The sequence below is a fragment of the Stegodyphus dumicola genome, chromosome 2 (genome assembly GCF_044657685.1).
Source record: "Stegodyphus dumicola isolate Sdum_Otavi_A_Nest chromosome 2, ASM4465768v1".
In the NCBI taxonomy this organism is placed as follows: domain Eukaryota; kingdom Metazoa; phylum Arthropoda; class Arachnida; order Araneae; family Eresidae; genus Stegodyphus; species Stegodyphus dumicola.
In genome coordinates this window covers 252,575,048-252,647,136 of record NC_140769.1, presented here as the reverse complement: position 1 = coordinate 252,647,136, position 72,089 = coordinate 252,575,048, and the positions used below count along the sequence as shown (strand labels likewise).

The 72,089-nt window shown below is 33.8% G+C and overlaps 1 protein-coding gene across 1 annotated transcript; it reads right to left on the bottom strand.

Moving 5' to 3' along the window:
* Positions 1–20,241: 20,241 nt before the first annotated feature.
* Positions 20,242–62,508, bottom strand: LOC146998939 (uncharacterized). Its single transcript, XM_085812032.1, has 2 exons — positions 62,370–62,508; positions 20,242–24,659 (listed from the first exon to the last, which is right to left on the bottom strand). Exon 2 carries the CDS (start codon positions 24,362–24,364, stop codon positions 20,414–20,416), a length of 3,951 nt encoding a protein of 1,316 aa, XP_085668158.1. The 5' UTR covers positions 24,365–24,659; positions 62,370–62,508; the 3' UTR covers positions 20,242–20,413.
* Positions 62,509–72,089: the final 9,581 nt, after the last annotated feature.

Here is a 72,089-nt window from a genome sequence, read left to right as displayed (position 1 = left end):
CACCAAATCCAGAATTACTCAATTTTACATTACTGAAAAAATGCAAATTTTGCAACCAAAACAATGTACAGAATTTTTTTCCCTCAGAATCTAGCAACCAATCCCTTTTAATGTTTTCGTTGTTTGGCTAGATTTGACAAAAAGTATCTACTTCAGAAATTGTAGATTTCACTATTATTTCGACTGGCTACATTGAAGTTAAAGGTAATTCTTGGATGAAACCAATTTCTAACTCTTTCTGATTATTAGAGGTTTTTTTAATTTTGTTTTATTTATTTTGGTATTTTCAATGGTAGCTGAGATGTTGATGGACAACTAGTGTTGGTCAGCTTGGGTATTCTCTGGGTTTTGGAAAAACACAAGTAAATTTAAAGTTCTGGTTTACTAAGTCTTCCTCTTGTTTTCTTTTCTTCAGTAAATTCTGATACCCAGATAGTTTTTTCTGTTTTTCTTCTGATATCTGGGATAAAAGGAAAACAGAAAAAGTGGAAGTAAAAATAAAAGTAAAAAATAACTATTATAAGAGCCACTGCTAGAAACACTTCTTGTTAAAAAGACTCGGAAAGTCACTGTTTGAAACAGTTTACGATCCTTCTGAAAAACCGAGTATATCTTAAAACATTGCTGAGAAAAAATATTAACTATTAGATGAATACCAAATAATTCACGGAGGTAGTGGTACTCTTTTGTTTATTAAAATTAATGAATCAAATCACAAATAGGTATATTATAAATTCAGTGTTATTTCCATAATATGTCAATCTTTTTCCTTGAAATATAATAGTTTTTAATTCAATAAACAAATGGCTCATGTGAAACATTTTTCAAGTAATTCTGCTCAAATCGTCGTTCTTCTGAATTAAAAACTAACCTAAGTTTAACATACAGTACTTTAGTACAGTAACATACAGTAAGTCTTTAATCCAGACTCATCGGGACTTTGGCAATTCCGGATTATAGATCATCAATTTAAATCTGGTAAGATGGCATGCAGAAATTATAAAATTAAAAACATGAAACCATAATTTATGAAATGAAGAGCAATTATGATCTAAAGGCTATCAAAATTTACAAAAAAAAAAAAGCTTAATATTTATTTCTTTACTTTATTAAACATTCCTTTCAATGCACGCACGCGTAAAGCATACATTATGCATAGTCGAAATTAGAAAATTGCAACCAGAAAACTATTTGATGTGTATTTGTGATATTTATAATGACGAGGAATTTGATTTAAATCATATCAAAGACGGAGTACATCGAGATGAAATAATACATTTAGTAAGAAATTATAAGCCGAATAAAATAAAAACATCTGCCCTGAAGATGAGGATAGTGCTAACAGATAAACTTCCAGTTCATTGCGCGCTGCGACATTTCCATCAATGAAGGATTTCCAGGGACAGGATTTCCCTTGTTTCTGTCATGCACTCTGAAAAGGTGAGATGAGAATGAAGGATTTTAGCCTCCATAGCGAGCTCCTTGAGTTTTTCCGTAGGTTTCTGTTGAAAGGATTTTAATTTAATGATGAGCAGCTTCAACATGACGGCTGGACCTTTAAAGTCTAGCCTCTGGTTTTTGGGAAAGTCTGAAGGACATCCACTACATCTGCTCTGAGAGAAGAGACAAGATGACAGGCCTTAGCTTAGGAATCCCACCCCTTTGCATCTGCCTCTATGGAAAACTGTGTGTTATACACTTGCCAGGAGATCTAACCATCATACAAGAATAGCTTCAGAGAGGGACAAGAAGGCATGGGTAAAAATTTAAAACCAACAAAATTGCTTCCTGCTGTCGCTATGCATTTCTTTAAGGTGGCAACTTCTTTGACGACTGCAGAAACCGTGTCATCAATTTGTTATTTGATGGAAGATACTTTCTTCGATTTGTTGTTTCACAGTACAAACTTTCTCTTCGTTCTTTGGCAGAGGAAACGCTTTCTTCAGTTTCTCCGACTTTATATTCCCGACTTCTTCTTTAGAGGATTCTTAGTTAGCTTTCATGTCTGCTTTAATGGATTCTTGGCCCACTTACATTCCTTCTTTAAATGCAGCAAGGGCTGCCACCAGCTGTCTTAACTGCTCCTCCATCGCACTTGTTACTGGTATTCAACACCACAGCTTACACCAAAATTGTTGCGTGCGTATGGGTTCATAATATATTGAATTCACACAGGTCCGATGATAGGTTAATAAAATTTATTTTATCAAAAGAAACACTTCAAAATTCCAGAATTTTCCATGGAATTTACACATGTCCAATGACCGTTTAATTAATTTTTTTATCAATAGAAACACTTCAAAATTCTCAGTTTCCACAGAAATACTCGTACAGGTGTCCACAGTATCACAGAGTACAATCAGTAGTTAAACTTCAAACTACTAAAAACGGTAAGCACAACACAATGCAAAGCGCATCTAAAGAGAAACCTAACCCGGAAATATCTTCGATCTCACATTGAACTAACACACTACAGCAACAATAACTAAACAACTGCAAGCAGAAACTCTTTTTGGCCTTATATAGTTTTCAACCAGCTGCCGAGATATATTTTTAGTACTTTCTGCTTCTGAAAATTACTGGAAAATAATACGACGGTCAGATTATAGTTGCAGCTAATATAGAAATAAATTACATTTATTCCATTACAATACCTATTACAGTAATACAGGGACCGGACCAAATTGCCACCAAATTTGGCAACTTTTGACTATTTCTCGTTAAATTTGGCAACAAAATCAGTCACCCAAACTGTTTCAGCTTGTCGACATCTTGTCAAATTATCGAGATACCCATTTACTCAGTGTTAAACGGACCTGCTCTTGCATTCTTACTTTCTTGGCACAGATTCTCTCTTTAGATTTTTTGCGTTAAATTGCACAGAAAATATACAATTTCACAAACAGTTGCACTAAAATCATCTATCTAAGCGCAAAATTCGTAACAATGTGCAATACACAATAGACATAAAATGCCAAAAATTGTTAAACTGTTCACAGAAACGACACAACTGGAAAGAAAGGTCTTACTATAACCTTAAAAGAAGTTGCCAAATTTTCAGAATGTGTCAAATTCTGGCAACCATACACACAACCATTTTTCAAGTAACCATGCTAATAACAATCCCTTAGTGAAGACACGTTGCCATTTTCTTATGCATTCCTTTCACTATATTCCAAGTTAATGGTTTTTATTAAAAAAATTGAGGTATTTTTTCGTTTATTTTAAAACATGAGCTTGAGGAATTTGTAAAACAGAAGAAAATAACTGCAGTAAAATTTCAGCAGGAATGTAGAATTTTGCTGCAAAATAACTAAAGTGAACACCAAGGAGATACGTTTGGTACATAGCCATTACTGCCAAGGTTTGAGCGAGCTAAGCAGAGTCTCTGTAATTCTCAGATTTTTTTTTCTTAAGTGAAAACAGATGGCTGTATATTGGGTAGAAGAACAGTAGAAAAAAATTACAGAAAGATTTAGAGATGAATGTGTTTAATTTTTTAAATTTATCACTTAACTCTTATATAATAATTAAAATATGCATTTTAATTTGCTAAGATATATCTTTCTTTCAAATATTGGTAATGTTTGCCAACTTACAATAAGTATTAATTTTTTTAGTCTCCGAAACAACCGATTTGCACCCAATAAATAGCACGCTTTTTCATCTGTAAAAATCTGTCAAACAGCGGCAAAATGGTTGCAATAATACATAAGTACTAAAAGATATATATACTTAAGTTAGAAATAGATTATAATTTAATTATAGAGCAAAATGAGTAAAACCAGTTAATTTTAACTAAAAATGAACAACAGGGAGAAATTTTAATAAAAAATACTTCTTACGTAATACAAAACAGAAAATGAAATACTAAAACAGTAAAACTGCCCAAGTAACTTAAGATTAAGTCAGTTGTAAAAACCAAAGTTGCCAAAGCCTTACAAACCTAGAAATTGGAAAATTTTGTTGAAAATCCAAGAAAATAATAATAATAATAAAATAATTGAGTATCTAGACAGCTTGAAATTATGAATGCCATTAAATGAAAACAAACATACATTTCGCTTTGCTAATGAAATTTTTGAAAATATGCATGAATTGTATGTGTGTGTCAATTAATAATTTGAAATCATATTGGATTTTTATACCATAGTAATTTTGAATATTTTTGAAATGAGCTTACAATCATCCCTGACCACTGTATCTTCAATTCTTGAACTTGGCCCCTATTTTTTTTTTAAACTAAATGACTGCAATTGAGTGTGACTGCAATGCTGCTTCAGCCGAAAAAATAGAACTACACTGAATTTTTTTTAAACAGATTAATTAAATATGGCAGATTAAACAGTAAATTTAATTTAAATACAAATTTAGTTAAATAATTTAGTTTTTTATATGTTTGCACATTTTTTTTTAAATTATTTTTTTATTCTTTATTTTGGCTTTAAATTTGCTTTTTTACGTGTTTGTTAAAATTTAAATTTGTTTATATATATATATATATATATATATATATATATATAATGCATACATGAACATGTGTATCCATACATACATGCATAGATACATATATTTCTGAATCTGGTTATGCTAAGAGAACAGAACCATAAATTACTTCTTTTGTAATTATAAATACATAAAATATACCACGATTTGATATTAAAACATTTTAATGGAAATATTTTTTTAAAAGTTCACAAAATACTACAGAAAAAGCTTCATATAAATTTGTGCTTGTTTTCCAAAATTACATGATTAAAAAAATAAAACATGGCAATAAGGTTTAAAATTTCATCATGAATTGAAATTCTAAATTCATTACAGTCATTCATATTTAGGTAGGAAACAGGCTTTGATAGGGTCACTTGCTACAATATTGTGTTCTTTGGAAAGATGACCAATAACAAGATCTGGTTTTACAGTTGCGTAACAAATGGCACAACATGTATATGTGGGAAACATACGGCTGTCATCTGCCCACAAATAAGTATGAATAGCTTCCAGTCGTTGCTCATCTTCAAAATGGATATCACCGGTAATTGTTTGTATAGTACTATGATTACGACAAACTGAAGACAGCGGTGATAATTTGACACCTTTGGCCTTAACTGGAAAGCGTAGAGACTTTTTTAAATCCTCTTTTTCTACAAGTGTGGAAGTAACTTCTGGCAATGTCATATCATTTTTGGCAGCAACAGGTAAATTGGTTACCTGCAGTTTAGTGTTATCATCAGATGTTGCTGCAGAAGTAGTTTCTGCATTTTCTGTACTAGAAATATGGGTTGTTTCTAACAGAACGTTTCCCCGATTTAGATCAAATGAATATGGCACAATATCTGTCTCACTTTTTTCTGAAATTAAACATGAAGTTGTTGGAACTGTTTCCTTTACACTGCAATATTCTTCATTAATATCAGCTACATTTATAATATCAAATGTGATATCTTTGACATTATTAATAATTTCAGTTGTACTTTTTGAAGGAAGAAATATGTGCGAGTTTTGTTCTGAACGTAATACATTATTATTATCAGAATTACTAGATGATGCTTTTGTTGTGTGTTCAGAATTTGATTTACATTCATACAATGAAAAAACATCAATTTGTTTGGGATTAAAAGATGAAATTGATAGAATTTCTTCTTTTCTGCTACTATGTTCGTTTATCACAATATCACTTTTACTGTAAATCTGTGCTTTCTTACTTACACTATCGGCAGAATTGGGGCCTTCTGTTTCAATATCTACTCTCTTATGTTCTGAAATAGATATGGAACTATGTTCATTATCAGTTTCAAGCAGTATTTCAGGGCTATATATTTTATCTTCCACATTACATTTTGTGTCAATCTGCCACTGTTTGTTTGCACTATTTGTAGGACTGCAGTCAATTATTTCAGTATTAATTTCTTCGTGTTGTGAAACCGATAATTTATTGCAATCATCAGTATCCCGTAACATTTGATTATCTGTTGTGACTTCTACTTCTTGTTTAGCTTCAGTTTGTGATGAAGATGTCTCTGAAGATGGTTTTTGTGAAGCAGATTCTTTTAATTTTTTATCTGTTGTGACTTCTACTTCTTGTTTAGCTTCAGTTTGTGATGAAGATGTCTCTGAAGATGGTTTTTGTGAAGCAGATTCTTTTAATTTTTTATCTGTTGTGACTTGTACTTCTTGTTTAGCTTCAGTTTGTGATGAAGATGTCTCTGAAGACGGTTTTTGTGAAGCAGGTTCTTTTAATTTTTCTTCTAATGCATACACATAAAAATCTTGGATAATGTTTGGATGTGAAAATCTCTTATTAAAAATAAAATTTTCATCAAATTTAAATTTGAAATCCTTCTCAAAATAAAAGCAATTTTTAGGCAAAACGGGTTTCAATAGTTTCTGAAGATTACAGAAAGCACTCAGATATTTTCTAAGTATGTTACAAAATAAAAGGCTTGATGATTTAATTAAGCTAGTCGATAATGGCTTGTCAGTATCTATGCTAGATTGAGATGCTAAAGAGACTACTGAATTTATTTGAGGATTCCCTGCAGGAAATGCTAATGAGACTACTGACTCTATTAGAGGTTTCAGTACAGTTGAATCAGAACAATGTATTTCATCAGACTCTTGATTAAAATGACAATATAAATGTGAGGCAAAGCCACAATATGTACAAGATAATGTTTTAACACAAACACTGCATTTGAAAGAAATAATATCTTCATTACTTACACCAAGCATTTCCTCAGCTTCCTTAGGAGTTGACACATCATTACTACAGCCTACAAAATTATTCCATGTTGCAAGTTCTAACATATTATCCTTAGATTCCAATGAGGTTTCAAGACTACAAACTGAACTTTCAATAATAGAATTTTCCACACATTTTAAAGATGGATTCTTCACACAATCCAACATCTGAGAATCTGAAAGTTTGTTCAAAACAGCATCACTACAGCTCACTTCACTTGGCTCCCTCTTAACTTGTTTTGAAAGTGTCTGCTGTTTTGCTTTTATGTTTAATTGTTCAGTCATATTTCTTTTAGCACAATTTTCCTCACATTCATCTTCAACAGAATCCCATTTCCTCTTTTTAGTAACACTGGCATACTGATTAATAAAAGCCTTGGAACTATCATCAACTTCTGAAGAAACATCAGGAATCAATTTATTAGCCCTCTTCCTCAAGTGTTTCTTTGTAACTTTGTTTTTTCCTTTTAGAATATTTTTGGTGATATCCCTAACTTTTGAAGGACACTTAGCAATTTGAATGCTAGCTTTTTTTCTACTCTTTTTGATAACATGAACTTCAGAACACTTCTCAGTAATTCGAGGGCTACCTTTAGTTCCACCCTTCTTTTTAGCTTGATGTGCAACTTTATGTTTTTTGGCAACTTCAATCTTAGAAGGACATTTCTTAACATCTCGCTTGGTAATTTTGCTACTCTTTATTTTAAGGTTTACTTTCACAGTTTTTTTCTTGATGTTATTACTATCAATCTTGAAGCAGTCACTTTTACTACTGGCATTTGAATCAATTTCAAAGGCATGTTGTTTATCGACAACTTTTGTTTTTGAAGGAATTTTGTCACATTTCTTTTTCTTCACAATCTGAACACCAACACTCTCATACATAGGAAGATAACTGCTTCCTTGCATATTCAATTTTTTCCTAAATTTTGGTAAAGAAACTGATTTTAGTTTTTTGCAAATTTTAACAGAATTATTTTTTAATTTATTGTCATTCTTAAGAACACTGCATTTACTGAGTGATGAGATTTTGCTCTTACACTTTGATGCATGCCTTGCTTTCTTCAGTAACTGCTTTGATTGGAGATCTGTACATTTTTTCAAAGAACTATTACATTTCACACAATTCAAATGTTGATTTTTCATATTTTTAGGAAAATTACAAACTTGGCATCTAATGTTTTGTCTAATCTTTTGTTTTTTATCATCATATTTTGTTATGAATGAAGCTTTATTCCTTTTGACACTGACAGATAGAAGACTTTTCAAATCACCATCTTGATTCAATTTTTTCTTTCTGGTAGTAACATTCTTAGAGGTTATGCATTTAGTAGTAGTACTCTTTAAGATGTTTTTACGTTTAACAGGAGTTTCCAAGTAAGGAATCTTCTTAACATTCCTTTCGGCACTAACAGAGCAATTTATGCTCACATCAGGACTCTTAACACAAGTGGGCACTACAGTTATTTTTTTGCATCTCCGTGTATGAGTCTCCAAGATGATTTGCCTTCTACTAGATTTTATTTTCTTGTCACTGGTCATCTGCATTTTCTTGTCACTGGAATCTTGCATTTTTTCCGCTTCTTTATGAGAAATGTCTGCAGCAAATACAGGTATTTTACTGTGATCAGTCTCGCAAGTTGGATTAATCAACTCTACTGATGAAAGTACATCACAAGCATGTGAAACCCCAGTTTGGTTCCTTAAACTTTCACTGATATTATGGCTTCTGGTAGAAATTTTTTTCTTTAAAGTTAAATGGGATGATATGGGTTTTACTAATGTACTGGGATTATACTCGTTAACTTTATCTGCTGGAGAAAGATATAAAACTGTAGGTTTAATCATATATTTATCTTTGCATACCTCATTTACATGCTCAACATTTGGTAGCTTTTTAAAACCAGCTAAAGGTTTTGTCAAATTAGTTCTCGTGGCATTGGGAGTTCCCTTCAAAATATTTATTTTGTCAATGGAAGATTTTGCTTGCCTTTTGCTAGAAATACATTTTCTTTTTGGTAAACTAGGTGCCATAGCATCCTATTAGATCGGGAATTTGATTTAATATGTAAATTACAATTTAAATTTTAAAGTTCAGAATAAAAAATTTGATTTCAAATAAAACTTTAGTTTTCACTATAAAAACCTGCTGAAGCTAACATTAGATTCTTCTTCTGTTGCTTAATTCAGTTTTACTTTGATTAAGACCATATGTTACCATTTTTTCTGCATTGCAGAAAAATATATTTAATTCCTTCTTGTCTTTGAAATACTAATTTGGCAAATAATGTTCTTTGATTTCAAAATCCCCATACTTCAAAAAATTCACCTGAAAATAAAATAACATTAATAAAAGAATAAAACCATATGTTTGGAAATCTAACTACATACAAGAAGTACAGAGAAATCAATCAATTTTGCACATGGAAATTAAGTACTTTTAAAAATCATTGATGAAAAACATTAAGAACCTCTGTCAGCAAAAGGAACTGAATAAATTAGAGCAATTATCTGTATCTGAACTTCACTTCTGTAGTACTATTATAAGAATAAAACAAATCTGTGAATAGGATACATTATTATTGTTAAACATACTAAGGAAAGGCAATAACTCCATCTTAGCACGGAGAGGTAATTTCTAAGGATGAGCAATTAGTTACGAACACTTATAATACTGAGTTAAGATACCCTGAATCATCAATAAATTTACATGGTCACTACTAAATGCTACCAAATGTTAATTAATTAATTAGTTTGTTTCTAAAAAATAGTTGGTAAAACAGCACAATTCAAATCATAATCTTAAACATTTCACAGTTTAAAATAACAGATAATTATAAATGTAATTTATGATATTGATTCTAAAACGATCTTAAGACAATTATACATAAAAAGCTACAACATATGTATGTTTTGTAAGAATAATACACAATAAAACATTTATGCGACTTTTTAATTTTGCTCCCACTAGTCTCTGCTTCATCTCTTAATTAGTTAATTTTTTAGCAATATATCTAGAAGAATAATTTTCTTTCTTTATAAAATCAATTTCTTTTTCAATAGCTTTCTTTTCCATTTCAGAATTTCAGATTTAGTTGGAAATTTTCATAATTCTAAGAAACTGCATGTATTTAGAATGTGTAGGACAAACTGTTATATTTTATTTCATTAATAATATGGGTATTGAGAATAAATATGAAATGATAATAAGGTCATCACTGCACCAGAGCAAGTGTGGCAGAATATTTAGAAATGTGTGATGCAATATGCAACAAAATTCAGGAATGGTGAAATTTTTAGTATTAAGGATCCACAGAGATTACACCAGATGGCAAAATGCTTTGTGCTAGTGTTGTGTATGGTGCAGTGAGACACATAAGATGAATTTTTCAAACTGTCACTTGTCAATTTTTTATTATTGAAAAAATTCTTTCAATAGATGCCAGTTCATTCGACATGATTAGAACAATTTATGCAATTTTTCATGCTTGTGTCTAATGAAAAGATGAGAAAACAAAGGGAAGATAAACATGCTAAGAAAATGACTTCTAGGATCAGAAGTTAGAAAACTTCTAGAATCAAAAGGAAACTAAATTCAAATAATTTTGCTTTCATTGTTTTTCCAAAAATTCTCCAAAAAATAAAAAATTCATCACTAATTTCCTACAAAATACATTAATTACGTATTAATACCAGGAAGACAGTTTATAATTTGTCGCATTTTTCTGGAATCATAAGTCTATAAATCTTGCTTTCAAATCGTTCTAAACCTTCCAAGGTGCAAGGTCTAGAAACTATCCCTACCAATTCTCTAAGAGCTAAAAGCCAGAAGATTTTTAAATAAAAAATTGCAAAAGAAAACAGTAAAGTGAAATTTGAGAGAAAACTGACACCCATTTGAATATTCTAAAACAACTACATGGAGGAAAAACTTACAAAATATATACAAAAAGGGAAAAAGCCACACTTACAACTAAGGCAAATCAATGTGATACTTAATAATTTCAGTAATTAATATAACATACAATAAATCAAATACTAAATTAATAAATGAGTGCACAAACTTTCAAATTTAGAAACAAATAGGACCATGGTCTTGCACTAATTACATTACATACACTATAAAGACTACGTACTAAAGCCATAGTAAGGAGCTAGCCTGTCATAATGAACGACTTTAGGCTTTGAATTTGATGATTTATGGATCTGAACAATGACATTGTTCAGCCTGTTTAGGGCTGTGTAAAGACCATCCCAAGGTGACTGTAAATTAGGACAGAGTCTTCTCTATTGAATCAGATTCCACAACCACACCTTGTCTCCTTTACTGAATTGATGTCTTGTAGCTCTCGTGTCATATCGGTTCTTTATCTTCTCCGTTGACAAGTTGACTCATTCTTGTGCAAAACTGCACATCACTTCAAACCATGCCCAGAGATCTTGGATGTACTCACCAGGCAATGAAGGAGCATCCGGAGGATGACCAAACAAGAAACCACAATGCAGACAAAGGTCACGAACAAAAAGCATCTGAGATGGGGAATGGCCGGCAGTCTAGTGGACAGCACTGCAATAGGCCAAATAAGAACAGTGATAACTTTGAAGATTAAACTAAATTAATTATGGGTTTAACGTCACTGTCTTCCAACTGGTCTTTCCTTAATTCTTCATCACTCCACTCATTCATCAATACAATATGTGCATAGCAGGAATTTTCTGCTATAGAGATAATGATGCAAGTGTTCTATGCTTTAAATATAGCGAGCAACTCTTTCCTGGTGACACAGTAATTCCTCTCCGTTTTAGATAAACATTTGCTCCAGCAGACCACAACTCATTCTTATTTATATCTTTGGACAACACAACAAGCTCTTATTACTCACATCCATTTAAAAAATAAATGGTTTGTCGAGCTGAGGATACGTCAGGATTGGAGCAGATGTTACAAAGCCTCCTTCAGTTTGTTAAATGCATCCTCACATTCTTCTATCCATAAGAATGTTTGCTTGCGCTCTGTCCGCTTGTGAAAGGGACTTGCGGAGGAAGAAAAATGTTTCATGAATCTTCTATGATAGGTGCAAAGCTAAAGAAAAATTCTCAGCTGATGGACATTTTTGGGGAACTTCCAGTCTGCTTACACTTCTGGATCCATATGCACTATGCAGGCCTACAGCAAAGATGACATATCCAAGACAAGCCACTTCTTGTCAGACTAGTTTACATTTAGCGGGACTCAAATTTAGATTGGCTTCTTTCAGTTTCTGAAGCACCTTTCGAAGCTTTTTTAAATGTTCCTCAAAATTCTTCCCAATGATGAATAAATAGTCTACATGAGGAATTCTAAAGTTGCCAGCACATTTCACATTCCAAACGGCATCACCTTAAACTGCCAAAGTCCTTTCCAGCAGTAAAAGCTGTCATTTCTTGGCTGTCAGGATGTATCTCTACCTGCCAATATGCACTCTTTAAATCAAGCGCCAAAAATGACTTACTTTCAGAATTAGTGTCCAAAATGTCATCAATTCTACGAAGCTGTCTTTCTTCGTAACCACGTTAAACTGGTGATAGCCAATACATAATTTAGATCTTTCTGACCAAGAGACTGGGAGATGGCCATGAAGTAGCGGATGGCTCGATGACATCGCTTTCTTGCACGTCCTTTAGTTTTCTTACCTCTTCCTGTTTAACAATCGGTAGACATCTTGGACGTTGGTTCGTTGGTGGATAATCTGCAGTATCAATTCCATGCTGTGTCAAACTGGTTCGATCTACGTCAGATGAGCAGGAGAAAACATCTTGAAATTCTTGAATGACACATTCAGCAGCACTCTTTTCTTTATTGCTTAATTATGCATTCTGGAATAACTCCAATGTAATGTTCTCTGAAGACACAGATCCTACAGAGGTACTGTTTCGTTTAACGCTGGTCATTCATAGGCCAACACCGACAATAGGTGCAGGGTCGTGCGACGCATTACGGCACCATGTCAAAAAGGCTCCAGGCAGTTATTAAAATAAGCAAAACATTTTGCTGCCTATCAGAACAGGAAAATTCTAGCTTTTCACTGATCTAATCTGACATAGGCTTCTTCGTCGCCATGCTGGTAACCAGATTCGCATGGGTTAACTATGTTCGGATGACCACTCCTGGGGGGGGTCGACTGGGACTGGCTAGATCAATATCTAGAGAACTTCGACTTCTGGGGTAAATAAACTGTCTTCACAGTGACTAGAACCATCGTTTATTCGGTGGTAAGTTCATGCTTGGCAGGGACCGTACTATCTTCTATGTCCCTTTGTTGTGAGGGCATTACATGGTCAGATTATCTAAGGTTGTCCTTGGGGATGGGCTCCTGTTGGTCAAAACTGGGGCACGTTCGATGTCCAACTATGACCATGTTCTATGTGAAACATTTAAATCTCCCTGCGTAGACAGGGGGGAGGTGCCTACTCAGACGACCTCCAGGGGCTGGAGCGATTTAATCGTGTAAGGCTGCCTTATATGCATGCCAAGTCTGGACGCCCCTTCCTTCTGGTGCACTGTCTTATTTAAACGTCTCCCCAGAAGGGTTGACTCAGGTAAAACCTGGGATGTTACTGGTTATAATCTGTACCTAGGCAGTCTCAGTCACAGGGGTATAAAATCAGTCTTCACAGGACCAGAATCATCGCTGGCGATGGCTGGTTCAGGCTCGGCAGGGACCACATGGTTCTGTCTTGTCAGTTCCATTGTTTGTGGTGGAGCTATACAGTCTGATATTCATGGTTGTCCAAAGGAAAACACTCCCATCGGTGGAGTCGGCGAGTTCAGCAAGCCTTTAGACTGTTTGAGGATTTTAGGGGGAGCCTGGAGCCTCAAAACTACATATTTATATTCTTTCTTGGTTCCCCCCTGGGGGTACCTGGAGCCAACATCTGTATATCATGATGTAGTGTTAGCAAGCCGAATTGGTGGCCCAGTCTGTATGATAGTGTTTAAGTGACTTTGTTCTGCTGTTCGGGGTTGGGGCCCCTGTTCATGGCAGATGTTTTTACTTTCCCTCCAGAACGGGGACATGGAATGCAAGTTGCTGAGTATTCTTGTTGATTCGGCTTAGTCTTGGTTCTTCGGCTCAATCGATAGGTTAGTGACCCTTGAATCTTCTTTAGGGGTTCGGACGTTTAACTGCATTTAAGGCAGCTTCGAACTTGTCAGGTCTGGGTGCCGTTTCCTCTTAGCGCACTGTCTTATTTGAACGAAAGGTCATAACTAGGGCAGAAGTTCATCTCTGGTGTTCTCTTATTTCTTAATGGACGTGAAAATACGTGATGTTGATGGGTATTATAAGGGTAGACGCGTTCGATAAATTGCTTAATCCTTATTTTGTGCCTACTGTTTTGCGATCGTAGTAATTTGTACAGCATTTATCTTTTTTGTGGTTTTCTTTTGCTGATTGCTTGTTGTTATTGTTACTTTACGTAAAAAAAGGTAAGCACAGTTACATTTTATGTTAAACTTAGGTTAAATTTTTAATTCAGAAAAACAACAATTTGAGCATAATTACTCGAAAAATGTTTATCTCTCATTTTTGAACCATTGTCATATCTTTGGCTGCATAAATTACTAATATCTAAACCAGCGGTTCTCCACCTTTCGACTAACGCATACCATCTGAATAAAAACTGAAAAACTTGCGTATCACGGCTACATTTTGCAATGATTATTTTTCAGTTTCTCAACAGAAATATTAACATGAAATATATTTTGCTATTTGTACAACCTATTAGCTATTTGTATTAAATATGAATACATGAAAAATATTTTAGATTAAAAATTAGTTACTATATTTATTAATACTTTAATTCTAAAATTTAGTGAGAAATTTGGGCCTGTTTAAGTGAGACAAATTTCTTTGTGTCTGGTCTTATTTCACTTAGTTTTAACCACAAATTAATATCCACTTTTAATTTTGTTCTGCATTTAATTTTTGAATATAGCATGGAAGAAAATCCTTGTTCACAGAAACAGGTTGTGCAAAAAGGCAATAAAAATTTAATAGCTTTATTTGAAATGCCTTAAAGTTATTTGTGGGTCATACAAAAGTTAACAAGTGTATTATTTTTGAAATCTTCATTTCCAGTTCTATCACAGGAAATTTCTATCAAATTTTATTTTCTTAACGAGATTTTTGAATTTAATAGTTCAAAATACTTTTCTTTGCTTACCACCGGTTGAGAACCCCTGATTCTAAAACATTTTTCTCTTAAGTCTTTAATAAGACTGTTGTTAGCCCTCCACCTGTCGTATCTGTTGCAAGGCAAAATACTAAAAGCGTTTTTTAATAATCACATCTGTGTTTTCTAAATTAAGATACCTCATAGAAATTGATATCTGCTCTTGGTGGCTTGCATCAGGGGTACAATTAAGTAAAATGGGAAAATACTTTGCCTGTTTGATCTTATTTAAAACGATTTGTTTTATGTTATTCCATAATATGCTAATTGTTTCATTTTGAACTTTATCTCCAAGGTAGTGAGGCATATTTGTTTTGCGTTTCACTAATATTGGGAAGTACAAACATGATAGGGGCAAATTTTGCAATCATTTCTATACACTTTAAAAAAATTATTATTTCTTTTGAATTATTTGTTACTGAAACCACGAAAGGCTAAGTTTTGTTTGGCTAAAAACTGAATGGCATAGATAATTCTTTCAATAACATCGCATCAATGCCTTGTTTCTTTTTTAATAAATTTTGAAATTTCGAATTACCAACTTTATTCTTTCGTAATCATTCTAAGAAATTGAACCAAAGATATAGATTTCAAAAGTGCATTTTACTGTTTTCACGACGTTGTAAGCGCTTACTTAAGTGGTTCCAGTCACCAAATCCAGAATTACTCAATTTTACATTACTGAAAAAATGCAAATTTTGCAACCAAAACAATGTACAGAATTTTTTTCCCTCAGAATCTAGCAACCAATCCCTTTTAATGTTTTCGTTGTTTGGCTAGATTTGACAAAAAGTATCTACTGCAGAAATTGTAGATTTCACTATTATTTCGACTGGCTACATTGAAGTTAAAGGTAATTCTTGGATGAAACCAATTTCTAACTCTTTCTGATTATTAGAGGTTTTTTTAATTTTATTTTATTTATTTTGGTATTTTCAATGGTAGCTGAGATGTTGATGGACAACTAGTGTTGGTCAGCTTGGGTATTCTCTGGGTTTTGGAAAAACACAAGTAAATTTAAAGTTCTGGTTTACTAAGTCTTCCTCTTGTTTTCTTTTCTTCAGTAAATTCTGATACCCAGATAGTTTTTTCTGTTTTTCTTCTGATATCTGGGATAAAAGGAAAACAGAAAAAGTGGAAGTAAAAATAAAAGTAAAAAATAACTATTATAAGAGCCACTGCTAGAAACACTTCTTGTTAAAAAGACTCGGAAAGTCACTGTTTGAAACAGTTTACGATCCTTCTGAAAAACCGAGTATATCTTAAAACATTGCTGAGAAAAAATATTAACTATTAGATGAATACCAAATAATTCACGGAGGTAGTGGTACTCTTTTGTTTATTAAAATTAATGAATCAAATCACAAATAGGTATATTATAAATTCAGTGTTATTTCCATAATATGTCAATCTTTTTCCTTGAAATATAATAGTTTTTAATTCAATAAACAAATGGCTCATGTGAAACATTTTTCAAGTAATTCTGCTCAAATCGTCGTTCTTCTGAATTAAAAACTAACCTAAGTTTAACATACAGTACTTTAGTACAGTAACATACAGTAAGTCTTTAATCCGGACTCATCGGGACTTTGGCAATTCCGGATTATAGATCATCAATTTAAATCTGGTAAGATGGCATGCAGAAATTATAAAATTAAAAACATGAAACCATAATTTATGAAATGAAGAGCAATTATGATCTAAAGGCTATCAAAATTTACAAAAAAAAAAAAAAGCTTAATATTTATTTCTTTACTTTATTAAACATTCCTTTCAATGCACGCACGCGTAAAGCATACATTATGCATAGTCGAAATTAGAAAATTGCAACCAGAAAAATATTTGATGTGTATTTGTGATATTTATAATGACGAGGAATTTGATTTAAATCATATCAAAGACGGAGTACATCGAGATGAAATAATACATTTAGTAAGAAATTATAAGCCGAATAAAATAAAAACATCTGCCCTGAAGATGAGGATAGTGCTAACAGATAAACTTCCAGTTCATTGCGCGCTGCGACATTTCCATCAATGAAGGATTTCCAGGGACAGGATTTCCCTTGTTTCTGTCATGCACTCTGAAAAGGTGAGATGAGAATGAAGGATTTTAGCCTCCATAGCGAGCTCCTTGAGTTTTTCCGTAGGTTTCTGTTGAAAGGATTTTAATTTAATGATGAGCAGCTTCAACATGACGGCTGGACCTTTAAAGTCTAGCCTCTGGTTTTTGGGAAAGTCTGAAGGACATCCACTACATCTGCTCTGAGAGAAGAGACAAGATGACAGGCCTTAGCTTAGGAATCCCACCCCTTTGCATCTGCCTCTATGGAAAACTGTGTGTTATACACTTGCCAGGAGATCTAACCATCATACAAGAATAGCTTCAGAGAGGGACAAGAAGGCATGGGTAAAAATTTAAAACCAACAAAATTGCTTCCTGCTGTCGCTATGCATTTCTTTAAGGTGGCAACTTCTTTGACGACTGCAGAAACCGTGTCATCAATTTGTTATTTGATGGAAGATACTTTCTTCGATTTGTTGTTTCACAGTACAAACTTTCTCTTCGTTCTTTGGCAGAGGAAACGCTTTCTTCAGTTTCTCCGACTTTATATTCCCGACTTCTTCTTTAGAGGATTCTTAGTTAGCTTTCATGTCTGCTTTAATGGATTCTTGGCCCACTTACATTCCTTCTTTAAATGCAGCAAGGGCTGCCACCAGCTGTCTTAACTGCTCCTCCATCGCACTTGTTACTGGTATTCAACACCACAGCTTACACCAAAATTGTTGCGTGCGTATGGGTTCATAATATATTGAATTCACACAGGTCCGATGATAGGTTAATAAAATTTATTTTATCAAAAGAAACACTTCAAAATTCCAGAATTTTCCATGGAATTTACACATGTCCAATGACCGTTTAATTAATTTTTTTATCAATAGAAACACTTCAAAATTCTCAGTTTCCACAGAAATACTCGTACAGGTGTCCACAGTATCACAGAGTACAATCAGTAGTTAAACTTCAAACTACTAAAAACGGTAAGCACAACACAATGCAAAGCGCATCTAAAGAGAAAGCTAACCCGGAAATATCTTCGATCTCACATTGAACTAACACACTACAGCAACAATAACTAAACAACTGCAAGCAGAAACTCTTTTTGGCCTTATATAGTTTTCAACCAGCTGCCGAGATACATTTTTAGTACTTTCTGCTTCTGAAAATTACTGGAAAATAATACGACGGTCAGATTATAGTTGCAGCTAATATAGAAATAAATTACATTTATTCCATTACAATACCTATTACAGTAATACAGGGACCGGACCAAATTGCCACCAAATTTGGCAACTTTTGACTATTTCTCGTTAAATTTGGCAACAAAATCAGTCACCCAAACTGTTTCAGCTTGTCAAATTATCGAGATACCCATTTACTCAGTGTTAAACGGACCTGCTCTTGCATTCTTACTTTCTTGGCACAGATTCTCTCTTTAGATTTTTTGCGTTAAATTGCACAGAAAATATACAATTTCACAAACAGTTGCACTAAAATCATCTATCTAAGCGCAAAATTCGTAACAATGTGCAATACACAATAGACATAAAATGCCAAAAATTGTTAAACTGTTCACAGAAACGACACAACTGGAAAGAAAGGTCTTACTATAACCTTAAAAGAAGTTGCCAAATTTTCAGAATGTGTCAAATTCTGGCAACCATACACACAACCATTTTTCAAGTAACCATGCTAATAACAATCCCTTAGTGAAGACACGTTGCCATTTTCTTATGCATTCCTTTCACTATATTCCAAGTTAATGGTTTTTATTAAAAAAATTGAGGTATTTTTTCGTTTATTTTAAAACATGAGCTTGAGGAATTTGTAAAACAGAAGAAAATAACTGCAGTAAAATTTCAGCAGGAATGTAGAATTTTGCTGCAAAATAACTAAAGTGAACACCAAGGAGATACGTTTGGTACATAGCCATTACTGCCAAGGTTTGAGCGAGCTAAGCAGAGTCTCTGTAATTCTCAGATTTTTTTTTCTTAAGTGAAAACAGATGGCTGTATATTGGGTAGAAGAACAGTAGAAAAAAATTACAGAAAGATTTAGAGATGAATGTGTTTAATTTTTTAAATTTATCACTTAACTCTTATATAATAATTAAAATATGCATTTTAATTTGCTAAGATATATCTTTCTTTCAAATATTGGTAATGTTTGCCAACTTACAATAAGTATTAATTTTTTTAGTCTCCGAAACAACCGATTTGCACCCAATAAATAGCACGCTTTTTCATCTGTAAAAATCTGTCAAACAGCGGCAAAATGGTTGCAATAATACATAAGTACTAAAAGATATATATACTTAAGTTAGAAATAGATTATAATTTAATTATAGAGCAAAATGAGTAAAACCAGTTAATTTTAACTAAAAATGAACAACAGGGAGAAATTTTAATAAAAAATACTTCTTACGTAATACAAAACAGAAAATGAAATACTAAAACAGTAAAACTGCCCAAGTAACTTAAGATTAAGTCAGTTGTAAAAACCAAAGTTGCCAAAGCCTTACAAACCTAGAAATTGGAAAATTTTGTTGAAAATCCAAGAAAATAATAATAATAATAAAATAATTGAGTATCTAGACAGCTTGAAATTATGAATGCCATTAAATGAAAACAAACATACATTTCGCTTTGCTAATGAAATTTTTGAAAATATGCATGAATTGTATGTGTGTGTCAATTAATAATTTGAAATCATATTGGATTTTTATACCATAGTAATTTTGAATATTTTTGAAATGAGCTTACAATCATCCCTGACCACTGTATCTTCAATTCTTGAACTTGGCCCCTATTTTTTTTTTAAACTAAATGACTGCAATTGAGTGTGACTGCAATGCTGCTTCAGCCGAAAAAATAGAACTACACTGAATTTTTTTTAAACAGATTAATTAAATATGGCAGATTAAACAGTAAATTTAATTTAAATACAAATTTAGTTAAATAATTTAGTTTTTTATATGTTTGCACATTTTTTTTTAAATTATTTTTTTATTCTTTATTTTGGCTTTAAATTTGCTTTTTTACGTGTTTGTTAAAATTTAAATTTGTTTATATATATATATATATATATATATATATAATGCATACATGAACATGTGTATCCATACATACATGCATAGATACATATATTTCTGAATCTGGTTATGCTAAGAGAACAGAACCATAAATTACTTCTTTTGTAATTATAAATACATAAAATATACCACGATTTGATATTAAAACATTTTAATGGAAATATTTTTTTAAAAGTTCACAAAATACTACAGAAAAAGCTTCATATAAATTTGTGCTTGTTTTCCAAAATTACATGATTAAAAAAATAAAACATGGCAATAAGGTTTAAAATTTCATCATGAATTGAAATTCTAAATTCATTACAGTCATTCATATTTAGGTAGGAAACAGGCTTTGATAGGGTCACTTGCTACAATATTGTGTTCTTTGGAAAGATGACCAATAACAAGATCTGGTTTTACAGTTGCGTAACAAATGGCACAACATGTATATGTGGGAAACATACGGCTGTCATCTGCCCACAAATAAGTATGAATAGCTTCCAGTCGTTGCTCATCTTCAAAATGGATATCACCGGTAATTGTTTGTATAGTACTATGATTACGACAAACTGAAGACAGCGGTGATAATTTGACACCTTTGGCCTTAACTGGAAAGCGTAGAGACTTTTTTAAATCCTCTTTTTCTACAAGTGTGGAAGTAACTTCTGGCAATGTCATATCATTTTTGGCAGCAACAGGTAAATTGGTTACCTGCAGTTTAGTGTTATCATCAGATGTTGCTGCAGAAGTAGTTTCTGCATTTTCTGTACTAGAAATATGGGTTGTTTCTAACAGAACGTTTCCCCGATTTAGATCAAATGAATATGGCACAATATCTGTCTCACTTTTTTCTGAAATTAAACATGAAGTTGTTGGAACTGTTTCCTTTACACTGCAATATTCTTCATTAATATCAGCTACATTTATAATATCAAATGTGATATCTTTGACATTATTAATAATTTCAGTTGTACTTTTTGAAGGAAGAAATATGTGCGAGTTTTGTTCTGAACGTAATACATTATTATTATCAGAATTACTAGATGATGCTTTTGTTGTGTGTTCAGAATTTGATTTACATTCATACAATGAAAAAACATCAATTTGTTTGGGATTAAAAGATGAAATTGATAGAATTTCTTCTTTTCTGCTACTATGTTCGTTTATCACAATATCACTTTTACTGTAAATCTGTGCTTTCTTACTTACACTATCGGCAGAATTGGGGCCTTCTGTTTCAATATCTACTCTCTTATGTTCTGAAATAGATATGGAACTATGTTCATTATCAGTTTCAAGCAGTATTTCAGGGCTATATATTTTATCTTCCACATTACATTTTGTGTCAATCTGCCACTGTTTGTTTGCACTATTTGTAGGACTGCAGTCAATTATTTCAGTATTAATTTCTTCGTGTTGTGAAACCGATAATTTATTGCAATCATCAGTATCCCGTAACATTTGATTATCTGTTGTGACTTCTACTTCTTGTTTAGCTTCAGTTTGTGATGAAGATGTCTCTGAAGATGGTTTTTGTGAAGCAGATTCTTTTAATTTTTTATCTGTTGTGACTTCTACTTCTTGTTTAGCTTCAGTTTGTGATGAAGATGTCTCTGAAGATGGTTTTTGTGAAGCAGATTCTTTTAATTTTTTATCTGTTGTGACTTGTACTTCTTGTTTAGCTTCAGTTTGTGATGAAGATGTCTCTGAAGACGGTTTTTGTGAAGCAGGTTCTTTTAATTTTTCTTCTAATGCATACACATAAAAATCTTGGATAATGTTTGGATGTGAAAATCTCTTATTAAAAATAAAATTTTCATCAAATTTAAATTTGAAATCCTTCTCAAAATAAAAGCAATTTTTAGGCAAAACGGGTTTCAATAGTTTCTGAAGATTACAGAAAGCACTCAGATATTTTCTAAGTATGTTACAAAATAAAAGGCTTGATGATTTAATTAAGCTAGTCGATAATGGCTTGTCAGTATCTATGCTAGATTGAGATGCTAAAGAGACTACTGAATTTATTTGAGGATTCCCTGCAGGAAATGCTAATGAGACTACTGACTCTATTAGAGGTTTCAGTACAGTTGAATCAGAACAATGTATTTCATCAGACTCTTGATTAAAATGACAATATAAATGTGAGGCAAAGCCACAATATGTACAAGATAATGTTTTAACACAAACACTGCATTTGAAAGAAATAATATCTTCATTACTTACACCAAGCATTTCCTCAGCTTCCTTAGGAGTTGACACATCATTACTACAGCCTACAAAATTATTCCATGTTGCAAGTTCTAACATATTATCCTTAGATTCCAATGAGGTTTCAAGACTACAAACTGAACTTTCAATAATAGAATTTTCCACACATTTTAAAGATGGATTCTTCACACAATCCAACATCTGAGAATCTGAAAGTTTGTTCAAAACAGCATCACTACAGCTCACTTCACTTGGCTCCCTCTTAACTTGTTTTGAAAGTGTCTGCTGTTTTGCTTTTATGTTTAATTGTTCAGTCATATTTCTTTTAGCACAATTTTCCTCACATTCATCTTCAACAGAATCCCATTTCCTCTTTTTAGTAACACTGGCATACTGATTAATAAAAGCCTTGGAACTATCATCAACTTCTGAAGAAACATCAGGAATCAATTTATTAGCCCTCTTCCTCAAGTGTTTCTTTGTAACTTTGTTTTTTCCTTTTAGAATATTTTTGGTGATATCCCTAACTTTTGAAGGACACTTAGCAATTTGAATGCTAGCTTTTTTTCTACTCTTTTTGATAACATGAACTTCAGAACACTTCTCAGTAATTCGAGGGCTACCTTTAGTTCCACCCTTCTTTTTAGCTTGATGTGCAACTTTATGTTTTTTGGCAACTTCAATCTTAGAAGGACATTTCTTAACATCTCGCTTGGTAATTTTGCTACTCTTTATTTTAAGGTTTACTTTCACAGTTTTTTTCTTGATGTTATTACTATCAATCTTGAAGCAGTCACTTTTACTACTGGCATTTGAATCAATTTCAAAGGCATGTTGTTTATCGACAACTTTTGTTTTTGAAGGAATTTTGTCACATTTCTTTTTCTTCACAATCTGAACACCAACACTCTCATACATAGGAAGATAACTGCTTCCTTGCATATTCAGTTTTTTCCTAAATTTTGGTGAAGAAACTGATTTTAGTTTTTTGCAAATTTTAACAGAATTATTTTTTAATTTATTGTCATTCTTAAGAACACTGCATTTACTGAGTGATGAGATTTTGCTCTTACACTTTGATGCATGCCTTGCTTTCTTCAGTAACTGCTTTGATTGGAGATCTGTACATTTTTTCAAAGAACTATTACATTTCACACAATTCAAATGTTGATTTTTCATATTTTTAGGAAAATTACAAACTTGGCATCTAATGTTTTGTCTAATCTTTTGTTTTTTATCATCATATTTTGTTATGAATGAAGCTTTATTCCTTTTGACACTGACAGATAGAAGACTTTTCAAATCACCATCTTGATTCAATTTTTTCTTTCTGGTAGTAACATTCTTAGAGGTTATGCATTTAGTAGTAGTACTCTTTAAGATGTTTTTACGTTTAACAGGAGTTTCCAAGTAAGGAATCTTCTTAACATTCCTTTCGGCACTAACAGAGCAATTTATGCTCACATCAGGACTCTTAACACAAGTGGGCACTACAGTTATTTTTTTGCATCTCCCTGTATGAGTCTCCAAGATGATTTGCCTTCTACTAGATTTTATTTTCTTGTCACTGGTCATCTGCATTTTCTTGTCACTGGAATCTTGCATTTTTTCCGCTTCTTTATGAGAAATGTCTGCAGCAAATACAGGTATTTTACTGTGATCAGTCTCGCAAGTTGGATTAATCAACTCTACTGATGAAAGTACATCACAAGCATGTGAAACCCCAGTTTGGTTCCTTAAACTTTCACTGATATTATGGCTTCTGGTAGAAATTTTTTTCTTTAAAGTTAAATGGGATGATATGGGTTTTACTAATGTACTGGGATTATACTCGTTAACTTTATCTGCTGGAGAAAGATATAAAACTGTAGGTTTAATCATATATTTATCTTTGCATACCTCATTTACATGCTCAACATTTGGTAGCTTTTTAAAACCAGCTAAAGGTTTTGTCAAATTAGTTCTCGTGGCATTGGGAGTTCCCTTCAAAATATTTATTTTGTCAATGGAAGATTTTGCTTGCCTTTTGCTAGAAATACATTTTCTTTTTGGTAAACTAGGTGCCATAGCATCCTATTAGATCGGGAATTTGATTTAATATGTAAATTACAATTTAAATTTTAAAGTTCAGAATAAAAAATTTGATTTCAAATAAAACTTTAGTTTTCACTATAAAAACCTGCTGAAGCTAACATTAGATTCTTCTTCTGTTGCTTAATTCAGTTTTACTTTGATTAAGACCATATGTTACCATTTTTTCTGCATTGCAGAAAAATATATTTAATTCCTTCTTGTCTTTGAAATACTAATTTGGCAAATAATGTTCTTTGATTTCAAAATCCCCATACTTCAAAAAATTCACCTGAAAATAAAATAACATTAATAAAAGAATAAAACCATATGTTTGGAAATCTAACTACATACAAGAAGTACAGAGAAATCAATCAATTTTGCACATGGAAATTAAGTACTTTTAAAAATCATTGATGAAAAACATTAAGAACCTCTGTCAGCAAAAGGAACTGAATAAATTAGAGCAATTATCTGTATCTGAACTTCACTTCTGTAGTACTATTATAAGAATAAAACAAATCTGTGAATAGGATACATTATTATTGTTAAACATACTAAGGAAAGGCAATAACTCCATCTTAGCACGGAGAGATAATTTCTAAGGATGAGCAATTAGTTACGAACACTTATAATACTGAGTTAAGATACCCTGAATCATCAATAAATTTACATGGTCACTACTAAATGCTACCAAATGTTAATTAATTAATTAGTTTGTTTCTAAAAAATAGTTGGTAAAACAGCACAATTCAAATCATAATCTTAAACATTTCACAGTTTAAAATAACAGATAATTATAAATGTAATTTATGATATTGATTCTAAAACGATCTTAAGACAATTATACATAAAAAGCTACAACATATGTATGTTTTGTAAGAATAATACACAATAAAACATTTATGCGACTTTTTAATTTTGCTCCCACTAGTCTCTGCTTCATCTCTTAATTAGTTAATTTTTTAGCAATATATCTAGAAGAATAATTTTCTTTCTTTATAAAATCAATTTCTTTTTCAATAGCTTTCTTTTCCATTTCAGAATTTCAGATTTAGTTGGAAATTTTCATAATTCTAAGAAACTGCATGTATTTAGAATGTGTAGGACAAACTGTTATATTTTATTTCATTAATAATATGGGTATTGAGAATAAATATGAAATGATAATAAGGTCATCACTGCACCAGAGCAAGTGTGGCAGAATATTTAGAAATGTGTGATGCAATATGCAACAAAATTCAGGAATGGTGAAATTTTTAGTATTAAGGATCCACAGAGATTACACCAGATGGCAAAATGCTTTGTGCTAGTGTTGTGTATGGTGCAGTGAGACACATAAGATGAATTTTTCAAACTGTCACTTGTCAATTTTTTATTATTGAAAAAATTCTTTCAATAGATGCCAGTTCATTCGACATGATTAGAACAATTTATGCAATTTTTCATGCTTGTGTCTAATGAAAAGATGAGAAAACAAAGGGAAGATAAACATGCTAAGAAAATGACTTCTAGGATCAGAAGTTAGAAAACTTCTAGAATCAAAAGGAAACTAAATTCAAATAATTTTGCTTTCATTGTTTTTCCAAAAATTCTCCAAAAAATAAAAAATTCATCACTAATTTCCTACAAAATACATTAATTACGTATTAATACCAGGAAGACAGTTTATAATTTGTCGCATTTTTCTGGAATCATAAGTCTATAAATCTTGCTTTCAAATCGTTCTAAACCTTCCAAGGTGCAAGGTCTAGAAACTATCCCTACCAATTCTCTAAGAGCTAAAAGCCAGAAGATTTTTAAATAAAAAATTGCAAAAGAAAACAGTAAAGTGAAATTTGAGAGAAAACTGACACCCATTTGAATATTCTAAAACAACTACATGGAGGAAAAACTTACAAAATATATACAAAAAGGGAAAAAGCCACACTTACAACTAAGGCAAATCAATGTGATACTTAATAATTTCAGTAATTAATATAACATACAATAAATCAAATACTAAATTAATAAATGAGTGCACAAACTTTCAAATTTAGAAACAAATAGGACCATGGTCTTGCACTAATTACATTACATACACTATAAAGACTACGTACTAAAGCCATAGTAAGGAGCTAGCCTGTCATAATGAACGACTTTAGGCTTTGAATTTGATGATTTATGGATCTGAACAATGACATTGTTCAGCCTGTTTAGGGCTGTGTAAAGACCATCCCAAGGTGACTGTAAATTAGGACAGAGTCTTCTCTATTGAATCAGATTCCACAACCACACCTTGTCTCCTTTACTGAATTGATGTCTTGTAGCTCTCGTGTCATATCGGTTCTTTATCTTCTCCGTTGACAAGTTGACTCATTCTTGTGCAAAACTGCACATCACTTCAAACCATGCCCAGAGATCTTGGATGTACTCACCAGGCAATGAAGGAGCATCCGGAGGATGACCAAACAAGAAACCACAATGCAGACAAAGGTCACGAACAAAAAGCATCTGAGATGGGGAATGGCCGGCAGTCTAGTGGACAGCACTGCAATAGGCCAAATAAGAACAGTGATAACTTTGAAGATTAAACTAAATTAATTATGGGTTTAACGTCACTGTCTTCCAACTGGTCTTTCCTTAATTCTTCATCACTCCACTCATTCATCAATACAATATGTGCATAGCAGGAATTTTCTGCTATAGAGATAATGATGCAAGTGTTCTATGCTTTAAATATAGCGAGCAACTCTTTCCTGGTGACACAGTAATTCCTCTCCGTTTTAGATAAACATTTGCTCCAGCAGACCACAACTCATTCTTATTTATATCTTTGGACAACACAACAAGCTCTTATTACTCACATCCATTTAAAAAATAAATGGTTTGTCGAGCTGAGGATACGTCAGGATTGGAGCAGATGTTACAAAGCCTCCTTCAGTTTGTTAAATGCATCCTCACATTCTTCTATCCATAAGAATGTTTGCTTGCGCTCTGTCCGCTTGTGAAAGGGACTTGCGGAGGAAGAAAAATGTTTCATGAATCTTCTATGATAGGTGCAAAGCTAAAGAAAAATTCTCAGCTGATGGACATTTTTGGGGAACTTCCAGTCTGCTTACACTTCTGGATCCATATGCACTATGCAGGCCTACAGCAAAGATGACATATCCAAGACAAGCCACTTCTTGTCAGACTAGTTTACATTTAGCGGGACTCAAATTTAGATTGGCTTCTTTCAGTTTCTGAAGCACCTTTCGAAGCTTTTTTAAATGTTCCTCAAAATTCTTCCCAATGATGAATAAATAGTCTACATGAGGAATTCTAAAGTTGCCAGCACATTTCACATTCCAAACGGCATCACCTTAAACTGCCAAAGTCCTTTCCAGCAGTAAAAGCTGTCATTTCTTGGCTGTCAGGATGTATCTCTACCTGCCAATATGCACTCTTTAAATCAAGCGCCAAAAATGACTTACTTTCAGAATTAGTGTCCAAAATGTCATCAATTCTACGAAGCTGTCTTTCTTCGTAACCACGTTAAACTGGTGATAGCCAATACATAATTTAGATCTTTCTGACCAAGAGACTGGGAGATGGCCATGAAGTAGCGGATGGCTCGATGACATCGCTTTCTTGCACGTCCTTTAGTTTTCTTACCTCTTCCTGTTTAACAATCGGTAGACATCTTGGACGTTGGTTCGTTGGTGGATAATCTGCAGTATCAATTCCATGCTGTGTCAAACTGGTTCGATCTACGTCAGATGAGCAGGAGAAAACATCTTGAAATTCTTGAATGACACATTCAGCAGCACTCTTTTCTTTATTGCTTAATTATGCATTCTGGAATAACTCCAATGTAATGTTCTCTGAAGACACAGATCCTACAGAGGTACTGTTTCGTTTAACGCTGGTCATTCATAGGCCAACACCGACAATAGGTGCAGGGTCGTGCGACGCATTACGGCACCATGTCAAAAAGGCTCCAGGCAGTTATTAAAATAAGCAAAACATTTTGCTGCCTATCAGAACAGGAAAATTCTAGCTTTTCACTGATCTAATCTGACATAGGCTTCTTCGTGGCCATGCTGGTAACCAGATTCGCATGGGTTAACTATGTTCGGATGACCACTCCTGGGGGGGGGTCGACTGGGACTGGCTAGATCAATATCTAGAGAGCTTCGACTTCTGGGGTAAATAAACTGTCTTCACAGTGACTAGAACCATCGTTTATTCGGTGGTAAGTTCATGCTTGGCAGGGACCGTACTATCTTCTATGTCCCTTTGTTGTGAGGGCATTACATGGTCAGATTATCTAAGGTTGTCCTTGGGGATGGGCTCCTGTTGGTCAAAACTGGGGCACGTTCGATGTCCAACTATGACCATGTTCTATGTGAAACATTTAAATCTCCCTGCGTAGACAGGGGGGAGGTGCCTCCTCAGATGACCTCCAGGGGCTGGAGCGATTTAATCGTGTAAGGCTGCCTTATATGCATGCCAAGTCTGGACGCCCCTTCCTTCTGGTGCACTGTCTTATTTAAACGTCTCCCCAGAAGGGTTGACTCAGGTAAAACCTGGGATGTTACTGGTTATAATCTGTACCTAGGCAGTCTCAGTCACAGGGGTATAAAATCAGTCTTCACAGGACCAGAATCATCGCTGGCGATGGCTGGTTCAGGCTCGGCAGGGACCACATGGTTCTGTCTTGTCAGTTCCATTGTTTGTGGTGGAGCTATACAGTCTGATATTCATGGTTGTCCAAAGGAAAACACTCCCATCGGTGGAGTCGGCGAGTTCAGCAAGCCTTTAGACTGTTTGAGGATTTTAGGGGGAGCCTGGAGCCTCAAAACTACATATTTATATTCTTTCTTGGTTCCCCCCTGGGGGTACCTGGAGCCAACATCTGTATATCATGATGTAGTGTTAGCAAGCCGAATTGGTGGCCCAGTCTGTATGATAGTGTTTAAGTGACTTTGTTCTGCTGTTCGGGGTTGGGGCCCCTGTTCATGGCAGATGTTTTTACTTTCCCTCCAGAACGGGGACATGAAATGCAAGTTGCTGAGTATTCTTGTTGATTCGGCTTAGTCTTGGTTCTTCGGCTCAATCGATAGGTTAGTGACCCTTGAATCTTCTTTAGGGGTTGGGACGTTTAACTGCATTTAAGGCAGCTTCGAACTTGTCAGGTCTGGGTGCCGTTTCCTCTTAGCGCACTGTCTTATTTGAACGAAAGGTCATAACTAGGGCAGAAGTTCATCTCTGGTGTTCTCTTATTTCTTAATGGATGTGAAAATACGTGATGTTGATGGGTATTATAAGGGTAGACGCGTTCGATAAATTGCTTAATCCTTATTTTGTGCCTACTGTTTTGCGATCGTAGTAATTTGTACAGCATTTATCTTTTTTGTGGTTTTCTTTTGCTGATTGCTTGTTGTTATTGTTACTTTACGTAAAAAAAGGTAAGCACAGTTACATTTTATGTTAAACTTAGGTTAAATTTTTAATTCAGAAAAACAACAATTTGAGCATAATTACTCGAAAAATGTTTATCTCTCATTTTTGAACCATTGTCATATCTTTGGCTGCATAAATTACTAATATCTAAACCAGCGGTTCTCCACCTTTCGACTAACGCATACCATCTGAATAAAAACTGAAAAACTTGCGTATCACGGCTACATTTTGCAATGATTATTTTTCAGTTTCTCAACAGAAATATTAACATGAAATATATTTTGCTATTTGTACAACCTATTAGCTATTTGTATTAAATATGAATACATGAAAAATATTTTAGATTAAAAATTAGTTACTATATTTATTAATACTTTAATTCTAAAATTTAGTGAGAAATTTGGGCCTGTTTAAGTGAGACAAATTTCTTTGTGTCTGGTCTTATTTCACTTAGTTTTAACCACAAATTAATATCCACTTTTAATTTTGTTCTGCATTTAATTTTTGAATATAGCATGGAAGAAAATCCTTGTTCACAGAAACAGGTTGTGCAAAAAGGCAATAAAAATTTAATAGCTTTATTTGAAATGCCTTAAAGTTATTTGTGGGTCATACAAAAGTTAACAAGTGTATTATTTTTGAAATCTTCATTTCCAGTTCTATCACAGGAAATTTCTATCAAATTTTATTTTCTTAACGAGATTTTTGAATTTAATAGTTCAAAATACTTTTCTTTGCTTACCACCGGTTGAGAACCCCTGATTCTAAAACATTTTTCTCTTAAGTCTTTAATAAGACTGTTGTTAGCCCTCCACCTGTCGTATCTGTTGCAAGGCAAAATACTAAAAGCGTTTTTCAATAATCACATCTGTGTTTTCTAAATTAAGATACCTCATAGAAATTGATATCTGCTCTTGGTGGCTTGCATCAGGGGTACAATTAAGTAAAATGGGAAAATACTTTGCCTGTTTGATCTTATTTAAAACGATTTGTTTTATGTTATTCCATAATATGCTAATTGTTTCATTTTGAACTTTATCTCCAAGGTAGTGAGGCATATTTGTTTTGCGTTTCACTAATATTGGGAAGTACAAACATGATAGGGGCAAATTTTGCAATCATTTCTATACACTTTAAAAAAATTATTATTTCTTTTGAATTATTTGTTACTGAAACCACGAAAGGCTAAGTTTTGTTTGGCTAAAAACTGAATGGCATAGATAATTCTTTCAATAACATCGCATCAATGCCTTGTTTCTTTTTTAATAAATTTTGAAATTTCGAATTACCAACTTTATTCTTTTGTAATCATTCTAAGAAATTGAACCAAAGATATAGATTTCAAAAGTGCATTTTACTGTTTTCACGACGTTGTAAGCGCTTACTTAAGTGGTTCCAGTCACCAAATCCAGAATTACTCAATTTTACATTACTGAAAAAATGCAAATTTTGCAACCAAAACAATGTACAGAATTTTTTTCCCTCAGAATCTAGCAACCAATCCCTTTTAATGTTTTCGTTGTTTGGCTAGATTTGACAAAAAGTATCTACTGCAGAAATTGTAGATTTCACTATTATTTCGACTGGCTACATTGAAGTTAAAGGTAATTCTTGGATGAAACCAATTTCTAACTCTTTCTGATTATTAGAGGTTTTTTTAATTTTATTTTATTTATTTTGGTATTTTCAATGGTAGCTGAGATGTTGATGGACAACTAGTGTTGGTCAGCTTGGGTATTCTCTGGGTTTTGGAAAAACACAAGTAAATTTAAAGTTCTGGTTTACTAAGTCTTCCTCTTGTTTTCTTTTCTTCAGTAAATTCTGATACCCAGATAGTTTTTTCTGTTTTTCTTCTGATATCTGGGATAAAAGGAAAACAGAAAAAGTGGAAGTAAAAATAAAAGTAAAAAATAACTATTATAAGAGCCACTGCTAGAAACACTTCTTGTTAAAAAGACTCGGAAAGTCACTGTTTGAAACAGTTTACGATCCTTCTGAAAAACCGAGTATATCTTAAAACATTGCTGAGAAAAAATATTAACTATTAGATGAATACCAAATAATTCACGGAGGTAGTGGTACTCTTTTGTTTATTAAAATTAATGAATCAAATCACAAATAGGTATATTATAAATTCAGTGTTATTTCCATAATATGTCAATCTTTTTCCTTGAAATATAATAGTTTTTAATTCAATAAACAAATGGCTCATGTGAAACATTTTTCAAGTAATTCTGCTCAAATCATCGTTCTTCTGAATTAAAAACTAACCTAAGTTTAACATACAGTACTTTAGTACAGTAACATACAGTAAGTCTTTAATCCGGACTCATCGGGACTTTGGCGATTCCGGATTATAGATCATGAATTTAAATCTGGTAAGATGGCATGCAGAAATTATAAAATTAAAAATATGAAACCATAATTTATGAAATAAAGAGCAATTATGATCAAAAGGCTATCAAAATTTACAAAAAAAAAAAAAAAGCTTAATATTTATTTGTTTACTTTATTAAACATTCCTTTCAATGCGTGCATGCGTAAAGCATACATTATGCATAGTCGAAATTAGAAAATTGCAACCAGAAAACTATTTGATGTGTATTTGTGATATTTATAATGACGAGGAATTTGATTTAAATCATATCAAAGACGGAGTACATCGAGATGAAATAATACATTTAGTAAGAAATTATAAGCCGAATAAAATAAAAACATCTGCCCTGAAGATGAGGATAGTGCTAACAGATAAACTTCCAGTTCATTGCGCGCTGCGACATTTCCATCAATGAAGAATTTGCCTTGTTTCTGTCATGCACTCTGAAAAGGTGAGATGAGAATGAAGGATTTTAGCCTCCATAGCGAGCTCCTTGAGTTTTTCCGTAGGTTTCTGTTGAAAGGATTTTAATTGAATTTAATTTAATGATGAGCAGCTTCAACATGACGGATAGACCTTTAAAGTCTAGCCTCTGGTTTTTGGGAAAGTCTGAATGACATCCACTACATCTGCTCTGAGAGAAGAGACAAGATGACAGGCCTTAGCTTAGGAATCCCACCCCTTTGCATCTGCCTCTATGGAAAACTGTGTGTTATACACTTGCCAGGAGATCTAACCATCATACAAGAATAGCTTCAGAGAGGGACAAGAAGGCATGGGTAAAAATTTAAAACCAACAAAATTGCTTCCTGCTGTCGCTATGCATTTCTTTAAGGTGGCATCTTCTTTGGCGACTGCAGAAACCGTGTCATCAATTTGTTATTTGATGGAAGATACTTTCTTCGATTTGTTGTTTCACAGTACAAACTTTCTCTTCGTTCTTTGGCAGAGGAAATGCTTTCTTCAGTTTCTCCGACTTTATATTCCCCGAGGATTATATTCCCGACTTCTTCTTTAGAGGATTCTTAGTTAGCTTTCATGTCTTCTTTAATGGATTCTTGGCCCACTTACATTCCTTCTTTAAATGCAGCAAGGGCTGCCACCAGCTGTCTTAACTGCTCCTCCATCGCACTTGTTACTGGTATTCAACACCACAGCTTACACCAAAATTGTTGCGTGCGTATGGGTTCATAATATATTGAATTCACACAGGTCCGATGATAGGTTAATAAAATTTATTTTATCAAAAGAAACACTTCAAAATTCCAGAATTTTCCATGGAATTTACACATGTCCAATGACCGTTTAATTAATTTTTTTATCAATAGAAACACTTCAAAATTCTCAGTTTCCACAGAAATACTCGTACAGGTGTCCACAGTATCACAGAGTACAATCAGTAGTTAAACTTCAAACTACTAAAAACGGTAAGCACAACACAATGCAAAGCGCATCTAAAGAGAAACCTAACCCGGAAATATCTTCGATCTCACATTGAACTAACACACTACAGCAACAATAACTAAACAACTGCAAGCAGAAACTCTCTTTTTGGCCTTATATAGTTTTCAACCAGCTGCCGAGATATATTTTTAGTACTTTCTGCTTCTCGAAATTACTGGAAAATAATACGACGGTCAGATTATAGTTGCAGCTAATATAGAAATAAATTACATTTATTCCATTACAATACCTATTACAGTAATACAGGGACCGGACCAAATTGCCACCAAATTTGGCAACTTTTGACTATTTCTCGTTAAATTTGGCAACAAAATCAGTCACCCAAACTGTTTCAGCTTGTCGACATCTTGTCAAATTATCGAGATACCCATTTACTCAGTGTTAAACGGACCTGCTCTTGCATTCTTACTTTCTTGGCACAGATTCTCTCTTTAGATTTTTCGCGTTAAATTGCACAGAAAATATACAATTTCACAAACAGTTGCACTAAAATCATCTATCTAAGCGCAAAATTCGTAACAATGTGCAATACACAATAGAGATAAAATGCCAAAAATTGTTAAACTGTTCACAGAAACGACACAACTGGAAAGAAAGGTCTTACTATAACCTTAAAAGAAGTTGCCAAATTTTCAGAATGTGTCAAACTCTGGCAACCATACACACAACCATTTTTCAAGTAACCATGCTAATAACAATCCCTTAGTGAAGACACGTTGCCATTTTCAAATGCATTCCTTTCACTATATTCCAAGTTAATGGTTTTTATTAAAAAAATTGAGGTATTTTTTGCCTTGATTTTAAAACATGAGCTTGAGGAATTTGTAAAACAGAAGAAAATAACTGCAGTAAAATTTCAGCAGGAATGTAGAATTTTGCTGCAAAATAACTAAAGTGAACACCAAGGAGATACGTTTGGTACATAGCCATTACTGCCAAGGTTTGAGCGAGCTAAGCAGAGTCTGTAATTCTCAGATTTTTTTTTTAAAGTGAAAACAGATGACTGTATATTGGGTAGAAGAACAGTAGAAAAAAATTACAGAAAGATTTAGAGATGAATGTGTTTAATTTTTTAAATTTATCACTTAACTCTTATATAATAATTAAAATATGCATTTTAATTTGCTAAGATATATCTTTCTTTCAAATATTGGTAATGTTTGCCAACTTACAATAAGTATTAATTTTTTTAGTCTCCGAAACAACCGATTTGCACCCAATAAATAGCACGCTTTTTCATCTGTAAAAATCTGTCAAACAGCGGCAAAATGGTTGCAATAATACATAAGTACTAAAAGATATATATACTTAAGTTAGAAATAGATTATAATTTAATTATAGAGCAAAATGAGTAAAACCAGTTAATTTTAACTAAAAATGAACAACAGGGAGAAATTTTAATAAAAAATACTTCTTACATAATACAAAACAGAAAATGAAATACTAAAACAGTAAAACTGCCCAAGTAACTTAAGATTAAGTCAGTTGTAAAAACCAAAGTTGCCAAAGCCTTACAAACCTAGAAATTGGAAAATTTTGTTGAAAATCCAAGTAAATAATAATAATAATAAAATAATTGAGTATCTAGACAGCTTGAAATTATGAATGCCATTAAATGAAAACAAACATACATTTTGCTTTGCTAATGAAATTTTTGAAAATATGCATGAATTGTATGTGTGTGTAAATTAATAATTTGAAATCATATTGGATTTTTATTCCATAGTAATTTTGAATATTTTTGAAATGAGCTTACAATCATCCCTGACCACTGTATCTTCAATTCTTGAACTTGGCCCCTATTTTTTTTTTTTTTTAAACCAAATGACTGCAATTGAGTGTGACTGCAATGCTGCTTCAGCCGAAAAAATAGAACTACACTGAATTTTTTTTAAACAGATTAATTAAATATGGCAGATTAAACAGTAAAATTGCAAAATATTTTTAGATGGTTTAAAATAATTGTGATCGGTGACTGCATTGAAAGTCAAGAAAAGGAAGAAAGTACGTCAACAGAAAAAGTCTCCACCTATTGGACATTTAACAAGACTGGAAATGGGCCTTTGCTAGTTACAAAACTATTTGTGTACATTTACATAAGTATGATTGTTACGCATACAATAAACATTTTTTAAGCTGTCTTTGATTTCTTTCCATTCACTTCATTCCTTGAGCAATTTTATTTTATTATTTTTTGACACTATTTTATATTTCATTTTAAATACTGTTTTCAAAGAATCCTTCAATTTGGTTTAAAATTAAGACTAATGGTTTTATTCCTTTTATTATGAGTATTACATTTCTTCATTTTACTGTAAAATTAATGGCATATAATTTCCTTTGAGTCATGTCCGAGCAGGTTATAAAATTGATGAATATTTCAAAATTGTGTTATAATGTTCTAAACTTTTTAACAGTCTTTTAATTTAAGAAAAATTAATTTTCATTTTAATTGTTTCACTATTATTTAGTTTTCACCACAAACCGTAATAATTATATGCTTGAAATCAATGCTGCCTCATTAGAACAACATTAAAAAAAGGAGAATGTAGACACAATGGTTTATTACTAATTAAATCTATTTATAGTCTTCTATAGCAAAGTACACTACTTCCAAAAATTAAGAAAAAATCACAAAAATAGTGATAACTTGTTTGAGCCAATGCATATATAATTTGAATATGTTAAGATAAAATAGCACACTGAACAAGTATTAATTTAGAATTCAAACAACAAAAATCAGCGTTATATTTGCAAATTCTCACAGGACTAGTGTCGATTGTTTTACTGACCCAACCTCAGCTGCCAAAGTGCAAATGAACGAGATAAGATAGTGATCAGATAAGTAGATAAAGTAAGAAAGGCTGGAGAAGAGTTAAGCTACTGGCACCATCTATTGATGAAACGAGAACTAAAACATAATTCTCTTAAAGGCTGAAGGCAAAGATGGATTGGAATCAGGGTCATTAACTAGAGCTGAAAGATTTTTTTTGAATGTGAAATGCCTCTAGAAAACCAATTCACCAATGGAAGATGTTTTTTGAATAATTTTGGCTTCAGAAAAATTTTGGACCCACAATTCTGGGCACCAGAAGACTTGTGTGTTTCCTTTTTTTTTTTCTAACATATGCATCTTGTTCCTTAACATGAAATTTTAGGCTCTTTTAGTTTGGCCAATGTAAATTAAACCACACTGACAAGGAATCCTGTAAATACTGGAAGAATTCATATCCGGAATGAGATCCTTGAGTATGGAACTCAGAATTTTATTGATAGGAGAATACACGACCCAAAAGTTAAATCTCTGCAAAATATGTGCTATTTTAATTTCTTATTCAACGCAATTTAAAACAATTTTAAATCTTATTTAACAACATATTAAATCTGAATATGTTATTAAAAAAGAATTGGTGAGTAAACTGCAATATTCAAATTAGTGGCACTGCAATTACAATATGTCACATGCGAGGAGCATAAAATTGCATATCTGAGAGCAAGCCTGCATATTTCACTATTATACAGAGATAAGAAATCTGGGAAAGTGCATTCATAAGTGACCTCCAGGCATCATTCGCAAAAATAAGTGCAATGGAGAGCCGTTGGGAGACTAGAGGCAGGACAAAGTTAGACAGAAGTGAGTGACCAGATGGCTAAATGTGAATCTGTTTCTTCTCGCAGATTTTGGCAACAGTTTTAACCAAAAATTCGGCATTTAGGAGGTTCAGCCAAGGACAAACAACCACTATAACAAGCACCAATGACCAATATTTGTTGTTAGGCACACAACTCCCACCCTCCTATGCAGCAGACACCAGAAGAATAGTGTTAACATCAGCCATATGTACAAGGCTTCATGAAGGAAATCTGTAAGTGAGGTGACAAGCCATTTGCATGCTTCTCATGTCCTATCATAGAAGGGAATATTTGAGATGGGCACGTCAACATGTTCACTGGAAGGCTGATCTATGGAGGGCTTCTCTTTATGGAAGAGTCCAGGTTTAGCCTCCAAAGCGACAATAAGCATTGTTTGATTTGAAGAGAATCTGGGACCCGTTGTCATCCCTCAAACATCCGTGAAAGAGATGCACACAGAGGAGGCAGTGTCTGTGTTTGGGGTGGTATCTCTGGGTGGACACACAGACCTACATGTCTTTTTATGTGGAACTGTGAATGCTCAGGCCTACAGAGATGACATCCATGATGTTTAAGCATACCTTCATGCTAGAGTAATAGGTGGTAATTCCCTGCTGCAGAACAACAATGCTAGACCACACAAGGCTTGCATCATGGATGATTGATTACCTTCCGCAGCAAACAATTCAGCTCATGGAATGGCGAGCTCGATCACCGGACTTGAATCCTATCGAGCATGTTTAGGATGCTTTAAAAAGATGCATAGCTGCTTTCAATCCCCCTCTTCAGACCGTTGCAACTGCTTTGCAAGAGCAATGGCTCTCACTTCCTACAGAAATGATAGACTGCATAATTGACAGTATTGCACATCGCTGTATGTGTTGTATTGCTTCTAGAGGAGATCATATTCCATACTGAACATAATTTTCCTATACCAAACTGACATATACTATTTGCTCATTTTATATATGTGCTAATTTCTATAACACAGGGTTGCCACTCAAACAGGAGAATGAAATTCCCTGACTTTTCCGGGTTTTCCAGGTGTGTTTCAAGAAAATTCCAGTCTATCCGCGTAATGTACGTTGGCTGTGCTAAGAGGTAAATTAATTATGGTATTACTTCTATTGTGTAGCCAATCCCAGAGGACATTTATTCTTAATTATTCTTGGTATACTTTGATAATTTTGTTTACTTTTCCACTTAAGAAACTTAATAAAATTTAAGATATATACATTGGATAACAAATGCATGTTTTATTTAATTATTACTCATGATCATCACCAGTTCAACACGAGGCTATATGGTCCTTATAAATCACAACACAATGCTTTATAGGTTAGATTTCAAGTTAATTTAATTTGTGTGAGGTATGTTCTTAAAAGGCACCTTAACACTTGAAAACACAAATATAATTATAATAGTTGTTGTTTTCTCCAATGTAGATTGAGATTAGAATCTTCCCAATCTGGAATAAAATAAGGCTTTTTTTGCAGACATTCTGCAGCTAAACGAAAGAAAGAAATCTATTTTAATAAATTGATGTATTTTATATTTATTTCGCAGCATACATAAGGAAAAAATATGTGCAATAAATTTCGTGATGGTATGTCATCATACTGCTAGAATTAATTTCAGGATTATGCCAGAGAAAATTTCCTGAAATTTGGAAAAATTATTTACTAATAATAAATAAATTTAGAGGGAAGAAGCAACATTAAATTATACAAATAACATAAAAATAAAGATAATTACTTAAAAATTGAATTAGAAAAATTAACGATATTTTAGCAAATATAGTTATATTACATGGTTAGCCTAGATGACTGACTAATATTTTTTTATTTTACTGCAAAATGTCAAGGTATTTATTAAAAAGAAAAAAAAAAAAAAAAAAAGGTTTAAAAAGATTTTGCGGTAAAATTCTAGTATACAGTAAGGCCTTGGCACGATTTTGAAAATTGTCGCCAAGACCAAAATGACCCATTTACTGCGCATCATCATGTCGCCAAATCCCATTGTACCATACATGGAGATTAATCTAACCAAAAAAAGGGCTATGTAAAAAATAAAAGGTTCCATAAAAGTAAAATGCTATTACGCTGCTAGAAGGCGGAGGGAAAATTTGCCAAGGGATTTGCCGACAGAACCTGGCGGCCAGAATTTCCCTCTCCGCGATGTGTACAGGAAATTGAGAAACAAACGTTCTTTGACAAAAAAGAAAACTACGAAAATCTGTTTTTTAATTATTGCGAAAAATCCAAGAAGAAAGGTTTTATCAAAGGACATTCCTTCTTGGATTTTTCGCAATAATTATAAAAACGGATTTTCGTAGATTTTTTTTTTTTTTTCCGTGAAAATAACTAATCCATGAATTAATTTACTTGCGCCAAAAAATATTTTCTTTTCCTTTAGAGTTTAACTACTTGCGCTAAGACTAAACTTCACGGTTGCGGTGCCGTGCGCTACAATATAACAAGAGGTAAAGTATCTCATTTACGCCGCTCTGCATCTGCGAGTGCAATCCAGAGCTATAACTCGAGAAATAAACAATCTCGTTGTTAGGCGACGTGTGCACCACGTTATTTTCATTTTTGTGATAAATGCTTATCGACGTAGTGTTCACGGTTTGAGACAAAAGCATCTCGACATACGTGGCATGTTTTTTTAGCACAAGTGGTTAAAGAAATTTTAAACAATATTCATTTTATGAACTCTTGATAACGTGACCTTCGAACTTCGACACCGGTTTCGAGCTTTGGCGACAGATATATCACATATGCACAGCTGTTTCCCTCTATGATGGAACTCAGCCACGTCTGTTGCAGAGAGGTTTTCCTTCTTTACAATACACATTCTTTGATTCTAACCTCCAGGGTGCCGTATACTAGGATTAAACCCATTTTGTTTTATACGAGAACAGGTACTTTCTTTAGCTCATGCACTGCACATGAGATTCCCAAGAATACTGGAAACCAAAGGTTGCAGGAAACTTGCTTTGCCTTTCTTAAAGACAATCAAATTGGAGCTGAGAAAATTGGCTCTATGCCAGCTGCCCGAATGACACTCACGTGATACACAATTTGCCAAAAAAGTTATCTCTTCCGACGTCGGCGCAAAAATCGCTTTTTTGGCGGGATCGTTGTATGAAATTCCCTGACTTTTCCAGATTTTGACAAATATACTTAAATTTCCCGACTTTTCCCTGAATGTTTTGGTCAATTTTCGAATTCCCTGACTTTTTTCCGGTTCTCCCGGTTTTCCAGCTAGCGTGGCAACCCTGATAAAACCATAATTGTCTGGTAATTTCTTCATGTTATATTATACCATACCATGTGTTGTATACTGTGGGACAGTTCCATTAAATTCTACATGTAACTTTTGAGTAATTATCACTTTTGTGAATTTTCCTTAATTAATGAACTCTAATATCTTAATTAATGATATATTCAGAATCTTCGAAATCTGAACTACAGAGTAAAAACAGCTGGATTAAAAATCAATCATTAATATACTTTTTAGACCAGAGACCAAACAGTTTATTAAATATTATCTTCCTTCTTGAGCAGTTTAATAAGGATGATATATTTGGCAATTAATCACAATTCATACTCAAAGTCATTCTGTACCCGGATTAAAAAAATACAAAGATTTTTTTATATATATATACAGTCAAAAGTCATTAATTCGGACACCCATAATCCGGACTTCAAAGCTAAAAACTTTCTGCGCATGCGCCGCGTCGACACATGCGCATAGGCGTTTACGCATGCGCGTAAGACCTGTACGACTGTGCACATGCGTGTGCGCAAGCGCAGAATACGTTTTTGCGTGCGTGTTTTATGTATAACAGATGGTATAAGCTAAAATTATCTAATTATCTATTTCAGTTAATGTTGATGATTGCGTTGTTCCTTAATCTTCGAGTTGCATCCGGCTTATTATTTTTTGCAGACTGAAATAATAAATGTAAACTGTTTGTAATGTTAAATGTGTTGCAAAATTGTGTAAATAATACAAATAAAAACGTTAAGTGAAAAAATGATTTTTTAGTGAAAATTGCAAATTAAAAAGTAATAATTAAGCACAAAAATCGCCACTTCGCAAGCCAAAATAACGAGTCAAAGAATTGCACAAAATCGGTATCCATGTACCGCTAAAAATTGGCAAGTTTCGCCAAGGGGTACCCTAAACTATACTTTTACCTAATTTATATATGTGTAATGTAGTTTTTTTATATATGTAAATTTCCATTAAAATAAAAATTTGCAAATATTTTTGTAAATTTGTTTTATTTTGTCATAATTTCACAATTTATATGAAAACTGCACAAATTAATAGTCAGTCCAGAATATGGATCCATAGTCATTCCAGACTATGGATTTAAAAACCACGTCTTGGTGAAAACTGACCTGATGGCAATAATAGTTACAGTCAAAAGTCGTTAATTCAGACACCCATAATCCGGAACTCAAAGCTACAAACTTTCTGCACGTGTGTTGCGCATGCGCATAATACATTTAAGCATCTGCGTTTAATGTATAACGGACAGTATAAGCTAGGCTAAAATTATCTATTTCAGTTAATGTTGCAGATTGCGTTGTTCCTTAATCTTCTAATTGGATCTGGCTTACTATTTACGGCTTACTACTGACATGTCAAATAGAATTTCCGATGCTGGAGCTCCCAAAGAATCTACAAAACGAAAGTATGTTTCGATGTCCATCAAACAAAAAGTGGAATTGCTGCAAAAAATGGATAAAGACATGAAGAAGGTGACAAAGAGGTTAGTGTAAACGAAAAAATTTCGATTGACAAGTTAGTCGGTATTCTTGGCACAGCAATTACGGTACTTGAAGAGCGGAACTTTGTAACTGAACAAGAAATTATGTCTGTTTATAGAATTGTTTATAGATGTGTACAGGAAATTGAGAAACAAACGTTCTTTGACAAAAAAGAAAACTACGAAAATCTGTTTTTTAATTATTGCGAAAAATCCAAAAAGAAAGGTTTTATCAAAGGACATTCCTTCTTGGATTTTTCGCAATAATTATAAAAACGGATTTTCGTAGATTTTTTTTTTTTTTCCGTGAAAATAACTAATCCATGAATTAATTTACTTGCGCCAAAAAATATTTTCTTTTCCTTTAGAGTTTAACTACTTGCGCTAAGACTAAACTTCACGGTTGCGGTGCCGTGCGCTACAATATAACAAGAGGTAAAGTATCTCATTTACGCCGCTCTGCATCTGCGAGTGCAATCCAGAGCTATAACTCGAGAAATAAACAATCTCGTTGTTAGGCGACGTGTGCACCACGTTATTTTCATTTTTGTGATAAATGCTTATCGACGTAGTGTTCACAGTTTGAGACAAAAGCATCTCGACATACGTGGCATGTTTTTTTAGCACAAGTGGTTAAAGAAATTTTAAACAATATTCATTTTATGAACTCTTGATAACGTGACCTTCGAACTTCGACACCGGTTTCGAGCTTTGGCGACAGATATATCACATATGCACAGCTGTTTCCCTCTATGATGGAACTCAGCCACGTCTGTTGCAGAGAGGTTTTCCTTCTTTACAATACACATTCTTTGATTCTAACCTCCAGGGTGCCGTATACTAGGATTAAACCCATTTTGTTTTATACGAGAACAGGTACTTTCTTTAGCTCATGCACTGCACATGAGATTCCCAAGAATACTGGAAACCAAAGGTTGCAGGAAACTTGCTTTGCCTTTCTTAAAGACAATCAAATTGGAGCTGAGAAAATTGGCTCTATGCCAGCTGCCCGAATGACACTCACGTGATACACAATTTGCCAAAAAAGTTATCTCTTCCGACGTCGGCGCAAAAATCGCTTTTTTGGCGGGATCGTTGTATGAAATTCCCTGACTTTTCCAGATTTTGACAAATATACTTAAATTTCCCGACTTTTCCCTGAATGTTTTGGTCAATTTTCGAATTCCCTGACTTTTTTCCGGTTCTCCCGGTTTTCCAGCTAGCGTGGCAACCCTGATAAAACCATAATTGTCTGGTAATTTCTTCATGTTATATTATACCATACCATGTGTTGTATACTGTGGGACAGTTCCATTAAATTCTACATGTAACTTTTGAGTAATTATCACTTTTGTGAATTTTCCTTAATTAATGAACTCTAATATCTTAATTAATGATATATTCAGAATCTTCGAAATCTGAACTACAGAGTAAAAACAGCTGGATTAAAAATCAATCATTAATATACTTTTTAGACCAGAGACCAAACAGTTTATTAAATATTATCTTCCTTCTTGAGCAGTTTAATAAGGATGATATATTTGGCAATTAATCACAATTCATACTCAAAGTCATTCTGTACCCGGATTAAAAAAATACAAAGATTTTTTTATATATATATACAGTCAAAAGTCATTAATTCGGACACCCATAATCCGGACTTCAAAGCTAAAAACTTTCTGCGCATGCGCCGCGTCGACACATGCGCATAGGCGTTTACGCATGCGCGTAAGACCTGTACGACTGTGCACATGCGTGTGCGCAAGCGCAGAATACGTTTTTGCGTGCGTGTTTTATGTATAACAGATGGTATAAGCTAAAATTATCTAATTATCTATTTCAGTTAATGTTGATGATTGCGTTGTTCCTTAATCTTCGAGTTGCATCCGGCTTATTATTTTTTGCAGACTGAAATAATAAATGTAAACTGTTTGTAATGTTAAATGTGTTGCAAAATTGTGTAAATAATACAAATAAAAACGTTAAGTGAAAAAATGATTTTTTAGTGAAAATTGCAAATTAAAAAGTAATAATTAAGCACAAAAATCGCCACTTCGCAAGCCAAAATAACGAGTCAAAGAATTGCACAAAATCGGTATCCATGTACCGCTAAAAATTGGCAAGTTTCGCCAAGGGGTACCCTAAACTATACTTTTACCTAATTTATATATGTGTAATGTAGTTTTTTTATATATGTAAATTTCCATTAAAATAAAAATTTGCAAATATTTTTGTAAATTTGTTTTATTTTGTCATAATTTCACAATTTATATGAAAACTGCACAAATTAATAGTCAGTCCAGAATATGGATCCATAGTCATTCCAGACTATGGATTTAAAAACCACGTCTTGGTGAAAACTGACCTGATGGCAATAATAGTTACAGTCAAAAGTCGTTAATTCAGACACCCATAATCCGGAACTCAAAGCTACAAACTTTCTGCACGTGTGTTGCGCATGCGCATAATACATTTAAGCATCTGCGTTTAATGTATAACGGACAGTATAAGCTAGGCTAAAATTATCTATTTCAGTTAATGTTGCAGATTGCGTTGTTCCTTAATCTTCTAATTGGATCTGGCTTACTATTTACGGCTTACTACTGACATGTCAAATAGAATTTCCGATGCTGGAGCTCCCAAAGAATCTACAAAACGAAAGTATGTTTCGATGTCCATCAAACAAAAAGTGGAATTGCTGCAAAAAATGGATAAAGACATGAAGAAGGTGACAAAGAGGTTAGTGTAAACGAAAAAATTTCGATTGACAAGTTAGTCGGTATTCTTGGCACAGCAATTACGGTACTTGAAGAGCGGAACTTTGTAACTGAACAAGAAATTATGTCTGTTTATAGAATTGTTTATAGATGTGTACAGGAAATTGAGAAACAAACGTTCTTTGACAAAAAAGAAAACTACGAAAATCTGTTTTTTAATTATTGCGAAAAATCCAAGAAGAAAGGTTTTATCAAAGGACATTCCTTCTTGGATTTTTCGCAATAATTATAAAAACGGATTTTCGTAGATTTTTTTTTTTTTTTCCGTGAAAATAACTAATCCATGAATTAATTTACTTGCGCCAAAAAATATTTTCTTTTCCTTTAGAGTTTAACTACTTGCGCTAAGACTAAACTTCACGGTTGCGGTGCCGTGCGCTACAATATAACAAGAGGTAAAGTATCTCATTTACGCCGCTCTGCATCTGCGAGTGCAATCCAGAGCTATAACTCGAGAAATAAACAATCTCGTTGTTAGGCGACGTGTGCACCACGTTATTTTCATTTTTGTGATAAATGCTTATCGACGTAGTGTTCACGGTTTGAGACAAAAGCATCTCGACATACGTGGCATGTTTTTTTAGCACAAGTGGTTAAAGAAATTTTAAACAATATTCATTTTATGAACTCTTGATAACGTGACCTTCGAACTTCGACACCGGTTTCGAGCTTTGGCGACAGATATATCACATATGCACAGCTGTTTCCCTCTATGATGGAACTCAGCCACGTCTGTTGCAGAGAGGTTTTCCTTCTTTACAATACACATTCTTTGATTCTAACCTCCAGGGTGCCGTATACTAGGATTAAACCCATTTTGTTTTATACGAGAACAGGTACTTTCTTTAGCTCATGCACTGCACATGAGATTCCCAAGAATACTGGAAACCAAAGGTTGCAGGAAACTTGCTTTGCCTTTCTTAAAGACAATCAAATTGGAGCTGAGAAAATTGGCTCTATGCCAGCTGCCCGAATGACACTCACGTGATACACAATTTGCCAAAAAAGTTATCTCTTCCGACGTCGGCGCAAAAATCGCTTTTTTGGCGGGATCGTTGTATGAAATTCCCTGACTTTTCCAGATTTTGACAAATATACTTAAATTTCCCGACTTTTCCCTGAATGTTTTGGTCAATTTTCGAATTCCCTGACTTTTTTCCGGTTCTCCCGGTTTTCCAGCTAGCGTGGCAACCCTGATAAAACCATAATTGTCTGGTAATTTCTTCATGTTATATTATACCATACCATGTGTTGTATACTGTGGGACAGTTCCATTAAATTCTACATGTAACTTTTGAGTAATTATCACTTTTGTGAATTTTCCTTAATTAATGAACTCTAATATCTTAATTAATGATATATTCAGAATCTTCGAAATCTGAACTACAGAGTAAAAACAGCTGGATTAAAAATCAATCATTAATATACTTTTTAGACCAGAGACCAAACAGTTTATTAAATATTATCTTCCTTCTTGAGCAGTTTAATAAGGATGATATATTTGGCAATTAATCACAATTCATACTCAAAGTCATTCTGTACCCGGATTAAAAAAATACAAAGATTTTTTTATATATATATACAGTCAAAAGTCATTAATTCGGACACCCATAATCCGGACTTCAAAGCTAAAAACTTTCTGCGCATGCGCCGCGTCGACACATGCGCATAGGCGTTTACGCATGCGCGTAAGACCTGTACGACTGTGCACATGCGTGTGCGCAAGCGCAGAATACGTTTTTGCGTGCGTGTTTTATGTATAACAGATGGTATAAGCTAAAATTATCTAATTATCTATTTCAGTTAATGTTGATGATTGCGTTGTTCCTTAATCTTCGAGTTGCATCCGGCTTATTATTTTTTGCAGACTGAAATAATAAATGTAAACTGTTTGTAATGTTAAATGTGTTGCAAAATTGTGTAAATAATACAAATAAAAACGTTAAGTGAAAAAATGATTTTTTAGTGAAAATTGCAAATTAAAAAGTAATAATTAAGCACAAAAATCGCCACTTCGCAAGCCAAAATAACGAGTCAAAGAATTGCACAAAATCGGTATCCATGTACCGCTAAAAATTGGCAAGTTTCGCCAAGGGGTACCCTAAACTATACTTTTACCTAATTTATATATGTGTAATGTAGTTTTTTTATATATGTAAATTTCCATTAAAATAAAAATTTGCAAATATTTTTGTAAATTTGTTTTATTTTGTCATAATTTCACAATTTATATGAAAACTGCACAAATTAATAGTCAGTCCAGAATATGGATCCATAGTCATTCCAGACTATGGATTTAAAAACCACGTCTTGGTGAAAACTGACCTGATGGCAATAATAGTTACAGTCAAAAGTCGTTAATTCAGACACCCATAATCCGGAACTCAAAGCTACAAACTTTCTGCACGTGTGTTGCGCATGCGCATAATACATTTAAGCATCTGCGTTTAATGTATAACGGACAGTATAAGCTAGGCTAAAATTATCTATTTCAGTTAATGTTGCAGATTGCGTTGTTCCTTAATCTTCTAATTGGATCTGGCTTACTATTTACGGCTTACTACTGACATGTCAAATAGAATTTCCGATGCTGGAGCTCCCAAAGAATCTACAAAACGAAAGTATGTTTCGATGTCCATCAAACAAAAAGTGGAATTGCTGCAAAAAATGGATAAAGACATGAAGAAGGTGACAAAGAGGTTAGTGTAAACGAAAAAATTTCGATTGACAAGTTAGTCGGTATTCTTGGCACAGCAATTACGGTACTTGAAGAGCGGAACTTTGTAACTGAACAAGAAATTATGTCTGTTTATAGAATTGTTTATAGATGTGTACAGGAAATTGAGAAACAAACGTTCTTTGACAAAAAAGAAAACTACGAAAATCTGTTTTTTAATTATTGCGAAAAATCCAAAAAGAAAGGTTTTATCAAAGGACATTCCTTCTTGGATTTTTCGCAATAATTATAAAAACGGATTTTCGTAGATTTTTTTTTTTTTTCCGTGAAAATAACTAATCCATGAATTAATTTACTTGCGCCAAAAAATATTTTCTTTTCCTTTAGAGTTTAACTACTTGCGCTAAGACTAAACTTCACGGTTGCGGTGCCGTGCGCTACAATATAACAAGAGGTAAAGTATCTCATTTACGCCGCTCTGCATCTGCGAGTGCAATCCAGAGCTATAACTCGAGAAATAAACAATCTCGTTGTTAGGCGACGTGTGCACCACGTTATTTTCATTTTTGTGATAAATGCTTATCGACGTAGTGTTCACAGTTTGAGACAAAAGCATCTCGACATACGTGGCATGTTTTTTTAGCACAAGTGGTTAAAGAAATTTTAAACAATATTCATTTTATGAACTCTTGATAACGTGACCTTCGAACTTCGACACCGGTTTCGAGCTTTGGCGACAGATATATCACATATGCACAGCTGTTTCCCTCTATGATGGAACTCAGCCACGTCTGTTGCAGAGAGGTTTTCCTTCTTTACAATACACATTCTTTGATTCTAACCTCCAGGGTGCCGTATACTAGGATTAAACCCATTTTGTTTTATACGAGAACAGGTACTTTCTTTAGCTCATGCACTGCACATGAGATTCCCAAGAATACTGGAAACCAAAGGTTGCAGGAAACTTGCTTTGCCTTTCTTAAAGACAATCAAATTGGAGCTGAGAAAATTGGCTCTATGCCAGCTGCCCGAATGACACTCACGTGATACACAATTTGCCAAAAAAGTTATCTCTTCCGACGTCGGCGCAAAAATCGCTTTTTTGGCGGGATCGTTGTATGAAATTCCCTGACTTTTCCAGATTTTGACAAATATACTTAAATTTCCCGACTTTTCCCTGAATGTTTTGGTCAATTTTCGAATTCCCTGACTTTTTTCCGGTTCTCCCGGTTTTCCAGCTAGCGTGGCAACCCTGATAAAACCATAATTGTCTGGTAATTTCTTCATGTTATATTATACCATACCATGTGTTGTATACTGTGGGACAGTTCCATTAAATTCTACATGTAACTTTTGAGTAATTATCACTTTTGTGAATTTTCCTTAATTAATGAACTCTAATATCTTAATTAATGATATATTCAGAATCTTCGAAATCTGAACTACAGAGTAAAAACAGCTGGATTAAAAATCAATCATTAATATACTTTTTAGACCAGAGACCAAACAGTTTATTAAATATTATCTTCCTTCTTGAGCAGTTTAATAAGGATGATATATTTGGCAATTAATCACAATTCATACTCAAAGTCATTCTGTACCCGGATTAAAAAAATACAAAGATTTTTTTATATATATATACAGTCAAAAGTCATTAATTCGGACACCCATAATCCGGACTTCAAAGCTAAAAACTTTCTGCGCATGCGCCGCGTCGACACATGCGCATAGGCGTTTACGCATGCGCGTAAGACCTGTACGACTGTGCACATGCGTGTGCGCAAGCGCAGAATACGTTTTTGCGTGCGTGTTTTATGTATAACAGATGGTATAAGCTAAAATTATCTAATTATCTATTTCAGTTAATGTTGATGATTGCGTTGTTCCTTAATCTTCGAGTTGCATCCGGCTTATTATTTTTTGCAGACTGAAATAATAAATGTAAACTGTTTGTAATGTTAAATGTGTTGCAAAATTGTGTAAATAATACAAATAAAAACGTTAAGTGAAAAAATGATTTTTTAGTGAAAATTGCAAATTAAAAAGTAATAATTAAGCACAAAAATCGCCACTTCGCAAGCCAAAATAACGAGTCAAAGAATTGCACAAAATCGGTATCCATGTACCGCTAAAAATTGGCAAGTTTCGCCAAGGGGTACCCTAAACTATACTTTTACCTAATTTATATATGTGTAATGTAGTTTTTTTATATATGTAAATTTCCATTAAAATAAAAATTTGCAAATATTTTTGTAAATTTGTTTTATTTTGTCATAATTTCACAATTTATATGAAAACTGCACAAATTAATAGTCAGTCCAGAATATGGATCCATAGTCATTCCAGACTATGGATTTAAAAACCACGTCTTGGTGAAAACTGACCTGATGGCAATAATAGTTACAGTCAAAAGTCGTTAATTCAGACACCCATAATCCGGAACTCAAAGCTACAAACTTTCTGCACGTGTGTTGCGCATGCGCATAATACATTTAAGCATCTGCGTTTAATGTATAACGGACAGTATAAGCTAGGCTAAAATTATCTATTTCAGTTAATGTTGCAGATTGCGTTGTTCCTTAATCTTCTAATTGGATCTGGCTTACTATTTACGGCTTACTACTGACATGTCAAATAGAATTTCCGATGCTGGAGCTCCCAAAGAATCTACAAAACGAAAGTATGTTTCGATGTCCATCAAACAAAAAGTGGAATTGCTGCAAAAAATGGATAAAGACATGAAGAAGGTGACAAAGAGGTTAGTGTAAACGAAAAAATTTCGATTGACAAGTTAGTCGGTATTCTTGGCACAGCAATTACGGTACTTGAAGAGCGGAACTTTGTAACTGAACAAGAAATTATGTCTGTTTATAGAATTAAAGAGAAAGTATTATCACATAAAACGAAACAACTTACATTAAAAGAAATGTTTAATAAAGTAAACAAATAAATATTAAGCTTTTTTTTTTTTTTTGTAAATTTTGATGCCCTTTAGATCATAAATGTTCTTTATTTCATAAATTACGGTTTCATATTTTTAATTTTAGAATTTCTGCATGCCATCTTACGAGATTTAAACTGATGATCTATAATCCGGAAAAATCGATAATCCGGAATCGCCGAAGTCCCGACGAGTCCGGATTAACGAAATTTATATATATTTTTGTAAGGTATGCATTTTAAACATAACAGAGTTGGTTAACTGAAAGAATTTTTTTTAAAAAATTAGCCTTTTACATTATTATATTATTTTCTCAATTTAACAGGGTTGCCACTCAAACAGGAGAATGAAATTCCCTGACATTTGCACGAGTGTTTTAAGAAAATTCCAGTCTATCAGCCTAGTGTGTGGTGGCTATGCTGAGAGGTAAATTAATTATGATACCATTTAAAAAGACAAAAATTTTGCAATTACATATAACTTATCCCCAAAGCATTACTGTTATATCTATAATAAAAGTTGTTTTTTCCATTGAAGATTGAGATTAGGATCTGCCCAATCTGGATCTATCTTGTAAACATTCTATGTAATTATACGCCAGTATTGAAAGAAACAATCAATCTGATAAGAAATGGCTGCGACTTGTTTTGAAAATGAGGCGTAAAAGATTACCAGCGAGGAGATTCCATTTGGCATCAGATGTACACTGCTCAAAAAAAAAAAAAAAAAAAAAAAAAAGGACAGTCTTATATCTCCCGATCTACTGGGCCGATTGACAAAATTCAAACTGCGTTCTTCATGTCTCGAAAGCGCGACTTAGGATATATATTAGATTTATATATAGCACTATTCTAACATAGGTACTTTGACACAAAATCGGACTTTTTCTGAAATAACATACCAATTTTTTTACATATTTCGATTCTACGACTCAAATTACGCCTAAATATGAAATTTTGTAAAATTTGGAGCAAAATTTATGGAGAAATTCACAAATTCATGTTGGCACTATTTTCTCAGTTTGCGCCAAGAATAGTTTGGCGAACTTCTTAATATATGGCAACCTAGTTTCCTTTCCCGTGAGAGGAAAAAAGTCACCATCGTTCCTTTTTTCCAAATAATATTCTTTATATTGTATTTTTAATTATAACTTATTATTTTAAGTATTTTTTTCTTTTTCGAATTTCATTTTAATTGTTTAAGTTGCATGGTTTTTTTTCGAATAACTTTTAAAAATTTCTATTTACGTATTCGAACTGCGTAAATAAAGGTGCAGCGTTTATTTTTTTTCAAATAGTTTTCTTTATATATATTTTTTATCATAGTTATTATTTTAGGTAATTTTTAAATTCTTATACTTTTATTTTAATTGTTTGTGTTGCATTGTCTCTTCAGATAATTGTTTTAAATTTTTCTATTTATTCCTTCGAACTGAGCATTTTAAATAAATTTTCCAGAATTTGAATTTATTTATTTGAATTGCGTTTCTTTCGGAAGAATATTTTGTAACCCAGATTACGATGTATTTGAAAACTGTATATATTAAAAGAGCAAATACAGTAAAGCATAGTTAACACGCCTTTCAATGTTCCGTTCAGAAAAGATATATATAAATAAGAGAGATGTATAACCGACATTTTAACTTACTATGACTTGCATACACAGCTTTAAACAGTTTTATCATTGTGCCCATTGCTTTACACAATTTTATCCTACATTTGGTTTTTTAAATGTTATTCATATTTTAGTGAAATATTTTATTTTTGAAATCGTAAGAATCAAATATCATAAGATTAAAAAGTTTTTAATTTAAAAAAAATACAAATACTAAATTTTACCCAAAAATTTATTTTTTCTTCTCTTTTTCTTCAGGCATTCTACTTTATTCTTGCTCTTTTTCTTTAGGCATTCTACAAGTATATTAAAAAGCATCCAACTTTTCGAAATATCTTGAAATATCTGGTTGCATGGGTGTTTTCATGGATTTTCTCATGTGTACCATGTATGCCAGCTGGTTTTCCTTTGAAAGTTCTTCAGAAAGGCATCCTTCCTTTTAGGCAGATAACCCTGCTTTGACGTAACTTAATAATCCAATTCAATCCATTTCATCAATATTTGGTCAGAGCCTTTATCAGTCTTTAGAGGCTAAACATTTTGAAGGTATGAGATGAAAGAAAATACTGGTTTCATCAAGAGGTTTTGGTTTATTTAATTATGACAAAGCACACTAGGGCTATCTGCCTAAGAGGGATGCCTTCGTGGAGGACTTTCTAAGGAAAACTGGCTTGCATACACGTTACACATGGGGAAAACCACGAAAACGCCCATGCAGCCAGCCCGTTCGCGGGATTTGAACCTTGGACCGAACTACTAGAGTTCAGCGACTTTACCGCTCGGTCGCTGTTTTATCAGGAGGGAAAAAAAACGCCTTTAGGTGACATTCACATACAATACTGGATAAACTTCTGAATCTTCATATAATTCGACTGAGAAAATCATGGGATTCTCCATTTATGGTATGATATGATGTTCTATAACGTAATTTAAATTTGTACAACCATATAGTCTAAAACCAGTCGCTCTTCACTTTAATCTGCAATGATATCGTTTTTGTCTTTTCTGATAACACAAGCTCAATTGATGGTATTTGCTGGTGTACAAGCCCAAGTGTTTTCTCTTTGAATGCCTAAATTCTTTGAAGTAACCTGAAAGTATATTCAAAAGCGTCCAACTTTTTTAAACATCTTGGTATGTCTAAGAGCCAAATTTTCCCTGCAAATTTTTGCTTGCTTTTCTCCCTAATTTTCTTCTTTCCTTCTACAGTTATTTTAAGTGCTCACACAAGAAAATTAAGATTTTTCGATTGCTAGATTTTCATAAATTTTGCATTCTAGAAATTTTTTAAAATATCAATTGCATTAATTGTGTTTCAGCTGAAGACAGCTTTTCATTTTCTAGACATTTTAACTATAAACAAAGTATAGAGCAAAGTCTAAAGGATAAATATTTTAATTAAAAGATTTTTTGCTAAATGAAAGAACTTTCTTCTTTTCGCGGAAAATGAATTCCCATGACATCCTTTACACTGTTACAACGTTTGATAACATTTGATCCAGTTGTTTTCCATTTATGATCATTTCAAAGTGAAATTTTAATTATAACCACCCTATATATTATTAAATTTTAATTTGAAGCTATGCGTTATATGTATACCATGCGTATGATTTTCGCTTTTATGGAAAAAATAAAGAATCGAAGCAAATATACTTAGGATATTAGACCAAAACTGAAAAAATTTCCTCTCCTTTCAAAAATAAAATATTGAAACTTCGACCATGAATTTAATGAATTATCGAAATATTCAATATGACTTATCTTCTAAGTCCTAGTTCCGACAACAATTCCGTCAAAAATTCAGAATTACTGAAGCTGAAGTAAAAGGTTTAGTATATATTCACTGTATGTTAATAAAGTAATAAGAGTGTAACAAAAAATAGATTATAGAATTTACGCTGATGCAACTATTTGTCTGAATTCACAACATGTAATGGAAGAGAAGGCTTGTAGAGATTTGTTTTTGACATGCCTCTAAAAGTAGATGTCATGCTCCTTTTGTCTCTTCAATGTCAAAAAACTTTCCTTTGAGAGGCCTTTAGTTTTGAGGAGGAAAAAATCATAAGAAGACAAATTTGAAGAACATGCAGGACAATTGAGTACACATACTTATTTTCGGAGCACAAGCGGTTCTCCGATTGGTTATTGAATAATGAAAAGATGCATTGTCATGCAATACAAAACATTTGGAATACGTTTTCTGACTGAAAACGTAAGATTAAAAGTCATCTGCTTAATTCACAGCTATTTACAAGTCAACTACTCGGGCAATTGCAGAATCGTTTTGATCCTAAGCTTGTAAGACAAACGTAATATCACTGGATTTAAACTCTTCTTTAATCTTCCAAGAACGTTCCTTCTTTAGCTCATATTCCAAGAATATTAAGTGAATACAATTATTGCAAAAGAAATTGAATATTCATTTGCACTACGGCTTGGTAGTTTACTAACAAGTTAACAAAACTTAAATTCTGCTTTTTGTGTCTAAGAATACAATAATATTTTAAATATTTACAAATAAAATATTAAATTGGAGATTTAATTGGAGCCTCACCAGTTGCCTAGCATTTGAAGATTGTTAAATACAGTCAAAAGTCGTTAATTCGGACACCCATAATCCGGAATGATCTATAATCCGGACCTCAAAGCTAAAAACTTTTTGCGCATGCGCCGCGTTGGCACATGCGCACAGGCGTTTTACGCGTGCGCGTAAGACTTTGACTACTTCGCATATGCATGTGCACAAGTGCAGAATACGTTTTCGCCTGCGGATTTAATGTATAACGGACAGTGTAAGCTAAAATTATCTAATTATCTATTTCAGTTAATGATTGCATTGTTCCTTAATCTTTGAATTGGATCCCGCTTATTATTTTTTGCAGACTGTAAGAGCAATTTTATAAAAGTAAACTTGAACTTTCGATTATGTCAAATAGAATTTCCGATGCTGGAACTTCCAAAGGATCTACAAAACGAAAGTATGTTTCGATGTCCAACAAACAAAAAGTGGAATTGCTGCAAAAAATGGATAAAGACATGAAGAATGTGACAGAGAGGTTAGTGAAAGCGAAAAAATTTCGATTGACAAGTTAGTCGGTATTCTCGGCACAGCAATTAACGGGACTTGAACAGCGGAACTTTGTAACTGAACAAGAAATTATGTCTGTTTATAGAATTAAAGAGAAAGTATTATCACATAAAACAAAGCTACTTAAACAACTTACATTGAAAGAAATGTTTAATAAAGTAAACAAATAAATATTAAGCTTTTTTTTTTCTTTTTTTTTTTTTTTTTTTTGTAAATTTTGATACCCTTTAGATCATAATTGTTCTTTATTTCATAAATTACGGTTCATATTTTTAATTTTAGAATTTCTGCATGCCATCTTACCAGATTTAAACTGATGATCTATAATCCGGAAAAATCGATAATCCGGAATCGCCGAAGTCCCGACGAGTCCGGATTAACGACTTTTGACTGTACTAATTGTTTGTTGCGAAGTCTAACCCAGGCTGCATGGTTGGTTTTCGTAGTTTTCTAGGTTCTCTATGAAAGCATCTTAATCATATAGCTCCCATGTTCTTTCTATGTTCAAATAACCAACTAAGCTAGTTTAAGCGTGATTTCCAAGGGAAGTTACTAGCAAAACCCGAATACTCATTAAAAATCATGTAGCTTGCCAATCGGGAGTAACATGAAAGATACGGCGCCAATAATTGAATTGCTGTTATGGTACGCTGTTTCTAAACTTAGATGGTCATTCCTTAATTAAGCAGCCCACCAGCGGCCGAGCGGTAAAGACGCTGATCATTGGTAGTTCGGTCCGAGGTTCGAATCTCGCGAACGGGCTGGCCGCATCGGCGTTTTCGTGGTTTTCCCCACGTATAACGTGTATATGAGCCAGTTTACCTTAGCAAGTCCTCCACCAAAGCATCCCTCCCTTTAGGCAGATAGCCCTCATGTGCTTTGCCATAATTAAATCATCCAATCCAATCCTTAATTAAATATAATTGATTTGTAACTTCTACTGGAACTGACGGTAAGAATTGAAGTTCAAATAAATAATATCGTGTGCAATCTTGATTAATATAAAATTACAAATATTTGCATAGAAAAATATTTGCATTCAGACAGAAAGTTTTTTGAAATATTTGCAATTACTTTATAAGAAGGATTTATTAATAACCGTAATAATTACTTATTATATTACTGATGATTAGGATTCAGTTCTTAACAATTACATTCTAAATTAGAATTTTAAGGATGTAATGAAAATACGCTACGCACAAAAATACATTTTAAGATAAAAATGAGTTGGTTTTTTACGTTTTAAAATTTCTTAAATTCATTTAATAAACATCGTATCCTCGTTGTTAATTGAATCCTTAATGTTGGGTGGCGTTTATAGAATTATTCTTATTTGTCCACAGAATCTGCTGACTTATCCAGCCATTAAGTAGCTACAGATCATTTCTACATAACTATTGAATTTCCATTAATTCAGTCTCTAGAGGGCTGTATGTTTATATCATAATTTGACTTTTATAAAAATGATTATTCTAAATATTATGTTTCTATAAAAATATACTGTGCCTTAAAAATGTGGATGATAGTATCAGCCGCTCTTTCAGCCACTTCAAAAGCAACAGTTTGTTTAGAAATAAATTATGCAGTTAATGTCATAAAATTCAAATAAATATCAAACGAAAATTCTCAGTTTTAGACAATTCGATTTAAACGAAGTAAAGTAGCAGACGATAAAACGCCGAAGGTAAAAATTTACTCTTATTTTTTTTTTAAAAAGGAAGATAGAGAGAAATTTTAAAAAAATAATTAAAAATTTGAATAATATCATCTATAATTTTAAAAAAAATAGCTTTTCATATAGTATTAATAAATATTTATTACGCTTCATTGAGGGAAAAAATGTTATATAATTAATTCTTCGTAAAATCTTACTTGAAATTTAAGGTTAAAAATAGCTGTTGCAATTCACTGTAACAAAAATCCATAGACCACATTTGGCGTTATTATCGCTCAAAAAAAAAGATGCCAAATTTCAAAACTCGAAAATATGTAAATTCGTGTATATTATAAAAAGTCTAATTTTTTGCAGATATGCTTAAAAATACACCTACTTTAAGATGATGGTAAAAATTTTATAGGTTATAATTAAAAAGTTTTTTCGAAAAATTTATAAAAATTATTTAAAAATAGAAATTTAAAAAATAAAACACAAAAAATGGATAAATTTTATTTGGAATGAACCTAAATTTTGAAATGTGAGAGAAAAAATCAAAAAAGTTTAATAAAAAAACAGATATTAATAAATATTTGCCAAATTCAATTAACATTGAGGAGCTAAAATTTTGAGAGCTAATATTTTAAAAACTACTCGTACGATTTTTACAAAACTCGGTATTCTGGCATAATTTGAGACGTAGAATCGAAATATGGAAAAAAATTGGTATGTTATTTCAGAAAAAGTCCGATTTTGTGTCAAAATACCTATGTTAGAATAGTGCTATATATAAATCTAATATATATCCTAAGTCGCGCTTTCGAGACATGAAAAACGCAATTTGAATTTTGTCAATCGGCCCAGTAGAACGGGAGATATAGCACTGTCCCCCCCTTTTTTTTTTTTTTGAGCAGTGTACCATTAATGGTGACTTTTATCGCCTGTGCTGGCAAAAAGGAAAAGTACAAAAAATTTTAGTGCCCCCACACATGTTTATGCCAATTTCTTTTCTCTCCATCTTAGTTTAGTTACACCATATATTCCATAGTAAAGTTGACCACAACGCTATATGGTAGGTAAGTTAGAAAACTTACTATTTACTTGCTTTTAAGTATTTTTTATGTAGTATTTAAGTATTTTCTAGATACGTAATTATATTGTTAAGTATTTATTTGTTTTTTATAAATTAGTTCTTCTTAGTTTCTTTTTGATTGCTATGCATATTGGTGTCGGGGAGGTTTCTGTAGAGACAAGAGTTTCTAAAATGCATTGGTTTCTAAATTAATTTTTTAAAATATTATTTAAAAAAAAATTTAGTAATTTTTTTAAATTAAATTTAATACTAGACTTTACATTGCTTAGTTCTCAAAATACTTAATTATTGGTATTTTCCTTTTAGACCTTTATTTTGATTGCTAATTTCTCAAGGTACCAACCACTTTATTGGTATTTCTTTATGGACATTCTTCACTATGTAACAAAACTGCTTAATCGTGACAAATATTAACTGCAAAATTGGGAAAAAGTGCAGAATCACAAACTGATTGCCGCGTTTTTCAAAATCGCACATACACAGTAACCATGTACACGTCGACTTATTTTTCTTTAAAAAAATCCCAGAATTGCACAAATATGGCTTTGCGCACACTCGACTTTATCCATCTAAACTGCTATTTTCTCATAAATTACAAAAATTTGCACGAAAATGCAGGAAAATTTTGTGAATCTTTAAACTCGGTAAAAAGCACATATATGAAATTACCTGATCGCGAAAAAGTATATACCTTATCCAAGGATGAACATTTCCACATATAAAATAAATAAAATATCCAAAAACTTTTACCTCTAAATCATCTTATTATCTTTTACCTCTAAATCAGACATTATACACGTCACCAACGAATTCATACCGCAAGCATTACAAATACTTAGTATCAAATATTTAAATTATTTCCATGCACGTTTACTTCAACTAAAACGTATACCAAATTCCTACAAACATAAAATTCACAAAATAACTATCATTTAATTAAAATATAATTAAATTCAAAAACACTACTTAAAATATAAATGAGCACATACATTAAATTAATACATACATAAATACCCATTTCGAATTCACTTTAGTTACGGCCATGGGATCCAAAAATTCACGAACACTGTTTCACACAACACAGAATAAAGCCAAATACAAAATTTCCAGATTTTTTCCCGATTTTCCCCCTTTTCCGATTAAAGAACCGTAATTCGTCCATTAATATCACATGACATATCCCATGATCTCTCATTTCCCTCACACAAAATAATGCGTAATCGGAACTGAGTACTGCTCACATTATTACCAAAGTCCCGGGTAGTAACCTTTATCGCCTCCAAACTATCAGTTACCATATTGTAACCCTAATTCCTCCTATTCGCTTGTGCGAAGGTTGTCGTTGTTCGCATTTGGATATTTATATTATTCTTCTCTTATTTATTGTTATTTTTTCTGAATTTTTTAACAACGAATAGATAGAAATATTTTCGCATAATTAAAGAAGTTTTCGTCGAAAGATGCTGGTTCTCAGCTCGTCATTTCGGGATCAAAGGAAGAAAATATGGCAGGAGGGGTGAATGCTAATTTGTAACATGCAGTTCACGTTATGTTCTTAATTATTAACAGCTGTAAGCACGCAGAACCATGCGGTTTCCAAATCCTAAAATAATTTTAAAATGTATAAAGTTCTAGTTTTATTAACTTAACAATGCTACTGGAGAAAATTTCATTACTGTTGAAGGTTATTTGTATTGTGAAATATATCATGAAAAAGGATAGGTATTTGTTGCAACGTAAAATGCTTTAAGCTGTATGCAAGTAACTTAAAAAAAAAAAAAAAAAAATACTGAAAACTATGTAAAATGGATGTATTAAAGGTCATGCATTCATTAATTTATTACATGGGCATGGCTCTTACCGAAATACATCAATCAACAGGCCAAGTACTTAATAATGAAAAATGACACTTATAAGAGAAATATTAGTATTCTATATGAATTAGAGAAAATACATATAAGTATAATGTAAACGTAAGTATAAGAATACTAATTTTTATTTTTTAAATGAATTTCTATTTCCCATTATGCTTAATACACTGTTTTCTGTGCTAACTTGAATACAAATTTATTTTCGTATATCACGTTTAACCTGTTAGTTTTACATCTACAAACGTATTATCTGTGAATTTTTACTACCATTGTCTGCTAACTTGAATTTACATACACTAAAAACTACGTTTACGGCTCGGCTCATCGGAGCTTGGCAAATAAAAATGCAACGGCGCCAACGGGTTCTCTGCGGATGAAAACCCCAGATATTTTTACAAATATACCCCCTTTTCCGATTAAAGAACAGTGATTCGTCCATTAATGTCACATGACATATCTCATGATCTCTCATTTCCCTCACACAAAATAATGCGTAATTGGAACTGAGTACTTCTCACATTATTCCCAAAGTTCTAGATAATAACCTTTATCGCCTCCAAAATGTCGCCAAACTACCTGTTACCATATTCCAAAGATCAGCCACATTCAACTACTCAGGCTACCATAAATGAAACAACAACTTCGCCATAATACAAGGGGTACCTTAAAGTCTACTTTACTCATAAATTAAGACTTTAACCTCACACAAACTTAACCCAAGGCTAGGCAGGAGTGACAGAAAATGTAATTTTGAATTTCTAATCTGCAAATATTGTCAAATGTATATAAGACAGTTTCAGTTTAAATTATTAATTTCTACTTTAAGGGACTACTTGATTATCATGGCCATCAAAACAGCGCCAAGATTATTGGCAAACTGCAATATCTCCCGACGGCTTTTACTATATCATCAAAAAGCTTAACTTTCTCACAGGACTTCCTCCACATGCATTCTGAAAGATTCAAATGTAAATGATGTCGAGATGTACCACTTTTTTTTTTCGCCATTTAATAAAGACTCACAATTTGTCATACTCTGGGTGTGAGCAACAGTTGTTGGATGAATAAAATTAAATGTGTGATTCATAGTAAATGGCTGTAACTAGCACCGGATTTAGCATTTTTCCTACAAATGACAAAAACTTAAAATTGCTGCCCTTACCCATCATCCTTTAAGTTTCTGTAACAAATTTTAGTTTTTTAAATAAACATAAAAATAGGCAGTTTTCGAGATAAAATGTAAAATCCATTTTATAGTAAGAAATTCTTTATGTGCCATTTTTGTTCTAAAAGAAATATACATAATGTATATGTTAGTATACATACTTTAGTATGCACAGTAAAATAGTAAGTTAGTACACTTACTTTGCCATAAGTAAAGAAACTAACAAATATTTAGTTTCTTTACTTATGGCAAAGCATAAGAGAGCTACCTGCCTAAGAGGGGAGATGTAATTGGTTCATATGCAAGTTACGAATGAGCGAAACGGCGGAACACTTATGCAACCAGCTAATTCGCTTGATTCTAACCCCCCCGACCGAACTGCCAGTGTTCAGACTTTACATCTCAGCCGCTGGTGGCTGAACATACATACCAAAAGTTACATAATTAAAAACCCATGCGAACCCTCTTAATGCAGTTACTTCTCCGGTGCACTGAAATAATCAAATTTACATTTTCCCTGAAATGTGGATTTTTTTTCAATATATGCAACAATACCTACTCACACTAATAAATGATGCTAATAGAAAACGATTCAGGACTAAATACTAAAATAGTTCAGCACAGTACAAAAACGGGAATCGGACATTACTAAATAATAAAAAAAATTCATTTAACAAATATAAGCAAATTACAAATCACTAATATAATGGATTGAATAATTTTGTACCAATTTCTCGATACCAACAGTAACTTTAACCTAGCACATTAAATATTCATTTCACAATAACGCCTTCATGTAGCCTACTCAAGAACTATTGTCCTCACATAATAACATATTTATTATTATTTTAGGCAAAAGACTAGTTTTGTACTGTAATAATCATTTTCTCTGAAATACGCAATTTTGCAATATTTGCAACAATAACTAGTCAGATCATGGAAGAAAGAAAGGAGGAGATAATAAAAAAAATTTCATTCTAATTATCTGGAAATATTAGCCATAAGTTAGAAAAACAGCATATTTAAGTCTATTAAAAATAAAATAATTTTATTCTGATTAGAAGTATAATTTATTTTCTATAATTAAAATTTGCTTTTCTAATTTTCATTCTGGATTCGAGATGTTTGGTAGGGTGCAATTCTTAAAAACGCGCCAAGCAGTGGGCGACTCTGCACTTTCTCCTACTTGAATACATCCAAGACAAAAGACAAAACAAAATACAAGTTTGGTAAATATTAATATTTTCCTTTCATTACAGCAAAATATTTTTATATAGAGATTAGAAGAATAAGTAAAAACTGTTTCTAAAACACTAAATATATGGCTAGATTCAAATACACATACTGACAGATTTGGTGAAAGAAAAAATTTGTAAATGAAAATTTAAATTTTACTTTAAAACTAAGCATACCAGGCTATACTAAGTAAGATACTTACTAGGTGATATTAACTGAGAATTATTATAAAGTGTAATTACAGCATTTAAATGCTATGAAACAGATCATATCTAAATTATAATCACAGTAGCTTTTATTCATTCAGACTCACGCGTTCGGGATAGCTTCCTACGTTTGTGTTGCCAGTAGCAAAGAGTGTATTATAAACTCCTACTTCACGTCCTATGGTAACAAAATTATTTTATTTTATTTTTGTTAGGTAACTGATTGCTAATTTGATTCTGACAAGCCCAGCTTATATGTTGACCCTGGTTCTGTATCTAGCTGAAGTTAAGTCATGTGAATTTATGACAAAAACGTAGGGCAATTGTTTTTGGATCAAATTTTATATATGTATTAATCTATTACATTTCCGCTCTATGATCTACATATATATTAAAAATCTAACGACTTCTGGAACTTATTTTTGGATGTGTACTATTTTACAACGTTTTCTGCTTTGAAATCTAAATACTGAAACATTATGTGCATGCCTGTGAAAATAGTGCTACGGTTTTCGTATTGATACATCTAGTTTGTTATTTTTAATAGAATTGTCATTAAATTGCTTCATTTCCCCGTTCAAATGCTGCATGCGACTTATTTGAAGAGAAAGCTAGGCCGGAAAAATTAAAAATACAGGACCACGCGCATTTAATAAATAGATATCTCGTAATTGCACTCTTTTAATATCCAGAAAAATCGAGAAGTTTCTCGTGCTTTTTAAAAAGCTTATAAAAGCGGGATTAAAACCTCTCAGTTCAGTTTTGTTTGGAAAACTGTTGTTTACTGTAGCGAGTTCGCGGTGAAATCGGATTTGCTTTCTCTCTTTTGAAATAAGTTCTGTTTGTGGCGTTCCGACAGATACTTCAACTTCTATTCATGAGGTGGCGCCACGTGTAAAATCCAGTTCTTAATCGGAGCAGCAAAGCGACATCTTTACTCACTCAGACTTCTGGACACACAACGGTACGCGACGCGCATATTCACGAAGCCTACAGACCATTTCACTAGGATCTGCTTTCATTGGATGAAACATCTGCTTGGCGATCATATTTGCAATGGCGAGTTATCGCTCTGTAGGCATGGTAATTAACGCCAAACAAACAGAGACACAGCGTTTATTTTATACGATATTTTTTTAGTTTATGAATGAAAGCTTGGAGGAATTGTGTGAAATATATTTTATATAACTTACTGATCTTATTAATAGTTTATTTGTATTTGAATTAAACTTTTAAAAGTACGTAATTGTTTTACAAGAAAAAGGTGTTACATGGAGATAGCATATGCACTTTTTCGTCATTTCTGTTAGAAAGAGCCTATTGTGTAAATTTCCATAGCGCATTAATTTATACAAATAAAGGAATATTAAAAAAATAAACCAAATGAAAACATTCAGTAAACATTTAAGGGCGTCGGATACCTATTCTTTTTTACCTAAATTATGAAAAGTAATTATTAACTAAAATTATATTTTATTCCATTATGCGCTATTTCTATTGAAAAGCTTTTCGGGATCTTGGATCGTAATCTTGCTACTGGTACCTACTAAAAGAGTACAAACCAGTAAATAAAAATAAGAAAAATTAACAAAAATAGAGAAAATAAAGGCGTTTAATTTTTAACACCGCACCCAAACAAATAATGACGAAGTCATTCATTAAAGTTAAAATAAAAATAAATCCGTGTAGAGCAGAGTTTATGATAGCTACGAGAGGGGATAGAACCGGCGATCAAGAAATCTAAGACTTTTTTCGCGCTCGTTACCTCCGAGCTGCGGTTTCTCCGGTGAGTCAAGCACAATTTTTGGTACACCACGCTTTATTACAAATTCTAAAGGCGATGAACCAAAAGTCGCCAAGCACTAGGTTCTGTAACCCTACGTTTCCTGTTTTAACCAATCGGAGCAAACAGCAGGAGAAACGGTCTGTAGGCTTTGTGAATAAGCACGCGACGCTAGCACGAACTGTGTTCCGAGCTCTGTGTTGATCTCTGCAATGTAATTTAAATTGTAATTTAGTATTTAATATATTCTTTTGTTATAGGAGATTGTCTACTCTTATTTTCTTTAATTATATCATGCATTAAGCACGCACGACCACCAAAAGTGGTGACCTTTTGACTGAGCACGCTACTGAGAATGGATTTTAACGACCCTAAGCCACGTGCATCCAAGGCATTCTGAAGAACTGACTAAAAATAACAACGAATATGGACATTAAACGTATGCTACAACGTACCCCTTCAATTATTTCTAGAAGCATTGATATATATTGCTTGTGTTTTTTCTCAAAGTCGTGCATATCATCGCAAGGATCTTCAGCAAATCATCAATGTGATCTGTTCCGTTCCGCTGACTTCGCCGTCGTGCAATAATTCTTTGATCATTCAACTTTTGTGACAAATTTGCTACAACAGTGATTTTCGCTGAATGTGCTACATCAGTAACTTTTGTGCAACGTGCTACGGCAAAATTCTTCCCTCAGTGTTCGAAAGTAGTGAATTGTTTTCCCATGTGCTACAGGAGTGATTTCCTTTTTCCTTCGAAAGTGCCTTAGCAGTGTGAAGTGGTGATTTTGTGCGTGCGCAATACAAAATTAACGCATCATTTTTTCTCAAATAGGGGTTTCTTTTCAAATGCATTTCGGTAAAATATTATTTGTGTGTGTAATTGCTGACCCTGTATTATTTGTGTGTGTATCGTTACGTAAATTTTTTCTGCATGGTTAAAATATTTATTGTTATCATGGTAAAATATCAATAGTGTATCTTCATGCTACAATATTTGTGCTGTTAAGTGTTTATTATTTAAAGTGAAAATTATCTATCAGTATGCCCGACGATATTCCACCAGAGCCACAAATCACACGCGTTGCGGTGAAGCCACCGCCTTTCTGGAAAAATAATCCTTCATTGTGGTTCGCTCAGATCGAAGCACAATTTTCTATCGCTCGCATTAGTGAGGATTCTACAAAATTCAACCATGTAGTTGCAGCAATTGAGTCTGATATTCTGAATTCAGTGCATGACTTAATTCTCAAACCACCTGATTGTGATAAATACTCCAAACTGAAACAGCGGCTCATTGAAATCTATTCAGAAAGTGAATCTTCAAAAATACGTACTTTACTACAAGGACTTGAACTTGGAGATCAGCGACCTTCATACTTGCTGTCACGAATGCGTGATCTGGCAGAAAGCCATTTTAGTGACGACTTGTTGAAGTCACTATGGCTTTCGCGTCTCCTTAATAACATACAAATAATTCTCGCTGCTTCCAATGAAGATCTAACCCGTTTAGCAGCAATGGCTGACAAAATTAATGAACTTGTTACTCCAGCTTATGTCAGTGCTGCTAATGCTGCACCTTCCAGTTCATCCCTCGAACAACAAGTGGCTGAATTGACCAAAAAAGTATCTGAACTCTCTACAAGTCTTCATGCTTCACGGAGATACAATCGATCAAATCAGGGCCCACGTAATAAATTTCGTGCCCGAAGCAGGAGTCAATCTCGTCATAATACTCGAACGCAGTACAAAGAACCCACAAGTGGCATATGTTTTTATCATATGAGTTTTGGCTCTCAAGCTCGCAAGTGTGCCGCTCCATGCACTTTTGTACAAGCGGGAAACTAAATGGGCGGTCTTCTGCTGGCCAACAGAATGTCCGCCACATCGACAGAATAGTACTGGCTGATCGTTCAACTCAGTTATGTTTTCTAGTAGATACTGGAGCTGACATATCAGTGCTCCCGAGAACTAAAACAAATGCTCACCAACTTAATAAACTTGTACTGTATGCAGCCAATGGTACCCAAATTGCAACCTACGGCACCAAACTATTGACACTTGATTTAAACTTGCGCCGGACTTTCAACTGGCCTTTTATTATTGCTGATGTAACTCAAGCAATTATTGGTGTCGACTTCTTGACACATTTCCACCTTCTAGTGGATGTCAAGAATAATTGCTTAATTGATGCTACAATTCAGCTGACAACACAGGGCCAAGCTTCTCACATATCGAACGTACCTACCAACATAAGTGTTTTATCGGGCAGCACACGGTTTCATCGGTTATTAGCAGAATTCCCTGACATTTTAAACCCATCCAAATCAGGGCAGCATACTCATCAGCCAGAAGTGTATCATCACATTGAAACACATGGCCCACCTGTATTTTCCAAGCCTCGTCGTCTTTCTCCAGAGATGCTAAAAGCTGCTCGCAAAGAATTTGAATTCATGCTAGCACAGGGAACCATTCGCCCATCTAAAGGTCCATGGGCCAGTCCACTTCACATGGTTAAAAAGTCTAATGGTGACTGGCGGCCTTGTGGAGATTATCGTCGACTTAATGCCGTCACAGTCCCTGACAGATATCCAGTCCCACATATCCAAGACTGTACCCATCTTTTTCATGGAACAAACATATTTTCTACCCTCGATCTTGCCAGAGCATATCATCAGATCCCAGTGCATGCTGAAGATGTGCCCAAGACCGCAGTGACTACACCATTTGGTCTCTTTGAGTACTTATATATGCCATTTGGCCTTCGCAATGCTGGCCAAACATTTCAGCGTTTCATACACCAAGTACTGTCTGGCCTCGATTTCTGCATTCCATATTTTGATGATATCCTGGTTGCATCTACAGATGCGGAAGAACATTTTCAACATCTGCGTCAGATTTTCACTCGCCTTAAAGATCATGGATTAAAACTAAATCCATCCAAATGTGTACTTGGTCAACCCTCAGTTTCCTTTCTTGGATGTCTTATCACCCAGAACGGAGTTAAACCTTTACCGGAAAGAGTCAAAGCAATTAACGACCTACCTCAGCCCAAAACCATCTCTGAACTGAAGCGTTTTCTAGCAATGTTAAATTTCTACCGACGCTTTCTGCCAAATGCCGCAAAAACACAAGCCTGCCTACATGAGTTTCTGAAGAATAGCAAAAAAAAAAACGATCAACGAGCTGTCCCTTGGACTGAATCTGAATCTGCAGCATTCGTGCAATGCAAACACGATCCGGCAAATGCAGCCACACTTTCTTATCACTCACCTAGTGATCAGCTCTCTATAATGGTAGATGCATCTGACACGGCCATAGGAGCAGTGCTTCAAGCCCATACCACTAAAGGTGTACGTATCCAAATGATCAGAAGGTTGTTGATGCGTGTTCCTTGATCTATTGCACCAAGATATTTTACTGTACATTTATTTACAAGTCGTATGCCACCTGGCATGTTTACAAGCGTTATGCCTTCTGGCATGTACATGATAGACATATTCTGCCACCTGGCGTGTGAATTGATACATCATATTAGTTTTCTGCCACCTGACAGATATGATGCAATTACCTCCATTAGCGGTAATACGCCCGACATTTTGGCGTGTCCGCTTTCCTTACGTTCTGTAACGCAACTAACCTTTTGTGCGGTGCGCCCTCTGGGCACAAATCACCGCAATCACCGAGGAGGCCAAAACAAAAGGACTTTCCCCAATGGCATTCTTCTCCAGAAAACTTACTACTGCAGAAAGGAAATACAGCACATATGACAGGGAGCTACTTGCTGTGTACTGTGCTGTTAAATACTTCCGGCACAACTTGGAAGGACACGACTTCATCATTTTCACCGATCATCGACCATTAACCTTCGCTTTTAGGAAAAACTCTGACTCATGTTCTCCTCGTCAGCTTCGACATCTGGATTTCATCGCCCAGTTTAGTACAGATATCAGATATGTCTCTGGTACTGATAATTGTGTCGCTGATGCCTTGTCTCGGGTAAACAATATCAACCTCACTACCCCAGATTTCTCTGAAATTGCAAAAGCTCAATTGCATGATGAGGAACTCAAGAACCTAATCTCAAATCCACAAACCTCCCTTCAGTTACAACCGCTGCACATTGATCCAACGCTTAAAATTTACTGTGACATAAAGAACAATAGAATACGTCCCTATATTCCAGTCAATTTTAGACGTGAAGTGTTTAATGCCTTGCACAATTTGGCACATCCTAGAATCCGTGCCACCAAAAAGCTGATCGCAGACAGATTTGTCTGGCCAGTAATGAATCAAGACATCACAGAATGGACTCGTTCATGTATTAGATGTCAACGGTGTAAAGTATCCCGTCACACTCACAGTCCCATTCAACAAATTAACCTTCCAGCAAGACGCTTTGATCATGTACACTTAGACTTGGTTGGCCCATTGCCTCCTTCAAATGGTTACACTTACAGTCGGTCACAAAAGTATTCGAACACCGGTACCCTATCAGAAAATGACAAGATGGCGTTTTTTTTCTCTTTCTCTCTGTGTGTCGTGTTATTCCATCCTAGGTTTTCTTCTCCCCCCCATCTTGGAAAAAACTGGAAAAAAATTGGTCACGATCTCTTTTTGAATGGGCCCTATCTTGGAGAATGAACATGACCGCTCTACACACCCTTTCTTTCTCTCTCTCTCTCTCTCTTTGAATTGGCAAGCCATTTTGGGAAAAAGCAGACAACCCTATCTTGGGGAATGGAAATGAACGCCTCTCCCTCTCTCTTTGAAATGGAAAGCCATTTTGGGACCCTCTATGCTTGGGGAGGGAGAAAACTGAAGTCTGCACTTCGCTGTCTCTGAAAAGCGGACCCTTTTCTTCTGATCTTGAAGAACTGGAAATGAACGCTCTACATGATCTCTCTTTGAATTCAGAAGGTATTTTGGGACCTTCTAATGTTGGAAAACTGAAATGAACGCTCTACACCTTCTCTCTCTCTCTCTCTTTCTCTGAAATGGGTAGCCATTTGAAAACTCCATAACTTTGGAAAAAACAGAAATGAACGCTCTACACCATCTCTCTTTGAAAATGGGGGGTGTCATTTTGAGACCTCTCTGCCCTAAACTTGAAAAAAAAACTGAAATGAACGCTCTACACTTTCTCTCTTTGGACATGGGTAGCCCTTTGGGGACCCTCTCCTCTTGGTAGGAAAAAAAAAGAAGTGAAGGCTCTACACAATCTCTCTTGGAATGGGATCCATATTTCGGGAAACGTGGATCACCTCATGCTGGAAAACTGAAGTGAACCACCAAGATTGGACTCTATATAATATTTTTTTAATTGACATCCTGACCCTCCTCCAATTTGTTATTAAAAATTTTTTTTTTGTTTTGGTTTTTATCCCATTTCCGATGTGATTTCAGAAATGCAATTCCATAACAGTTCAATTTCATTCAAGGTTAAATGATCTAAACAGTCTTTGACCCACCCATCCGTATGATTATTTTCTTCTCCTTCCTGTTGCACCAAATTTTGTAACTCCATATAATCATTCCATACGGGAAGGGCTGGATCCTCACAAGGCTGTCTTGAAACACTTGGAGTCTCTTTGGGATGAGTGGAGGGATCTAGGATGTCTGGACCCGGCTGCGATTCTACCTCCATGATTTCTGGACCCGTTGGAACTTGTTTACCCGGCTGAAATTCTACCTCTACGATTTCTGGACCCGTTGGAACTTGTGAACCCGGCTGTGATTCTGCCTCCATGATTTTTGGACCTGTTGGAACTTGTGGACCCGGCTGACATTCTACCTCTACGATGTCGGGACTTTTTGAAGCTTGTGGGCCCGTCTGACATTCTACCTCTACGATGTCGGGACAGGTTGGAGAAGAAGAAGAAGAAGAGGATACTGGAAGAGGTTCTGTCTGTGAGGAGTCCAAAAGAGGCTGCCTGTTTGAACAAGTCGGGGAAGAAGAAGAAGAAGAAGCTTCTGGATTCTGAAGCGGATCTTGCACGCCAGGTAGGTTCCGGTAAGTCGACCGTTTTTAAGAGGTAATTTTTTTTCTTCCTCCTCATCTTCAATTGTGATGACTTCAATTTCATTCCGTTGCCGGGTCGATTTTGTTTCGGGCCATGACGACGGTTTGGTCCAGCTCCTCTTATCATCTAAGGAAGGGATGGGTAAAGGTGGCGGAGGGTTTTCTTCTTCTTTTTCTTGAAACACCATCGGCGATTGGAAAGAAATCTCCTCTCTCAATTGTTTCCAAAGTGAGTACGAGCACCGATCGACGAGAAATAGACTCTCCTGGGTTGTGACGATGAGATATAGCGTTTTCGGGGAAACGACATAGTTTTGAAAAGGTCTTAGAATATATTTCTTATATTTCATCCTGTCGCTGACTTTAAAACTTCTTTCCTTCAGATTGGGGGACGATGATTCGTAATAGGCGAGAGGAGCGGCTGTGGTTTGAACAATATGAACTTCGTCCTCAGCCGTCGTTCTCACTCCAAACGTAAAATATCGTTTCGTGAGAAAAATATTCTTCCACCGAAAACTCGTGCCCGGATCCGTATATCGCCGGTCTGTTTGAATGGGCCGTCTCAAAGCTCGATCCATCCGATTCCAAGAGAAGGGAGATTCCTCTTTCGTTTGTTGCGATTCGAATAAATTTCTGTATATATTCTGAACGAGCAGGTTGGAGGATTCGACATCTTGGTTGAAAGAAACGATCGCTTGATGAGGTGGTAAATGCGGAATAAATGTCGCACAATGACACACCAAAAAAATTTTCAAGTTGGAGATTTGCTTTAGCGTCTTCAAATCCTCCCCGTTCGAAATTTGTTGAGTTGGAAAACGTCTAATAGCGACATGGCTCCCAATGGAAAAGAAATGATCTCGCCCAGTACTCTCGCCTTTTTATATATAGACAAACACAGACACACATAGAGGCTCTATGACGTCCGTTTTATTTGTTTTTTTTTTGTTTCTCTCTCTCTCTCTCTTCTTTCCAAGAAATCTTATCTCCATGACCTCTTTTTCTTTTCTTAAAAGATGAATGTGTGTGGGAATGAGGAAGTGAAAGTAATAATTTAATAAACAAAAAATTATCCAACCATGACCTTCTTTTTTTTCTTCCAAAGTCATCCTTTCCAATCCAAGGACGTCCAGAGATAGAGGAAGCAGGGGGAGAGGAGGAGGAAAGGGAAGGTCACACTCTCTTTCTCTCTATAAATAAAAGGGGAGAGCCTCAAAGTCGTATTTTTGTCCAAGTGGATCATGAGGAGGCATCCCCAGCTCACTACGTGTATTCCTTTCAAATATAAATATGTTGATCTTTCCTTTTATATCATCCAAGGAGTCGTTTACCTGAAAGCCTCCGATTTTTCAAAATGTGCGGGTTATCATACGGTGGGGAGTTATCAAAAGATGCGGGACGAATATTTATCCGACGAAAACGTGTTGATGGCTCGTGACATTCTACCTTTGGATGCACAAATTTTGTTAATGAAACGAGCCAAATATTTTTACACGTCCCACTTTCTAACCGTCTCGCAAATGAATAGGATTATGGATCGTCTTGAGAAGACAAAAGGGATTCTCGGTTATTTTAGTGAATGGTTGCACAAATGTTTGCACGAACCTCTCTCGATCGAGAAGACTGGGAAGAATACCTATTATATTCTTCTCGAGGACTTTCCTCCTTCGTCTCATCTTAAAGAGGCCACGACTTTTGAAAAAATCCTCGAGCAAGAAAAAATAGAATGGTGGAACAACTACCCCATCCCTCTCCCCGAGCATCAAGAGCAGCCTGTTCAGAAGAAAAAGAAAAAACCTTTCCAAAAGCCTATCCTCATCCTCCTCGATAATGATGGGGATGAGGAGAAACCTGTTCAGATTCCTCTCAGTTTATCAAAACCCGTCGAGGATGAAAAACCTCTCCCTTCTT

Coding starts and splice junctions, on each gene's coding strand:
- LOC146998939 (XM_085812032.1), bottom strand. CDS start 24,364: ATGGCACCTAGTTTACCAAAAAGAAAATGTATTTCTAGCAAAAGGCAA.